Source organism: Petromyzon marinus, unplaced genomic scaffold (genome assembly GCF_048934315.1).
Source record: "Petromyzon marinus isolate PM22_M1 ecotype Great Lakes invasive population unplaced genomic scaffold, UKy_Petmar_22M1.pri1.0 PM_G_Scaffold_85, whole genome shotgun sequence".
Lineage (NCBI taxonomy): Eukaryota > Metazoa > Chordata > Hyperoartia > Petromyzontiformes > Petromyzontidae > Petromyzon > Petromyzon marinus.
This window is the reverse complement of record NW_027423041.1, coordinates 209,324-281,412: the sequence shown is the minus strand read 5'-3', so window position 1 is coordinate 281,412 and position 72,089 is coordinate 209,324. Positions and strand designations below refer to the sequence as shown.

The 72,089-nt window shown below is 51.3% G+C and overlaps 1 protein-coding gene and 1 pseudogene across 2 annotated transcripts; one reads left to right on the top strand and one right to left on the bottom strand.

The window, feature by feature from the left end:
• Nucleotides 1–29,655: 29,655 nt before the first annotated feature.
• LOC142921695 (large ribosomal subunit protein eL43-like) lies at nucleotides 29,656–39,476 on the bottom strand (annotated as a pseudogene).
• A 3,331-nt stretch (nucleotides 39,477–42,807) lies between these two features.
• Nucleotides 42,808–69,865, top strand: LOC142921700 (uncharacterized). Of its 2 annotated transcripts, none has more exons than XM_076063011.1 (8): nucleotides 42,808–43,002; nucleotides 44,835–44,920; nucleotides 45,770–45,977; nucleotides 53,566–55,012; nucleotides 58,052–58,179; nucleotides 63,018–63,214; nucleotides 65,391–65,903; nucleotides 68,802–69,865. In XM_076063011.1, the coding sequence occupies exons 2-8, from the start codon at nucleotides 44,843–44,845 to the stop codon at nucleotides 68,874–68,876; spliced, it is 2,646 nt and encodes an 881-aa protein (XP_075919126.1). In that variant the 5' UTR covers nucleotides 42,808–43,002; nucleotides 44,835–44,842; the 3' UTR covers nucleotides 68,877–69,865. The 2 variants fall into 2 exon arrangements, with proteins under 2 accessions (XP_075919126.1, XP_075919127.1); XM_076063012.1 differs by lacking the exon at nucleotides 42,808–43,002 and adding an exon at nucleotides 43,774–44,285.
• Nucleotides 69,866–72,089: the final 2,224 nt, after the last annotated feature.

Sequence of the window (72,089 nt, the reverse complement as noted above, 5' to 3'; positions counted from 1 at the left end):
GATATTAGGGCCAGGGATATTAGGGCCAGGGATATTAGGGCCAGGGATATCAGGGCCAGGGATATTAGGGCCAGGGATATTAGGGCCAGGGATATTAGGGCCAGGGATATTATGGCCAGGGATATTAGGGCCAGCGATATTAGGGCCAGTGATATTAGAGCTAGGGATATTAGGGCCAGGGATATTAGAGCCAGGGATATTAGGGCCAGGGATATTAGGGCCAGGGATATTAGGGCCAGGGATATTAGGGCCAGGGATTTCAGGGCAAGGGATATTAGGGCCAGGGATATTAGGGCCAGGGATATTAGAGCCAGGGATATTAGGGCCAGGGATATTAGGGCCAGGGATATTAGGGCCACGGATATTAGGGCCAGGGATATCAGGGCCAGGGATATCAGGGCCAGGGATATTAGGGCCAGGGATATTAGGGCCAGGGATATTAGGGCCAGGGATATTAGGGCCAGGGAGATTAGGGCCAGCATTATTAGGGCCAGGGATATTAGGGCCAGGGATATTATGGCCAGGGATATTAGGGCCAGGGTTATTAGGGCCAGGGATATTAGGGCCAGGGATATTAGGGCGAGGGATATTAGGGCCAGGGATATTAGGGCCAGGGATATTAGGGCCAGGGATATTAGGGCCAGGGATATTAGGGCCAGGGATATTAGGGCCAGGGATTTTAGGGCAAGGGATATTAGGGCCCAGGGATATTAGGGCCAGGGATATTAGAGCCAGGGATATTAGGGCCAGGGATATTAGAGCCAGGGATATTAGGGCCAGGGATATTAGGGCCAGGGATATTAGGACCAGGGATATCAGGGCCAGGGATATTAGGGCCAGGGATATTAGGGCCAGGGATATTAGGGCCAGGGATATTATGGCCAGGGATATTAGGGCCAGCGATATTAGGGCCAGGGATATTAGGGCCAGGGATATTAGGGCCAGGGATATTAGGGCCAGGGAGATTAGGGCCAGCATTATTAGAGCCAGGGATATTAGGGCCAGGGATATTATGGCCAGGGATATTAGGGTCAGGGATATTAGGGCCATGGATATTAGGGCCAGGGATATTAGGGCCAGGGATATTAGGGCCAGGGATATTAGGGCCACGGATATTAGGGCCAGGGATATTAGGGCCAGGGATATTAGGGCCAGGGATATTAGCGCCAGGGATATTAGGGCCAGGGATATTAGGGCCAGGGATATAAGGGCCAGGGATATTAGGGCCAGGCATATTATGGCCAGGGATATTAGGGCCAGGGATATTAGGGCCTGGGATATTAGGGCCAGGGATATTAGGGCCAGGGATATTAGGGCCAGGGATATTAGGGCCAGGGATATTAGGGCCAGGGATTTTAGGGCCAGGGATATTAGGGGCAGGGATATTAGGGACAGGGATATTAGGGCCAGGGATATTAGGGCCAGGGATATAAGGGCCAGGAATATTAGGGCCAGGCATATTATGCCCAGGGATATTAGGGCCAGGGATATTAGGGCCAGGGATATTAGAGCCAGGGATATTAAGGCCAGGGATATTAGGCCCAGGGATATTAGGGCCAGGGATATTAGGTCCAGCGATGTTAGGGCCAGGGAAATTAGGGCCAGGGATATTAGGGCCAGTAATATTAGGGCCAGGGATATTAGGGCAGGGATATTAGGTCCAGGGATATTAGGGCCAGGGATATTAGGGCCAGGGATGTTAGGGCCAGGGATATTAGCGCCAGGGATATTAGGGCCAGGGATATTAGGGCCAGGGTTATTAGGGCCAGGGATATTAGGGCCAGGGATATTAGGGCGAGGGATATTAGGGCCAGGGATATTAGGGCCAGGGATATTAGGGCCAGGGATATTAGGGCCAGGGATATTAGGGCCAGGGATTTTAGGGCAAGGGATATTAGGGCCCAGGGATATTAGGGCCAGGGATATTAGAGCCAGGGATATTAGGGCCAGGGATATTAGGGCCAGGGATATTAGGGCCAGGGATATTAGGGCCAGGGATATTAGGGCCAGGGATATCAGGGCCAGGGATATTAGGGCCAGGGATATTAGGGCCAGGGATATTATGGCCAGGGATATTAGGGACAGCGATATTAGAGCCAGTGATATTAGAGCCAGGGATATTAGGGCCAGGGATATTAGAGCCAGGGATATTAGGGCCAGGGATATTAGGGCCAGGGATATTAGGGCCAGGGATATTAGGGCCAGGGATTTTAGGGCAAGGGATATTAGGGCCAGGGATATTAGGGCCAGGGATATTAGAGCCAGGGATATTAGGGCATGGGATATTAGGGCCAGGGATGTTAGGGCCAGGGATATTAGCGCCAGGATATTAGGGCCAGGGATATTAGGGCCAGGGTTATTAGGGCCAGGGATATTAGGGCCAGGGATATTAGGGCGAGGGATATTAGGGCCAGGGATATTAGGGCCAGGGATATTAGGGCCAGGGATATTAGGGCCAGGGATATTAGGGCCAGGGATATTAGGGCCAGGGATTTTAGGGCAAGGGATATTAGGGCCCAGGGATATTAGGGCCAGGGATATTAGAGCCAGGGATATTAGGGCCAGGGATATAAGGGCCAGGGATATTAGGGCCAGGGATATTAGGGCCAGGGATATTAGGGCCAGGGATATCAGGGCCAGGGATATTAGGGCCAGGGATATTAGGGCCAGGGATATTAGGGCCAGGGATATTATGGCCAGGGATATTAGGGCCAGCGATATTAGGGCCAGTGATATTAGAGCCAGGGATATTAGGGCCAGGGATATTAGAGCCAGGGATATTAGGGCCAGGGATATTAGGGCCAGGGATATGAGGGCCAGGGATATTAGGGCCAGGGATTTTAGGGCAAGGGATATTAGGGCCAGGGATAATAGGGCCAGGGATATTAGAGCCAGGGATATTAGGGCCAGGGATATTAGGGCCAGGGATATTAGGGCCAGGGATATTAGGGCCAGGGATATCAGGGCCAGGGATATCAGGGCCAGGGATATTAGGGCCAGGGATATTAGGGCCAGGGATATTAGGGCCAGGGATATTAGGGCCAGGGATATTAGGGCCAGGGATATTAGGGCCAGGGAGATTAGGGCCAGCATTATTAGGGCCAGGGATATTAGGGCCAGGGATATTATGGCCAGGGATATTAGGGCCAGGGTTATTAGGGCCAGGGATATTAGGGCCAGGGATATTAGGGCAAGGGATATTAGGGCCAGGGATATTAGGGCCAGGGATATTAGGGCCAGGGATATTAGGGCCAGGGATATTAAGGCCAGGGATTTTAGGGCAAGGGATATTAGGGCCCAGGGATATTAGGGCCAGGGATATTAGAGCCAGGGATATTAGGGCCAGGGATATTAGGGCCAGGGATATTAGGGCCAGGGATATTAGGGCCAGGGATATTAGGGCCAGGGATATTAGAGCCAGGGATATTAGGGCCAGGGATATTAGGGCCAGGGATATGAGGGCCAGGGATATTAGGGCCAGGGATTTTAGGGCAAGGGATATTAGGGCCAGGGATATTAGGGCCAGGGATATTAGAGCCAGGGATATTAGGGCCAGGGATATTAGGGCCAGGGATATTAGGGCCAGGGATATTAGGGCCAGGGATATCAGGGCCAGGGATATCAGGGCCAGGGATATTAGGGACAGGGATATTAGGGCCAGGGATATTAGGGCCAGGGATATTAGGGCCAGGGATATTAGGGCCAGGGAGATTAGGGACAGCATTATTAGGGCCAGGGATATTAGGGCCAGGGATATTATGGCCAGGGATATTAGGGCCAGGGTTATTAGGGCCAGGGATATTAGGGCCAGGGATATTAGGGCGAGGGATATTAGGGCCAGGGATATTAGGGCCAGGGATATTAGGGCCTTAGGGATATTAGGGCCAGGGATATTAAGGCCAGGGATTTTAGGGCAAGGGATATTAGGGCCCAGGGATATTAGGGCCAGGGATATTAGAGCCAGGGATATTAGGGCCAGGGATATAAGGGCCAGGGATATTAGGGCCAGGGATATTAGGGCCAGGGATATTAGGGCCAGGGATATCAGGGCCAGGGATATTAGGGCCAGGGATATTAGGGCCAGGGATATTAGGGCCAGGGATATTATGGCCAGGGATATTAGGGCCAGCGATATTAGGGCCAGTGATATTAGAGCCAGGGATATTAGGGCCAGGGATATTAGAGCCAGGGATATTAGGGCCAGGGATATTAGGGCCAGGGATATGAGGGCCAGGGATATTAGGGCCAGGGATTTTAGGGCAAGGGATATTAGGGCCAGGGATATTAGTGCCAGGGATATTAGAGCCAGGGATATTAGGGCCAGGGATATTAGGGCCAGGGATATTAGGGCCAGGGATATTAGGGCCAGGGATATCAGGGCCAGGGATATCAGGGCCAGGGATATTAGGGCCAGGGATATTAGGGCCAGGGATATTAGGGCCAGGGATATTAGGGCCAGGGATATTAGGGCCAGGGATATTAGGGCCAGGGAGATTAGGGCCAGCATTATTAGGGCCAGGGATATTAGGGCCAGGGATATTATGGCCAGGGATATTAGGGCCAGGGTTATTAGGGCCAGGGATATTAGGGCCAGGGATATTAGGGCGAGGGATATTAGGGCCAGGGATATAAGGGCCAGGGATATTAGGGCCAGGCATATTATGGCCAGGGATATTAGGGCCAGGGATATTAGGGCCTGGGATATTAGGGCCAGGGATATTAGGGCCAGGGATATTAGGGCCAGGGATATTAAGGCCAGGGATATTAGGGCCAGGGATTTTAGGGCCAGGGATATTAGGGGCAGGGATATTAGGGACAGGGATATTAGGGCCAGGGATATTAGGGCCAGGGATATAAGGGCCAGGAATATTAGGGCCAGGCATATTATGCCCAGGGATATTAGGGCCAGGGATATTAGGGCCAGGGATATTAGAGCCAGGGATATTAAGGCCAGGGATATTAGGCCCAGGGATATTAGGGCCAGGGATATTAGGTCCAGCGATGTTAAGGCCAGGGATATTAGGGCCAGGGATATTAGGGCCAGGGATATTAGGGCCAGGGATATTAGGGCAGGGATATTAGGTCCAGGGATATTAGGGCCAGGGATATTAGGGCCAGGGATGTTAGGGCCAGGGATATTAGCGCCAGGGATATTAGGGCCAGGGATATTAGGGCCATGGTTATTAGGGCCAGGGATATTAGGGCCAGGGATATTAGGGCGAGGGATATTAGGGCCAGGGATATTAGGGCCAGGGATATTAGGGCCAGGGATATTAGGGCCAGGGATATCAGGGCCAGGGATATCAGGGCCAGGGATATTAGGGCCAGGGATATTAGGGCCAGGGATATTAGGGCCAGGGATATTAGGGCCAGGGATATTAGGGCCAGGGATATTAGGGCCAGGGAGATTAGGGCCAGCATTATTAGGGCCAGGGATATTAGGGCCAGGGATATTATGGCCAGGGATATTAGGGCCAGGGTTATTAGGGCCAGGGATATTAGGGCCAGGGATATTAGGGCGAGGGATATTAGGGCCAGGGATATTAGGGCCAGGGATATTAGGGCCAGGGATATTAGGGCCAGGGATATTAAGGCCAGGGATTTTAGGGCAAGGGATATTAGGGCCCAGGGATATTAGGGCCAGGGATATTAGAGCCAGGGATATTAGGGCCAGGGATATTAGGGCCAGGGATATTAGGGCCAGGGATATTAGGGCCAGGGATATTAGGGCCAGGGATATTAGAGCCAGGGATATTAGGGCCAGGGATATTAGGGCCAGGGATATGAGGGCCAGGGATATTAGGGCCAGGGATTTTAGGGCAAGGGATATTAGGGCCAGGGATATTAGGGCCAGGGATATTAGAGCCAGGGATATTAGGGCCAGGGATATTAGGGCCAGGGATATTAGGGCCAGGGATATTAGGGCCAGGGATATCAGGGCCAGGGATATCAGGGCCAGGGATATTAGGGCCAGGGATATTAGGGCCAGGGATATTAGGGCCAGGGATATTAGGGCCAGGGATATTAGGGCCAGGGAGATTAGGGCCAGCATTATTAGGGCCAGGGATATTAGGGCCAGGGATATTATGGCCAGGGATATTAGGGCCAGGGTTATTAGGGCCAGGGATATTAGGGCCAGGGATATTAGGGCGAGGGATATTAGGGCCAGGGATATTAGGGCCAGGGATATTAGGGCCAGGGATATTAGGGCCAGGGATATTAAGGCCAGGGATTTTAGGGCAAGGGATATTAGGGCCCAGGGATATTAGGGCCAGGGATATTAGAGCCAGGGATATTAGGGCCAGGGATATAAGGGCCAGGGATATTAGGGCCAGGGATATTAGGGCCAGGGATATTAGGGCCAGGGATATCAGGGCCAGGGATATTAGGGCCAGGGATATTAGGGCCAGGGATATTAGGGCCAGGGATATTATGGCCAGGGATATTAGGGCCAGCGATATTAGGGCCAGTGATATTAGAGCCAGGGATATTAGGGCCAGGGATATTAGAGCCAGGGATATTAGGGCCAGGGATATTAGGGCCAGGGATATGAGGGCCAGGGATATTAGGGCCAGGGATTTTAGGGCAAGGGATATTAGGGCCAGGGATATTAGGGCCAGGGATATTAGAGCCAGGGATATTAGGGCCAGGGATATTAGGGCCAGGGATATTAGGGCCAGGGATATTAGGGCCAGGGATATCAGGGCCAGGGATATCAGGGCCAGGGATATTAGGGCCAGGGATATTAGGGCCAGGGATATTAGGGCCAGGGATATTAGGGCCAGGGATATTAGGGCCAGGGATATTAGGGCCAGGGAGATTAGGGCCAGCATTATTAGGGCCAGGGATATTAGGGCCAGGGATATTATGGCCAGGGATATTAGGGCCAGGGTTATTAGGGCCAGGGATATTAGGGCCAGGGATATTAGGGCGAGGGATATTAGGGCCAGGGATATAAGGGCCAGGGATATTAGGGCCAGGCATATTATGGCCAGGGATATTAGGGCCAGGGATATTAGGGCCTGGGATATTAGGGCCAGGGATATTAGGGCCAGGGATATTAGGGCCAGGGATATTAAGGCCAGGGATATTAGGGCCAGGGATTTTAGGGCCAGGGATATTAGGGGCAGGGATATTAGGGACAGGGATATTAGCGCCAGGGATATTAGGGCCAGGGATATAAGGGCCAGGAATATTAGGGCCAGGCATATTATGCCCAGGGATATTAGGGCCAGGGATATTAGGGCCAGGGATATTAGAGCCAGGGATATTAAGGCCAGGGATATTAGGCCCAGGGATATTAGGGCCAGGGATATTAGGTCCAGCGATGTTACGGCCAGGGATATTAGGGCCAGGGATATTAGGGCCAGGGATATTAGGGCCAGGGATATTAGGGCAGGGATATTAGGTCCAGGGATATTAGGGCCAGGGATATTAGGGCCAGGGATGTTAGGGCCAGGGATATTAGCGCCAGGGATATTAGGGCCAGGGATATTAGGGCCAGGGTTATTAGGGCCAGGGATATTAGGGCCAGGGATTTTAGGGCCAGGGATATTAAGGCCAGGGATATTAGGCCCAGGGATATTAGGGCCAGGGATATTAAGGCCAGGGATATTAGGCCCAGGGATATTAGGGCCAGGGATATTAGGTCCAGCGATGTTACGGCCAGGGATATTAGGGCCAGGGATATTAGGGCCAGGGATATTAGGGCCAGGGATATTAGGGCAGGGATATTAGGTCCAGGGATATTAGGGCCAGGGATATTAGGGCCAGGGATGTTAGGGCCAGGGATATTAGCGCCAGGGATATTAGGGCCAGGGATATTAGGGCGAGGGATATTAGGGCCAGGGATATTAGGGCCAGGGATATTAGGGCCAGGGATATTAGGGCCAGGGATATTAGGGCCAGGGATATTAGGGCCAGGGATTTTAGGGCAAGGGATATTAGGGCCCAGGGATATTAGGGCCAGGGATATTAGAGCCAGGGATATTAGGGCCAGGGATATTAGGGCCAGGGATATTAGGGCCAGGGATATTAGGGCCAGGGATATTAGGGCCAGGGATATCAGGGCCAGGGATATTAGGGCCAGGGATATTAGGGCCAGGGATATTAGGGCCAGGGATATTATGGCCAGGGATATTAGGGCCAGCGATATTTGGGCCAGTGATATTAGTGCCAGGGATATTCGGGCCAGGGATATTAGAGCCAGGGATATTAGGGCCAGGGATATTAGGGCCAGGGATATGAGGGCCAGGGATATTAGGGCCAGGGATTTTAGGGCAAGGGATATTAGGGCCAGGGATATTAGGGCCAGGGATATTAGAGCCAGGGATATTAGGGCCAGGGATATTAGGGCCAGGGATATTAGGGCCAGGGATATTAGGGCCAGGGATATCAGGGCCAGGGACATCAGGGCCAGAGATATTAGGGCCAGGGATATTAGGGCCAGGGATATTAGGGCCAGGGATATTAGGGCCAGGGATATTAGGGCCAGGGATATTAGGGCCAGGGAGATTAGGGCCAGCATTATTAGGGCCAGGGATATTAGGGCCAGGGATATTATGGCCAGGGATATTAGGGCCAGGGTTATTAGGGCCAGGGATATTAGGGCCAGGGATATTAGGGCGAGGGATATTAGGGCCAGGGATATAAGGGCCAGGGATATTAGGGCCAGGCATATTATGGCCAGGGATATTAGGGCCAGGGATATTAGGGCCTGGGATATTAGGGCCAGGGATATTAGGGCCAGGGATATTAGGGCCAGGGATATTAGGGCCAGGGATATTAGGGCCAGGGATTTTAGGGCCAGGGATATTAGGGGCAGGGATATTAGGGACAGGGATATTAGGGCCAGGGATATTAGGGCCAGGGATATAAGGGCCAGGAATATTAGGGCCAGGCATATTATGCCCAGGGATATTAGGGCCAGGGATATTAGGGCCAGGGATATTAGAGCCAGGGATATTAAGGCCAGGGATATTAGGCCCAGGGATATTAGGGCCAGGGATATTAGGTCCAGCGATGTTAGGGCCAGGGATATTAGGGCCAGGGATATTAGGGCCAGGGATATTAGGGCCAGGGATATTAGGGCAGGGATATTAGGTCCAGGGATATTAGGGCCAGGGATATTAGGGCCAGGGATGTTGGGGCCAGGGATATTAGCGCCAGGGATATTAGGGCCAGGGATATTAGGGCCAGGGTTATTAGGGCCAGGGATATTAGGGCCAGGGATATTAGGGTGAGGGATATTAGGGCCAAGGATATTAGGGCCAGGGATATTAGGGCCAGGGATATTAGGGCCAGGGATATTAGGGCCAGGGATATTAGGGCCAGGGATTTTAGGGCAAGGGATATTAGGGCCCAGGGATATTAGGGCCAGGGATATTAGAGCCAGGGATATTAGGGCCAGGGATATTAGGGCCAGGGATATTAGGGCCAGGGATATTAGGGCCAGGGATATTAGGGCCAGGGATATCAGGGCCAGGGATATTAGGGCCAGGGATATTAGGGCCAGGGATATTAGGGCCAGGGATATTATGGCCAGGGATATTAGGGCCAGCGATATTAGGGCCAGTGATATTAGAGCCAGGGATATTAGGGCTAGGGATATTAGAGCCAGGGATATTAGGGCCAGGGATATTAGGGCCAGGGATTTTAGGGCAAGGGATATTAGGGCCAGGGATATTAGGGCCAGGGATATTAGAGCCAGGGATATTAGGGCATGGGATATTAGGGCCAGGGATGTTAGGGCCAGGGATATTAGCGCCAGGGATATTAGGGCCAGGGATATTAGGGCCAGGGTTATTAGGGCCAGGGATATTAGGGCCAGGGATATTAGGGCGAGGGATATTAGGGCCAGGGATATTAGGGCCAGGGATATTAGGGCCAGGGATATTAGGGCCAGGGATATTAGGGCCAGGGATATTAGGGCCAGAGATTTTAGGGCAAGGGATATTAGGGCCCAGGGATATTAGGGCCAGGGATATTAGAGCCAGGGATATTAGGGCCAGGGATATAAGGGCCAGGGATATTAGGGCCTGGGATATTAGGGCCAGGGATATTAGGGCCAGGGATATCAGAGCCAGGGATATTAGGGCCAGGGATATTAGGGCCAGGGATATTAGGGCCAGGGATATTATGGCCAGGGATATTAGGGCCAGCGATATTAGGGCCAGTGATATTAGAGCCAGGGATATTAGGGCCAGGGATATTAGAGCCAGGGATATTAGGGCCAGGGATATTAGGGCCAGGGATATGAGGGCCAGGGATATTAGGGCCAGGGATTTTAGGGCAAGGGATATTAGGGCCAGGGATATTAGGGCCAGGGATATTAGAGCCAGGGATATTAGGGCCAGGGATATTAGGGCCAGGGATATTAGGGCCAGGGATATTAGGGCCAGGGATATCAGGGCCAGGGATATCAGGGCCAGGGATATTAGGGCCAGGGATATTAGGGCCAGGGATATTAGGGCCAGGGATATTAGGGCCAGGGATATTAGGGCCAGGGATATTAGGGCCAGGGAGATTAGGGCCAGCATTATTAGGGCCAGGGATATTAGGGCCAGGGATATTATGGCCAGGGATATTAGGGCCAGGGATATTAGGGCCAGGGATATTAGGGCGAGGGATATTAGGGCCAGGGATATTAGGGCCAGGGATATTAGGGCCAGGGATATTAGGGCCAGGGATATTAAGGCCAGGGATTTTAGGGCAAGGGATATTAGGGCCCAGGGATATTAGGGCCAGGGATATTAGAGCCAGGGATATTAGGGCCAGGGATATTAGGGCCAGGGATATTAGGGCCAGGGATATTAGGACCAGGGATATCAGGGCCAGGGATATTAGGGCCAGAGATATTAGGGCCAGGGATATTAGGGCCAGGGATATTATGGCCAGGGATATTAGGGCCAGCGATATTAGGGCCAGGGATATTAGGGCCAGGGATATTAGGGCCAGGGATATTAGAGCCAGGGATATTAGGGCCAGGGATATTAGGGCCAGGGATATTAGGGCCAGGGATATTAGGACCAGGGATTTTAGGGCAAGGGATATTAGGGCCAGGGATATTAGGGCCAGAGATATTAGAGCCAGGGATATTAGGGCCAGGGATATTAGGGCCAGGGATATTAGGGCCAGGGATATTAGGGCCAGGGATATCAGGGCCAGGGATATCAGGGCCAGGGATATTAGGGCCAGGGATATTAGGGCCAGGGATATTAGGGCCAGGGATATTAGGGCCAGGGATATTAGGGCCAGGGATATTAGGGCCAGGGAGATTAGGGCCAGCGTTGTTAGGGCCAGGGATATTAGGGCCAGGGATATTATGGCCAGGGATATTAGGGCCAGGGATATTAGGGCCAGGGATATTAGGGCCAGGGATATTAGGGCCAGGGATATTAGGGCCAGGGATATTAGGGCCAGGGATATTAGGGCCAGGGATATTAGGGCCAGGGATATTAGGGCCAGGGATATCAGGGCCAGGGATATCAGGGCCAGGGATATTAGGGCCAGGGATATTAGGGCCAGGGATATTACGGCCAGGGATATTAGGGCCAGGGATATTAGGGCCAGGGAGATTAGGGCCAGCGTTATTAGGGCCAGGGATATTAGGGCCAGGGATATTATGGCCAGGGATATTAGGGCCAGGGATATTAGGGCCAGGGATATTAGGGCCAGGGATATTAGGGCCAGGGATATTAGGGCCAGGGATATTAGGGCCAGGGATATTAGGGCCAGGGATATTAGGGCCACGGATATTAGGGCCAGGGATATTAGGGCCAGGGATATTAGGGCCAGGGATATTAGGGCCAGGGATATTAGGGCCAGGGATATTAGGGCCAGGGATATTAGGGCCAGGGATATTAGGGCCAGGCATATTATGGCCAGGGATATTAGGGCCAGGGATATTAGGGCAAGGGATATTAGGGCCAGGGATATTATGGCCAGGGATATTAGGGCCAGGGATATTAGGTCCAGGGATATTAGGGCCAGGGATATTAGGGCCAGGGATATTAGGGCCAGGGATATATGGGCCAGGGATTTTAGGGCAATGGATATTAGGCCCACGGATATTTGGGCCAGGGATATTAGAGCCAGGGATATTAGGGCCAGGGATATTAGGGCCAGGGATATTAGGGCCAGGGATATTAGGGCCAGGGATATCAGGGCCAGGTATATCAGGGCCAGGGATATTAAGGCCAGGGATATTAGGGCCAGGGATATTAGGGCCAGGGATATTAGGGCCAGGGATATTAGGGCCAGGGATATTAGGGCCAGGGAGATTAGGGCCAGCATTATTAGGGCCAGGGATATTAGGGCCAGGGATATTATGGCCAGGGATATTAGGGCCAGGGATATTAGGGCCAGGGATATTAGGGCCAGGGATATTAGGGCCAGGGATATTAGGGCCAGGGATATTAGGGCCAGGGATATTAGGGTCAGGGATATTAGGGCCAGGGATATTAGGGCCAGGGATATTAGGGCCAGGGAAATTAGGCCAGGGATATTAGGGCCAGGGATATAAGGGCCAGGGATATTAGGGCCAGGCATATTATGGCCAGGGATATTAGGGCCAGGGATATTAGGGCAAGGGATATTAGGGCCAGGGATATTAGGGCCAGGGATATTAGTGCCAGGGATATTAGGGCCAGCGATATTAGGGCCAGGGATATTAGGGCCAGGGATATTAGGGCCAGGGATATTAGAGCCAGGCATATTAGGGCCAGGGATATTAGGGCCAGGGATATTAGGGCCAGGGATATTAGGGCCAGGGATATTAGGGCCTGGGATATTAGGGCCAGGGATATTAGGGCCAGGGATATTAGGGCCAGGGATATTAGGGCCAGCGATATTAGGGCCAGGGATATTAGGGCCAGGGATATTAGGGCCTGGGATATTAGGGCCAGGGATATTAGGGCCAGGGATATTAGGACCAGGGATATTAGGGCCAGGGATATTAGGGCCAGGGATTATAGGGCCAGGGATATTAGGGGCAGGGATATTAGGGCCAGGGATATTAGGGCCAGGGATATTAGGGCCAGGGATATAAGGGCCAGGGATATTAGGGCCAGGCATATTATGCCCAGGGATATTAGGGCCAGGGATATTAGGGCCAGGGATATTAGGGCCAGGGATATTAAGGCCGGGGATATTAGGCCCAGGGATATTAGGGCCAGGGATATTAGGGCCAGCGATGTTAGGGCCAGGGATATTAGGGCCAGGGATATTAGGGCCTGGGATATTAGGGCCAGGGATATTAGGGCAGGGATATTAGTGCCAGGGATATTAGGGCCAGGGATATTAGGGCTAGGGATATTAGGGCCAGGGATATTAGGGCCAGGGATATTAGGGCCAGGGATATTAGGGCCAGGGATATTAGGGCCAGGGATATTAGGGCCAGGGATTTTAGGGCAAGGGATATTAGGGCCAGGGATATTAGGGCCAGGGATATTAGAGCCAGGGATATTAGGGCCAGGGATATTAAGGCCAGGGATATTAGGGCCAGGGATATTAGGGCCAGGGATATTAGGGCCAGGGATATCATGGCCAGGGATATCAGGGCCAGGTATATGAGGGCCAGGGATATTAGGGCCAGGGATATTAGGGCCAGGGATATTAGGGCCAAGGATATTAGGGCCAGGGATATTAGGGCCAGGGATATTAGGGCCAGGGAGATTAGGGCCAGCGTTATTAGGGCCAGGGATATTAGGGCCAGGGATATTATGGCCAGGGAAATTAGGGCCAGGGATATTAGGGCCAGGGATATTAGGGCCACGGATATTAGGGCCAGGGATATTAGGGCCAGGGATATTAGGGCCACGGATATTAGGGCCAGGGATATTAGGGCCAGGGATATTAGGGCCAGGGATATTAGCGCCAGGGATATTAGGGCCAGGGATATTAGGGCCAGGGATATAAGGGCCAGGGATATTAGGGCCAGGCATATTATGGCCAGGGATATTAGGGCCAGGGATATTAGGGCCTGGGATATTAGGGCCAGGGATATTCGGGCCAGGGATATTAGGGCCAGGGATATTAGGGCCAGGGATATTAGGGCCAGGGATTTTAGGGCCAGGGATATTAGGGGCAGGGATATTAGGGCCAGGGATATTGGGCCAGGGATATTAGGGCCAGGGATATAAGGGCCAGGAATATTAGGGTCAGGCATATTATGCCCAGGGATATTAGGGCCAGGGATATTAGGGCCAGGGATATTAGGGCCAGGGATATTAAGGCCAGGGATATTAGGCCCAGGGATATTAGGGCCAGGGATATTAGGTCCAGCGATGTTAGGGCCAGGGATATTAGGGCCAGGGATATTAGGGCCAGGGATATTAGGGCCAGGGATATTAGGGCAGGGATATTAGGTCCAGGGATATTAGGGCCAGGGATATTAGGGCCAGGGATGTTAGGGCCAGGGATATCAGGGCCAGGGATATTAGGGCCAGGGATATTAGGGCCAGGGATATTAGGGCCAGGGATATTATGGCCAGGGATATTAGGGCCAGCGATATTAGGGCCAGTGATATTAGAGCCAGGGATATTAGGGCCAGGGATATTAGAGCCAGGGATATTAGGGCCAGGGATATTAGGGCCAGGGATATGAGGGCCAGGGATATTAGGGCCAGGGATTTTAGGGCAAGGGATATTAGGGCCAGGAATATTAGGGCCAGGGATATTAGAGCCAGGGATATTAGGGCCAGGGATATTAGGGCCAGGGATATTAGGGCCAGGGATATTAGGGCCAGGGATATCAGGGCCAGGGATATCAGGGCCAGGGAAATTAGGGACAGGGATATTAGGGCCAGGGATATTAGGGCCAGGGATATTAGGGCCAGGGATATTAGGGCCAGGGATATTAGGGCCAGGGAGATTAGGGCCAGCATTATTAGGGCCAGGGATATTAGGGCCAGGGATATTATGGCCAGGGATATTAGGGCCAGGGTTATTAGGGCCAGGGATATTAGGGCCAGGGATATTAGGGTGAGGGATATTAGGGCCAGGGATATTAGGGCCAGGGATATTAGGGCCAGGGATATTAGGGCCAGGGATATTAAGGCCAGGGATTTTAGGGCAAGGGATATTAGGGCCCAGGGATATTAGGGCCAGGGATATTAGAGCCAGGGATATTAGGGCCAGGGATATTAGGGCCAGGGATATTAGGGCCAGGGATATTAGGACCAGGGATATCAGGGCCAGGGATATTAGGGCCAGGGATATTAGGGCCAGGGATATTAGGGCCAGGGATATTATGGCCAGGGATATTAGGGCCAGCGATATTAGGGCCAGGGATATTAGGGCCACGGATATTAGGGCCAGGGATATTAGAGCCAGGGATATTAGGGCCAGGGATATTAGGGCCAGGGATATTAGGGCCAGGGATATTAGGGCCAGGGAGATTAGGGCCAGCGTTGTTAGGGCCAGGGATATTAGGGCCAGGGATATTATGGCCAGGGATATTAGGGCCAGGGATATTAGGGCCAGGGATATTAGGGCCAGGGATATTAGGGCCAGGGATATTAGGGCCAGGGATATTAGGGCCAGGGATATTAGGGCCAGGGATATTAGGGCCAGGGATATTAGGGCCAGGGATATCAGGGCCAGGGATATCAGGGCCAGGGATATTAGGGCCAGGGATATTAGGGCCAGGGATATTACGGCCAGGGATATTAGGGCCAGGGATATTAGGGCCAGGGAGATTAGGGCCAGCGTTATTAGGGCCAGGGATATTAGGGCCAGGGATATTATGGCCAGGGATATTAGGGCCAGGGATATTAGGGCCAGGGATATTAGGGCCAGGGATATTAGGGCCAGGGATATTAGGGCCAGGGATATTAGGGCCAGGGATATTAGGGCCAGGGATATTAGGGCCACGGATATTAGGGCCAGGGATATTAGGGCCAGGGATATTAGGGCCAGGGATATTAGGGCCAGGGATATTAGGGCCAGGGATATTAGGGCCAGGGATATTAGGGCCAGGGATATTAGGGCCAGGCATATTATGGCCAGGGATATTAGGGCCAGGGATATTAGGGCAAGGGATATTAGGGCCAGGGATATTAGGGCCAGGGATATTAGGGCCAGGGATATTAAGTCCAGGGATATTAGGGCCAGGGATATTAGGGCCAGGGATATTAGGGCCAGGGATATTAGGGCCAGGGATTTTAGGGCAAGGGATATTAGGCCCAGGGATATTAGGGCCAGGGATATTAGAGCCAGGGATATTAGGGCCAGGGATATTAGGGCCAGGGATATTAGGGCCAGGGATATTAGGGCCAGGGATATCAGGGCCAGGGATATCAGGGCCAGGGATATTAAGGCCAGGGATATTAGGACCAGGGATATTAGGGCCAGGGATATTAGGGCCAGGGATATTAGGGCCAGGGATATTAGGGCCAGGGAGATTACGGCCAGCATTATTAGGGCCAGGGATATTAGGGCCAGGGATATTATGGCCAGGGATATTAGGGCCAGGGATATTAGGGCCAGGGATATTAGGGCCAGGGATATTAGGGCCAGATATATTAGGGCCAGGGATATTAGGGCCAGGGATATTAGGGCCAGGGATATTAGGGCCACAGATATTAGGGCCAGGGATATTAGGGCCAGGGATATTAGGGCCAGGGATATTAGGGCCAGGGATATTAGGCCAGGGATATTAGGGCCAGGGATATAAGGGCCAGGGATATTAGGGCCAGGCATATTATGGCCAGGGATATTAGGGCCAGGGATATTAGGGCAAGGGATATTAGGGCCAGGGATATTAGGGCCAGGGATATTAGTGCCAGGGATATTAGGGCCAGCGATATTAGGGCCAGGGATATTAGGGCCAGGGATATTAGGGCCAGGGATATTAGAGCCAGGCATATTAGGGTCAGGGATATTAGGGCCATGGATATTAGGGCCAGGGATATTAGGGCCAGGGATATTAGGGCCTGGGATATTAGGGCCAGGGATATTAGGGCCAGGGATATTAGGGCCAGGGATATTAGGGCCAGGGATATTAGGGCCAGGGATTTTAGGGCCAGGGATATTAGGGGCAGGGATATTAGGGCCAGGGATATTAGGGCCAGGGATATTAGGGCCAGGGATATAAGGGCCAGGGATATTAGGGCCAGGCATATTATGCCCAGGGATATTAGGTCCAGGGATATTAGGGCCAGGGATATTAGGGCCAGGGATATTAAGGCCGGGGATATTAGGCCCAGGGATATTAGGGCCAGGGATATTAGGGCCAGCGATGTTAGGGCCAGGGATATTAGGGCCAGGGATATTAGGGCCAGGGATATTAGGGCCAGGGATATTAGGGCAGGGATATTAGTGCCAGGGATATTAGGGCCAGGGATATTAGGGCTAGGGATATTAGGGCCAGGGATATTAGGGCCAGGGATATTAGGGCCAGGGATATTAGGGCCAGGGATATTACGGCCAGGGATATTAGGGCCAGGGATTTTAGGGCAAGGGATATTAGGGCCAGGGATATTAGGGCCAGGGATATTAGAGCCAGGGATATTAGGGCCAGGGATATTAAGGCCAGGGATATTAGGGCCAGGGATATTAGGGCCAGGGATATTAGGGCCAGGGATATCAGGGCCAGGGATATCAGGGCCAGGGATATGAGGGCCAGGGATATTAGGGCCAGGGATATTAGGGCCAGGGATATTAGGGCCAAGGATATTAGGGCCAGGGATATTAGGGCCAGGGATATTAGGGCCAGGGAGATTAGGGCCAGCGTTATTAGGGCCAGGGATATTAGGGCCAGGGATATTATGGCCAGGGAAATTAGGGCCAGGGATATTAGGGCCAGGGATATTAGGGCCAGGGATATTAGTGCCAGGGATATTAGGGCCAGGGATATTAGGGCCACGGATATTAGGGCCAGGGATATTAGGGCCAGGGATATTAGGGCCAGGGATATTAGCGCCAGGGATATTAGGGCCAGGGATATTAGGGCCAGGGATATAAGGGCCAGGGATATTAGGGCCAGGCATATTATGGCCAGGGATATTAGGGCCAGGGATATTAGGGCCTGGGATATTAGGGCCAGGGATATTAGGGCCAGGGATATTAGGGCCAGGGATATTAGGGCCAGGGATATTAGGGCCAGGGATTTTAGGGCCAGGGATATTAGGGGCAGGGATATTAGGGCCAGGGATATTGGGCCATGGATATTAGGGCCAGGGATATAAGGGCCAGGAATATTAGGGTCAGGCATATTATGCCCAGGGATATTAGGGCCAGGGATATTAGGGCCAGGGATATTAGGGCCAGGGATATTAAGGCCAGGGATATTAGGCCCAGGGATATTAGGGCCAGGGATGTTAGGTCCAGCGATGTTAGGGCCAGGGATATTAGGGCCAGGGATATTAGGACCAGGGATATTAGGGCCAGGGATATTAGGGCAGGGATATTAGGTCCAGGGATATTAGGGCCAGGGATATTAGGGCCAGGGATGTTAGGGCCAGGGATATTAGCGCCAGGGATATTAGGGCCAGGGATATTAGGGCCAGGGTTATTAGGGCCAGGGATATTACGGCCAGGGATATTAGGGCGAGGGATATTAGGGCGAGGGATATTAGGGCCAGGGATATTAGGGCCAGGGATATTAGGGCCAGGGATATTAGGGCCAGGGATATTAGGGCCAGGGATATTAGGGCCAGGGATTTTAGGGCAAGGGATATTAGGGCCCAGGGATATTAGGGCCAGGGATATTAGAGCCAGGGATATTAGGGCCAGGGATATTAGGGCCAGGGATATTAGGGCCAGGGATATTAGGGCCATGGATATTAGGGCCAGGGATATCAGGGCCAGGGATATTAGGGCCAGGGATATTAGGGCCAGGGATATTAGGGCCAGGGATATTATGGCCAGGGATATTAGGGCCAGCGATATTAGGGCCAGGGATATTAGGGCCAGGGATATTAGGGCCAGGGATATTAGAGCCAGGGATATTAGTGCCAGGGATATTAGGGCCAGGGATATTAGGGCCAGGGATATTAGGGCCAGGGATTTTAGGGCAATGGATATTAGGGCCAGGGATATTAGGGCCAGTGATATTAGAGCCAGGGATATTAGGGCCAGGGATATTAGGGCCAAGGATATTAGGGCCAGGGATATTAGGGCCAGGGATATTAGGGCCAGGGATATCAGTGCCAGGGATATCAGGGCCAGGGATATTAGGGCCAGGGATATTAGGGCCAGGGATATTAGGGCCAGGGAGATTAGGGCCAGCATTATTAGGGCCAGGGATATTAGGGCCAGGGATATTATGGCCAGGGATATTAGGGCCAGGGATATTAGGGCCAGGGATATTAGGGCCAGGGATATTAGGGCCAGGGATATTAGGGCCAGGGATATTAGGGCCACGGATATTAGGGCCACGGATATTAGGGCCAGGGATATTAGGGCCAGGGATATTAGGGCCAGGGATATTAGGGCCAGGGATTTTAGGGCCAGGGATATTAGGGCCAGGGATATTGGGGCCAGGGATATTAGGGCCCCGGATATTAGGGCCAGGGATATTAGGTCCAGAGATATTAGGGCCAGGGATATTAGGGCCAGGGATATTAGGACCAGGGATATTAGGGGCAGGGATATTAGGGCCAGGGATATTAGGGCCAGGGATATTAGGGCCAGGGATATTAGGGCCTGGGATATTAGGGCCAGGGATATTAGGTTCAGGGATATTAGGGCCAGGGATTTTAGGGCCAGGGATATTAGGACCAAGGATATTAGGGCAGGGATATTAGGGCGAGGGATGTTAGGGCCAGGGATATTAGGGCCAGGGATTTTAGGGCCAGGGATATTAGGGCCAGGGATATTAGGGCCAGGGATGTTAGGACCAGGGATATTAGGTCCAGGGTTATTAGGGCCAGGGATATTAGTGCCAGGGATATTAAGGCCAGGGATATTAGGGCCAGGGATATTAGGGCCAGGGATATTAGGGCCAGGTGTATTAGGGCCAGGGATATTAGGGCCAGGGATATTAGGGGCAGGGATATTAGGGCCAGGGATATTAGGGCCAGGGATATTAAGGCCAGGGATATTAAGGCCAAGGATAATAGGGCCAGGGATATTAGGGCCAGGGATATTAGGACAGGGATATTAGGGCCAGGTATATTAGGGCCAGGGATATAAGGGCCAGGACTATTAGGGCCAGGCATATTATGCCCAGGGATATTAGGGCCAGGGATACTAGGGCCAGGGATATTAGGGCCAGGGATATTAGGGCCAGGGATATTAGGACAGGGATATTAGGGCCAGGTATATTAGGGCCAGTGATATAAGGGCCAGGACTATTAGGGCCAGGCATATTATGCCCAGGGATATTAGGGCCAGGGATACTAGGGCCAGGGATATTAGGGCCAGGGATATTAAGGCCAGGGATATTAGGGCCAGGGATATTACGGCCAGGGATATTAGGGCCAGGGATATTAGGGCCAGGGATATTAGGGCCAGGGATTTTAGGGCAAGGGATATTAGGGCCCAGGGATATTAGGGCCAGGGATATTAGAGCCAGGGATATTAGGGCCAGGGATATTAGGGCCAGGGATATTAGGGCCAGGGATATTAGGGCCCGGGATTTTAGGGCCAGGTGTATTAGGGCCAGGGATATTAGGGCCAGGGATATTAGGGGCAGGGATATTAGGGCCAGGGATATTAGGGCCAGGGATATTAAGGCCAGGGATATTAAGGCCAAGGATAATAGGGCCAGGGATATTAGGGCCAGGGATATTAGGACAGGGATATTAGGGCCAGGTATATTAGGGCCAGGGATATAAGGGCCAGGACTATTAGGGCCAGGCATATTATGCCCAGGGATATTAGGGCCAGGGATATTAGGGCCAGGGATATTAGGGCCAGGGATATTAAGGCCAGGGATATTAGGCCCAGGGATATTAGGGCCAGGGATATTAGGTCCAGCGATGTTAGGGCCAGGGATATTAGGGCCAGGGATATTAGGGCCAGGGATATTAGGGCCAGGGATATTAGGGCAGGGATATTAGGTCCAGGGATATTAGGGCCAGGGATATTAGGGCCAGGGATGTTAGGGCCAGGGATATTAGCACCAGGGATATTAGGGCCAGGGATATTAGGGCCAGGGTTATTAGGGCCAGGGATATTAGGGCCAGGGATATTAGGGCGAGGGATATTAGGGCCAGGGATATTACGGCCAGGGATATTAGGGCCAGGGATATTAGGGCCAGGGATATTAGGGCCAGGGATTTTAGGGCAAGGGATATTAGGGCCCAGGGATATTAGGGCCAGGGATATTAGAGCCAGGGATATTAGGGCCAGGGATATTAGGGCCAGGGATATTAGGGCCAGGGATATTAGGGCCAGGGATATTAGGGCCAGGGATATCAGGGCCAGGGATAATAGGGCCAGGGATATTAGGGCCAGGGATATTAGGGCCAGGGATATTATGGCCAGGGATATTAGGGCCAGCGATATTAGGGCCAGGGATATTAGGGCCAGGGATATTAGGGCCAGGGATATTAGAGCCAGGGATATTAGGGCCAGGGATATTAGGGCCAGGGATATTAGGGCCAGGGATATTAGGGCCAGGGATTTTAGGGCAAGGGATATTAGGGCCAGGGATATTAGGGCCAGGGATATTAGAGCCAGGGATATTAGGGCCAGGGATATTAGGGCCAGGGATATTAGGGCCAGGGATATTAGGGCCAGGGATATTAGGGCCAGGGATATCAGGACCAGGGATATCAGGGCCAGGGATATTAGGGCCAGGGATATTAGGGCCAGGGATATTAAAGTGCCACAATAAGCCCATCCCTCTTGAAACAAGACCCGGAAGAAAATCCCAGCTTGGACACTTTTAAAGGTATCGAGGTGAAATATGAAGAGGTGATGGTGAAGAGGGAAGAAGTGAAGGTGAAGAGGGAAGAAGTGTACACATAGTGTACACACTGTACACACATACAGTGTACACACGTAGTGTACACACAGGGTACACAGTGGACACACACACAGTGTACACACAGTGACAGTGACACACACACAGTGTACACACAGTGTACACACACAGTGTAGATACACAGTGTACACACAGGGTACACAGTGACACAACAACAAACGCCATTCGCCACTAAGTGGCGGTGACGTCACCACGACGTTTGTGCCAGGCACAGTGACACACACACACAGTGACACAGTGACACAAACAGTGTACACACACACGCAGTGTACACACTGTGTGTACACACACACAGTGTATACACACAGTGACACACATAGTGTACATACACAGTGTCCACACACACAGTGTATACACAATAATGTCCACGTTGTTGCTGAGCTCACACACCCAAGGGAGGGAGCAATGTAAAATGAATCTAAATCAACTTAGACTTCAACTCTGTGACGTCACCACTCTGCATTCCCTCATCGGCGTGAAACGCCAGGGGGAGGTGTACCTCGCTAGTGACGTCACTGCGCTCTTGAGCGTGACGTCACCTCCGCTTGTGTCACTGCCGATATCGTTCCAGTGGCAATCCTTATTAGGGCAAAGCAACGCCCAGTGACTGGCGGCTCATTAACATAATGTATCCGTTAAAGCCGTCGCGAGTTTATTGCGACAGGTTGAGCGACCACGCACCCAGCCCTCGACATATGTGCCGGCCTCATTAACATAATTTATTCAGTTACAGAGCCGCTCTTGGGAGAGAAGTGACGTTATACTACTTCCTGCTGTCGCGAGGTAACAGGAAGCTTCCGTGTGCGCGCTTGCACTGAAATCTGAGGTGAGAAATTCTCATCGTTGTGGTGGTGGTTGTGGTGGTGGTTGTTGTTGTTTACCAAAGTAGAGCCTCTCTCTCTCGTAGGGATGTCAGTTGAGTAGCAGCGAGCATGGGAATCGATGTCCAGGTTGGAACTTTACAACGCGGGGCCTAGCCACGCGGGGCCTTGCCTCCTGCCCTCGCCTGATTGCATTCACTTTAATTATCTCTCTTAAGTTTAATTTGTCTTCACCCGGCTTGCCACTTTGTAACTTTGTTTTATTGTAAATATTCACGGAGTTTTTTATTTTCTTTTGTTAGCAGGCCAAGCCCGCTTGAGCTGCTATACCGCTCTTGTTATCAGAAGCGACCTGCCCACAACAACACAAGGTGAGGCTTTGTCAACGTGTGTGAATGTTTTGACTTAAAACTTTGGTGACTGCAGGAATTAATATTCTTGGTTCTTTCGGTAAAGTCACGTAGATAGGAAATAAAATAAAAAATAAAATAAAAAATTAAAATAAAGCAAAAAACCCACGACGTTTCGATCGCAACACAAGTGGTCTTTATCTTATTGAATTTAATCTGTTATTTTTATTTTCTATCTACGTGACTTTACTGAAAGAACCAACAATACGTGCGTCAATGTATCTATCGGTCAAAGACGCTAAGCGCGTGCCGCTGTTGACTCTGAATGTGTGGAAGGGAACACCTTCACCAAGGGGAGAGAGAGACAGAGACACGGATAGCCTCGGCTATGTTGATTGATCCTCGATTCATTACTTGGTGGAGTGAGGAAGAATTAATGCTGAGCAGATGAAGGTGGCCAGGCATGGTTCTGGTCACACCACCACCTGTTTACTCATGGCAGTGTGTGACAGTGTCAAGTTTGTGTTTGCAGTAAAGTCTATTAACTCTGTTAAACACGGAGGTTATATCAAAACAATAGTTTATTTTTCGTTTTCCTCTGGAACTCTTATTAGAATGGAAACAGGAGGTGAACATAGCACACACATTCAGCTGATGTCGGATCTGTTCATCCCAGCATTCAAGGACATCTGAGCCTGGATTCACACCTCTAAGTTGTGATTGAACATTAATTTCTGCATAACACAAATAGTATTGTTTTCATATTCTTAGCTCTTTCGGTAAAGTCACGTTGAAGGAAAACAATAAAATAATAAAATATATATAAAACTATAAAAATTATCATGACGTTTTGACCATAACACAAAAGGTCGTCATCAGGTGTGGCAGTTTATTTTTAAAACGGTGTTTTTATTTATAAAAACGTCAGCGCCATGCGCAGCGATTTGGCAGTTTATTTAGAAGGACGAGTCCATCTATGTTCTGAAAAGAGGAGGGGGGAGACGAAAAATTAATGTATGCTGTCTGAAAGGCACCGTAAGCGTGAACAATAAATTAGGACCTGAAATCGTTTATCAAATCCTTTCAATAATTGCTAAGCCAGAATCCATCTTCTAGGTTGAAATTGTCTCTGTGCTTGTATATGTGGATAGCCTCATGAACGAATCTCTCATGGTAGCCAGATGGCTTACAAAGAACCCCTGTCTTGGAAAAGTCAATGTCATGTGAGCCTACTGAATTATAACAATGATCTGCCACGGCCGAGGTGTTGGTCCTACCGTGGTTAAGGTCTGCTTTGTGTTCACGAATGCGGTCCGAGACATGGCGTTTGGTTTCTCCAATGTAACTACTACCACAGAGGCAACTTAGTTTGTAGACACCAGGGTACTGTATGTCCGGAATCACATCTTTTACAGACGGAACCAGATCACGTATTTTATGTAATGTGTTGAAACGGACCTGGATCTTGTGTTTATTCAAGATTTTGGAGATCTTTTTGTGAGCCCCGCAATGTAGAGTAAAGTGATGGTTTTGAAATGCTCCTCAAGAGGGTCCTTCTTCATGATTTGAGTGATAGCTTTGCGGATTGTATAGGCGGAGTAACCATTAGCCTTAAGAGCTTGGTGTACGTGCTTAGAGCCCAATGCATATCCGACCAGGAACACATAGGCAGTCACTTTACCCTACATTGCGGGGATCACAAAAAAGATCTCCAAATTCTTGAATAAACACAAGATCCAGGTCCGTTTCAACACATTACATAAAATCCGTGATCTGGTTCCGTCTGTAAAAGATGTGATTCCGGGCATACAGTACCCTGGGGTCTACAAACTAAGTTGCCTCTGTGGTAGTAGTTACATTGGAGAAACCAAACGCCATGTCTCGGACCGCATTCGTGAACACAAAGCAGACCTTAAACACGGTAGGACCAACACCTCGGCCGTGGCAGATCATTGTTATAATTCAGTAGGCTCACATGACATTGACTTTTCCAAGACAGAGGTTCTTTGTAAGCCATCTGGCTACCATGAGAGATTCGTTCATGAGGCTATCCACATATACAAGCACAGAGACAATTTCAACCGAGAAGATGGATTCTGGCTTAGCAATCATTGGAAGGATTTGATAAACCATTTCAGGTCTTAATTGATTGTTCACGCTTACGGTGGCTTTCAGACAGCATACATTAATTTTTCGTCTCCCCCCTCCTCTTTTCAGAACATAGATGGACTAGTCCTTCTAAATAAACTGCCAAATCGCTGCGCATGGCGCTGATGGTTTTTTAATAAGTAAATACACCTTTTTAAGAATTAATAAATTAATGCAAACCGACACTTCTTTCTAATGTTTCTTGCCATTGGTTTTTTCACACCTGATGACGACCGTTTGTGTTATGGTAGAAACGTCATGATAATTTTTTTTGTTTTATATATATTGTATTATTTTACTGTTTCCCCTCAACGTGACTTTACCGAAAGAGCTAAGAATATGAATTACTGCACTCACGAAAGCTTTAAATCAAAAAGTATTGTTTTCAACACCCTTTGCTATGTCAGCTGAATTTAGCTTTCATAAATATTCCTTTTGTAGCCAGACAGCCGAAATTGTGTGCTTAGAGTTTTGAGTTAACATTCATCTTGAAGATATGAAGGCTTCCAGGCATATTAATGACATTTTCCCTCTCATTGTGTGACATAACAGCCCGTGGAGAGAAACCCTTCAGGTGCACTCTGTGCGGGAAGGCGTTTGCACGTTCATCAAATCTGATGAATTTGGGAAACTTTTCACTACATCATGAATATATTAATAAGTATAGACGTGTAAGTCACGTGTGCATTCCTCTGTGCCTGACGTGTAGATGGTGTGGATATTATTTTTTTCTGTCTGCGGCTGACGCTTCCTCTGCAGATTTGGTCTGATGAAGCAAAGGCACTCAGCGCAGCTCGGTACGACAAGTCAACAATGCGACCGGCGTGCATACAGCACGGACCGGACTGGAAATTTGACACGGCACCAGAGAACTCGCACAGGAGAGAAACCCTTCAAATGTACTGTGTGTAACAAGGCATTTGCATGGCCATCAGTTTTTCAGAACCACCAGAGAACACACACGGGAGAGAAACCCTTCAGGTGCACGATGTGCGTGAAGGCGTTTGCACAGTCATCTGATCTTGTAAAACACCAGAGAACACACACGGGAGAGAAACCCTTCAGGTGCACGATATGCGCGATGGCGTTTACACAGTCATGTAATCTTGTAACACACCAGAGAACACACACGGGAGAGAAACCCTTCAAGTGTACTCTGTGTGGGAAGGCGTTTACACTTTCATCCTCTCTTGTAATACACCAGAGAACACACACGGGAGAGAAACCCTTCAGGTGCACTCCGTGCGGGAAGGCGTTTGCACAGCAACCACATCTTATAGAACACCGGAAAACACAGAAGCATCAGATGATCCACAAGGAGTGGAGTCTGAAATCAGCTTGTGAAAGTCAAAGTGCCACAATAAGCCCATCCCTCTTGAAACAAGACCCGGAAGAAAATCCCAGCTTGGACACTTTTAAAGGTATCGAGGTGAAATATGAAGAGGTGATGGTGAAGAGGGAAGAAGTGAAGGTGAAGAGGGAAGAAGTGATGGTGAAGAGGGAAGAGGTGATGGTGAAGAGTGAAGAAGTGAAGGTGAAATGTGAAGAAGATGAAACTCTAAAATGGGACCTTCACATCGATGGAGGCAACGTGAAGCAGGAGGAGAATTCTGACTGTGAGGCAGAGCGAGGCAACTCCCAGCAGTTTGTGGAAGTGGAGGTGTGGGTGGACTTCCTAGACAATACAAAGTCAAGTGGAGACCCGGTAGATGTGTAAGCCAGAGACAATGTCGCTACAATAGATGCACCTTTGTCACAGGCCTTTAATGACAAGAACGTGAAGTTGAACACTCTGCTCCTAGTAAGAGCGGCCAGTCTTTGTGGACCTGTGGGTTGGGTCAATCTCTCACCAGGAGCGAGAGACAATAAGCCCCCAAGCATTCACTATGTTATCATAATAATTGCATTTACACGGTGCTTGCTTAACTGCCTCAGCAACTCGGGAGTTTTGTACCTCGTCTGAAGCACTCGAAGAGCATCCCCAAGTAGCAGCTGCCCCTGTGTGGCACAAGGTGGTGGCCCTGCACCGGCCTGCATGTGAACAAGAGCCTGTCAGTAGGGGGCGATGATTGATGCGTCATCTCAGTTGTGTCGTTTATAGGCAATCTTGATTCGACGCTTTCGTGACTGCAGGAATCCACACTCTTGAGTTCTTTCGGTAAAGTCACCACGTGGGTAGAAACATAACAGATCACGGCGTTTAGATCACAACACAAGCAATCGTCATCAGGTGGGACAACCACAGCAAGAGAAACTGCTGAAGTAGTAGGCGCCTACTCCAGCAGTTTCTTATTGCTGCTGTGCTTGTCCCACCTGATGATGATTGCTTGTGTTGCCATTCGAAACGCCGTGATCTATTATTTGTAGCGTAATGTTTAGAATTTGCTACATTTTGACCCAGACGCCAGCATGCAACGGCCTTCTCGTTTTGAATGACGCAACAATAGTTTGTTGTACATACACTGTTAAGCAGACGGTGCGTATTTGTAAAATTACTTCTTGTTAATACGATGTAACGTGATGCAGTCAATTTCGCTGCAGTAATTCAATGTTGTTAATATGCCCGTCAATGATTTAGAATGAATACTTGTCTGATTGTGCGCGTACATGTATCATTTTGTCTGAGGTCACACATTGAATAAGTGATGTTAGGACAAAGTGTGTGTGTGTGTTTTGGAAGTAACCTGTACAGAGAAGTCAGGTGAGACCCGTTGTTCTTGTGATACAGGTCAAAGGGTACTTTTGTGTTTCACGAAGCGTTTGCCTCTGGAGCAACTCATTTTCCTTGAAATAGGGAGCACGCTCGGATCATTCATCAGTTACAAGGCATACCACTTGAAGGTTACACGTATAGGAGGAGGTACATTCTCTACAACACAAATTGTAGTTTTGTCTTACGTGTTGACGTTGATTTTGTCTAACTGGGACTAGATATGGTCCTTGCTGATTCACGTCTGGATGTTCGTAACCATCGGTTGAAGCAAACCCCACTGCTGTTGTTGAGACGCTGTGCACCAATAAAGGTCCAACACGTTGACGGCCTTCAGGCCAGGAAAGTCACAACATTTGCACACGAAGGACGCATTCAACATTTGCACACGAAGGACGCATTCACGCAAGTACCCCATGCTCCGTTTTGAAGTTTTAGAATGAAACATCTTTGAATTGTGTTGTGTTTTGAGTTAGATGATTTTATTTCTTCATTAAAAGCTTGTATCAATTTACATCTGGAAGACTTCATTTCGTGTGAATTTTCTCTCGTCATTAAGTAGATGGCCTTGCCGGGGGTTCGGTTCAATGCGGACACACACTGTATACACACACACAGTATACACACACAGTGTACACACACACAGTGTACACACACAGTGTACACACAAACAGTGACACAGTGTACACACACACAGTGTACACACACAGTGTATACACAATAATGTCCACGTTGTTGTTGCTGAGCTCACACACCCAAGGGAGGGAGCAGTAGAAAATGAATCTAAATCAACTTAAACTCCAACTCTGTGACGTCACCACTCTGCCATACCTCATCGGCGTGAAACGCAAGGGGGAGGTGTACCTTGCTAGTGACGTCATGTCACCAAGGTATTCACCCCTCCTCCGTCCACCGAGCTCTTGAGCGTGACGTCACCTCCGCCTGGGTCACTGCCGATATCGGTCCAGTGGCAATCCTTATTTGGGCAAAGCTACGCCCAGTGACTGGCGGCTCATTAACATAATGTGTTCGTTAAAGCCGTCGCGAATTTATTGCGACGGGTTCAGCGCCCACGCCCCCATCCCTCGACGTATGGTCTGGTCTCATTAACATAATTTATTCACTTCGAGAGCCGCTCGTGGGAGGGAAGTGACGTCATACTACTTACTGCTGTCGCGAGGCAACAGGAAGCTGCCGTGTGCGCGCTTGCACTGAAATCCGAGGTGAGAAATTCTCATCGTTGTGGTGGTGGTGGTTGTGGTGGTTGTTGTTGTTTACCAAGGTAGAGCCTAGCTCTCTCTCGTAGGGATGTCAGTTGAGTAGCAGCGAGCATGGGAATCGATGTCCAGGTTGGAACTTTACAGCGCGGGGCCTAGCCACGCGGGGCCTTGCCTCCTGCCCTCGCCTGATTACAAAATCTAAACGTGTTGGTTTGTGATGTTTCAAATACTTGTTCATTACCAATGTCCTCAACACTTAATACAACTCTGCAGTACAACTTGAGATGCCTTGCACCAGCTCACCCAAGTGGCACCATGTGAATGAACGCAGCATCACTGGTCACTAAGTGGGCATTAGCGATGTGAGGGGGGGGGGTGGCAGCAATGGTGCTTTGTCATTTCCCAATTCGCGAGCAATGATGCAGAAATGAAGAGCACACTGCACAGAACAAAAAACGCACAGGCACTGATGCTGGTTCATATACACTTTATTGTGATCTCCCTGGTGTGCTAGGACGGTGGTGTGAGCAGTGTGGGAAGGGTCCCTCGCTGGTCCTTCAGCTCACGCAGGCGGCGGATGGCAGACCTCACTGTGACAGCCGAGGTCGTGCTGAAGGAGGAACGGGCGGTTACACACATTGGGTGACATCGTAATAAACACTTCTAAACCTTCATCCTAATAATACACACCTTGGTCATTTTCAAAATAATTACCTTTGAAAATATTACAGAAAACGATAAGGAACGGTAAAAGCATCTTAGGCTTTGGCTCAACATAGCGTGCAAGACGTACTTGTAGGTCCATGCACCTCCTGCCACGGTCTTCGTGCACGAGCCGCAGTGCCAGATGCCCACCACCCTCCTCTTCATCTTGGTCTGGCTTTCACAAGGACAACACGAGCACCACAGGTACACTGAGCGGAAATCACCGGTCAAGGCACACAGTTAACAAGCGTGAGCACAACACGTGTGCGTGTACTAAAACACGAGGACCCCAATTTGTTAAGGACAACACGAGGGCAATTTATGGGAATTGTGGATGGAAATCTTCACTGGTAGTGCATTTATCATGAGCAACCACGGCAAATTGGTAGGGCAGAGGAAGCGATGGGAGTTGTGTCTAGCAAATGAGAATGTCTAGAAGAGTGTTTAATGAACAGTGATCGGTGTACACAGGCGACAAAACCCTGGGTTAGTCACGTGTAACGTCTGAAATTAAAATTGAAAGAAGCCATATCCCATTTACCCAGACAGAAACAGCCACTGCCACTCCTTGGGGTAACGACGTTTAACTTTTTATCGGTCCTTTAAAGTCTTGCTTTATTAGCCGATGACCTGTTATTGTAGTCGGTTTAAGGGTCGAGGCAGTCGTACCTGAGACTGCTTTTTCTGCCCTGCAACTCCAAGGACAGTAGTCCAGGCCCAATTTTATTCGCAAAAAAACCTATTGAGGCAACCATTGCCGGTGACGACCACCACCCAATTGCAATCTTGACCTTTGCAGGCTGGCACTCACAACTTGACCCAACCAGCGCGAGCCACCGGATAACGCCCAGACGTGCCCCTATTGCCACGTGGGTTGGCGCCCCTCACCTTGCCGCAGAAGGAGCACGTGTACTTGGCGTGCTGGCTGATCTAGATTTTCTTCACCATCTTACGCAGGGACGCGCCGTACCGCGTGCCATACTTGCCCACAATGCCAACCTTCTTCGTGCGCTTTGCCTAACGGAGAAAGAGAGCCGAAAGCAAAGACCACACAAAACGTCATTTTCCTGGACACGCAGCGTTTTATATCCGCTCAGATGCTTCGCACCAAGGTCACATTACGACAGACTTCCCAAACAAAACAATATTCAAGTTTATATTTTACTCGCCCTTATAAGAACAATTGCCACCCATAAGTCTACAATTACCTATGGCACGCTTTCAGCACGAAGAGGTTGGGCAAAATCGAATAGGTCGCAGTAGACAAAGGCTAAAGGATAGTTTAACGAACCACACCACCAGAACGGTTTACGTACAACAGTAAACATTAAGGTCTGGTGGCGTGGAATACCCTACACATCGGCAATTTACTGCATTGCAGATTAAACATTAAGTTTAACACGTAGGCTTTCGCGACCACTATCATCCATAGTAGAGTGTTTTGGGTTAGATGGCGTAAATATATAAAAGTGTCGATAAAACCCGCCACCACCCGACAGCCAACTAGTAAGGGTTGTCACGTAAACTGAACATGCCAATTCGTTACTAGTACAGCACTAGTGTATTGTATAGTGTAGTGTATTGTGTAGTATACTAGTACAGCACATCAGTGTTGGAGAGCCAAGCCACAACATTTACAATCTGAGTACGACGTTTTGCCAGTAATTACACCTAGCTTCATCAGGTGACAACCAGATTTGTGCCGTACTAGTAACGAATTGGCATGTTCTGATTACGTGACAAACCTTACTAATCGGCCGGTGGCAGGTTTAACGATACATTTGCATATTTACGCGATCTAATCCAAGAAGACCTGTACGGAGATTAAACATTGTCAACACTCGGGAAATTATTTAAATCCGCACAAAAACGTTAAATATATTATTCAGATGCCTGGTCTCGTGTGTTGAGCCATGTGCACATAAAACCAATCAAGAACCCAGCGAGGAATATTTTTGAAGGGAAACCTGCGGCAACTCTCCAAGCAGGTTTGGGACGCCAACAGTCATCAGGTCAATACACTGCTGGATCAGAGAATGACCGCGCCAACACGCACGTCTCGTGCTGCTGCTACTCTCCCACACCAAGTTGGAAGGTGTCGAGGCATCACAAGCACCGTACAAGGGTAGTACTACTGCACCGATCCCCAACCGAGTCCCGCGGCCTATATGATGCTTATGGCGTTTTCTGTCCACAGCTGCTGGACACGCGGTTTCTTAAGACGCCATCACTTGCGGTGCAACCTGCAGCCAAACCGGCTACTTGCGCGAGCTCGGTGGCGGGTTGAATACATGCTCGTCCAACCGATGAAATAGATCGACACCGTGGCCGTCTAAGCCACACTCGCAACCCAGCGAAGGCGTCTGTCACCATCAATCGTTTCGCCGCGCAACACAAACAGGCGAGTCGCAAGGTCGTTAAAAAGAGGCGGACTGCTTTCATCTAACAGTGGATAGACCACGGCAAAAACAACGCACATATAAAACTCGCACCAATGAATAAAGCAGCGCGGAACGTAATCGGCCCTAATATCCCTGGCCCTAATATCCCTGGCCCTAATATCCCTGGCCCTAACATCGCTGGACCTAATATCCCTGGCCCTAATATCCCTGGGCCTAATATCCCTGGCCTTAATATCCCTGGCCCTAATATCCCTGGCCCTAATATCCCTAGCGAGTGTCCATGTTGGTTAGGTCATTTTTCTAGTGTCCATGTTGGTTAGGTTATTTAGTGAGTGTCCATGTTGGTTAGGTTATTTAGCGAGTGTCCATGATGGTTAGGTTATTTAGCGAGTGTCCATGATGGTTAGGTTATATATTGAGTGTCCATGATGGTTAGGTTATTTATTGAGTGTCCATGATGGTTAGGTTATTTAGCGAGTGTCCATGATGGTGAGGTTATTTAGCGAGTGTCCATGTTGGTTAGGTTAGTTAGTGAGTGTCCATGATAGTTAGGTTATTTATTGAGTGTCCATGATGGTTAGGTTATTTAGCGAGTGTCCCTGATGGTGAGGTTATTTTGTGAGTGTCCATGATGGTTATGTTATTTAGCGAGTGTCCATGTTGGTTAGGTTATTTAGCGAGTGTACATGATGGTTAGGTTATTTTGCAAGTGTCCATGATGGTTAGGTTATTTAGCGAGTGTCCATGATGGTTAGGTTATTTAGCGAGTGTCCATGTTGGTTAGGTTATTTAGCGAGTGTACATGATGGTTAGGTTATTTTGCAAGTGTCCATGATGGTTAGGTTATTTAGCGAGTGTCCATGATGGTTAGGTTATTTAGCGAGTGTCCATGTTGGTTAGGTCATTTTGCAAGTGTCCATGTTGGTTAGGTTATTTAGTGAGTGTCCATGATGGTTAGGTTATTTAGCAAGTTGTCCCTGATGGTTAGGTTACTTATCGAGTGTCCATGTTGGTTAAGTTATTTATCGAGTATCCATGATGGTTAGGTTATTTAGCGAGTGTCCATAATGGTTAGGTTATTTAGCGAGTGTCCATGATGGTTAGGTTATTTAGCGAGTGTCCATGATGGTGAGGTTATTTAGCAGTGTCCATGATGGTTAGGTTATTTTAGCGAGTGTCCATGATGGTTATGTTATTTAGCGATTGTCCAAGATGGTTAAGTTATTTAGCGAGTGTCCAAGATGGTTAAGTTATTTAGCAGTGTCCATGATGGTTAGGTTATTTAGCGAGTGTCCATGATGGTTAGTTAATTTAGCGAGTGTCCATGATGGTTAGGTTGTTTAGCGAGTGTCCATGATGGTTAGGTTATTTAGCGAGTGTCCATGATGGTGAGGTTATTTAGCAGTGTCCATGATGGTTAGGTTATTTTAGCGAGTGTCCATGATGGTTAGTTAATTTAGCGAGTGTTTCATGATGGTTAGGTTATTTAGCGAGTGTCCATGATGGTGAGGTTATTTTGCGACTGTCCATGTTCGTTCGGTTATCTAGCGAGTGTCCATGTTGTTTAGGTTATTTAGCGAGTGTCCATGTTGGTGTGTATGTTGAACTTCTATCACACTGTACATAGCCATCCATGATCATCGGAGGTGCGGGGGAAGGACAACAAACTAAGCACAAAAGCAGTTCTCAAGAAAATTTATTTTCGATCGAGATTTTAAAAATGCGTAGCTCCAGTAACTTCCTAATATCGGAAGAACATTCCAGATGGCTGCAGAAGTGCATCTGAAAACGTGCAATGCAGCGACCGTCTTTATTCGACGACTAGCCAAAAGCTGGTGCGAGGATGACCAGAGTTTGCATGAGCGTTTATGCTTTTTGATGATACCAGCAAGGTATTGTGGTTCATTTGTGGCAAGCGCTTTGTATGTAATGGGTGCAACCTTATAATGAATGAGTTCGGGAACAGGAAGCCAATGCAGTTCAGTGAGCACTGGACAAACATGGTCGGATTTTGCAGTTCCCGTCATGACGCCTGCCAAATAATTTTGTACACACTGCAGCTTGGCAATGTTTTTTGGCAGATGTGCCTAACCCCTAACCTTAAACCCTAACCGCCGACCTTAACCCCTAACCCTAACCTCTAACCCTACCCATAACCCTAACAGCTAACGTTAACAGCTAACCTTATCCCCTAACCATAACCCCGAACGCTAACTCCTAAGCATAACCCTCTAACCCTAAAAATTAACCCTAACCCCTAACCCTTTCCCAACCCCGAATCCAAATGAACCCTAACCCCTAACCGCTAACCCTACTGTTGTATATATAGGTGTTATGAAAATTGATGAAAATAATGAAAATTAAATGAAATTTGAAATGTGCCTAATTTATCCGAAATTATGTTAATCAGTGTAATTATGCACATAAATTATGCAGATTCGAGAGATAATCGTATTAATTTATGCGAGTGGGCGTGGGTATGATAATGCAGGTCGTTATGGATTATGTGGTCGAGCCTCGGTGACGAGGTTTGGTTATGAATTGGAATAACGCAATTGATCGTATGCAGTTCTGTAGGTGTTGTGAGCATGAATGAAAGGGAGTCGATTCATGGTTTTAGTCGCCGGACGTTGACCACCATCTCCCGGCCTCTCTCCCCCCCTTGAATCAGTACCGTCCAGGGGGAGATCTGTCGTCCCACGGTCCAGGGTCCCCGCCAGTAGGTGGTTAGCTTCCCCGCCTGCCCGGCCCTGACGCGAGGGGTGTGCAGCCATACCTTAGAGCCCGCCGAGTAGAAGGAGGGCTCCATTCGGGGTCGGGTCCCCTGCTCCTGCCTCTGGTGTGCGGCCTCGCCTTGCGGGTAGGCCCGGCCCCTCGCTCCTCGTAGGGTCTCCATCAGATGCTCCACGGGGCGGCTCCCTTCCTCCCATTGCGGCGGAGGGACACCGAACAGCAGATCTGTGGGTAGGCGAGACTCACGACCAAACATCATTAGGAACGGGGTCTGTCCCGTAGATGTGTGTACCGTGGTGGTGTAGGCGAACAGAGCATAGGGGAGGTGTTCGTCCCAGTCCCGTTGATTCGGGGCCGCCATGCGTTTAAGCTTCCCGGCTAGAGTCTGGTTCATCCTCTTTACCATCCCATTTGCCTGGGGGTGGTACGCCGTAGTTGGTCCTTCTGGATCCCGAACTCCCGGCACAGCGCCTGGAATAGCTCTGCCTCGAACTCACTACCCTGGTCGGTAATGACTCGTTCGGGGATCCCGTGCTTCAGTACGTAGTGTTCCACGAACGCTCGGGCCACTACGAGGGCTGTCTTATCGGGGATGGCCACCGCTACGGGATAGCGTGTGAAGTACTCCACCGCTACGAGAATATATCGGTTGCCCCGGTGGGATCGCGGGAATGGCCCTTGCAGGTCGATCCCAACCAGCTGATTCGTTCGACTGATGCGGAACGGTCTCAGGGGTACCTGGTATCGCGCTGGTTTCGGCCCGCATTGCTGGCACGCGCGGCAGCCCTGTACCCAGGCGGGCACGTCTTGTGCTAACTTGGGCCAGAGATACTGGCGACGCAGGGTTTCCCGAGTGCGCCATTCCCCATCATGGCCCCCGAGCGGGTGGTCGTGCACCAGTCTTAGCAGCTGGGGTCGCACCTGGGCGGGAACACAGATGCACCCAGGCTGGCCGGCTTCAGTCAGCTCTCGTACTACCCCGTTCTGCATGCACAACCGGGCATACAAACCACTCCAGGGTCCTGGTAGGGCGTCCTTCTTCTCCCGTAGGGCCGCTTCCACCGCCGCCAGATCCGGATCCCGCAGCTGGGTCCGTCTCAGCTGCACGTCGTCCAGGCCCGGAAAGGCGCAGCCGACGTCCTCCTGGATCCGATCGGGTGGGGTTGCGCGACCCGTCGGGCCCCGGGGTGTGGGCCCCGTGCCCGCCGAGTGGTCCGCCAGGTCCCTGGTTCCTCCTACCGGGGTGTCTGTGGCACATACTGCACTGCCTCTCACCGGGGGAGGGTTAGTCTCGGTGCGCTCCTGGGGGCCTGCCACCTGCCGGCAACGCCCCCCCGTGAAGCACGGGCAGACTTCCTCCAACCTTGTCTCGGCGCACACCGCGGGCCGCCTCGACAAGGCGTCCGCGTTTGCGTGCGTACGCCCAGCTCGGTACTCTATTTGCAGGTTGTACTCCTGCAACTGCGCCAGCCATTGCGCCATCTGCCCCCCCCACCCTGCACCTGTGACAGCACCGCGGCCAGCCCACTGCTGCAGGCGTCGGTGTCCAAGATAAAGTCCGTGGTGAAATCTGGGAAAGCTAGGGTGGGGGTGTGGGTGAGGTGGTCTTTGAGGGCGGTGAAGGCCGTCTGGCAGGCCTCCGTCCATCGATAGGGGTTCTTAGGGGAGGTGAGTTGGGTGAGGGGAAGTGCAATCTCGCTGAATCCCTTTACAAATCGACGATAATAGGTGGCGAGTCCCAAGAATGACCTGATCTCCGTCAGATTCCTGGGCCGTGGCCATTCCACTACGGCGCGCACCTTTTCCGGATCGGTGCGCACCCCCGCCTCGCTGACTCGGTGTCCGAGGTACCCTACCTCGCACTGCGCAATGTAGCACTTACGCGGCTTGAGCTTGAGATGGGCTGCTCGTAGTCGCTGGAACACCTCTCGCAACCTGGACCAGTGCTCGGACAGAGATCTGCTGAACACTATCACGTCATCCAGGTAAATCAGGCACTGTTCCCACTGTAAGCCCCGCATTACCAACTCCATCAACCGCTGGAACGTCGCGGGCGCGTTAGTGAGTCCGAACGGAAGCACTCGAAACTCGAACAGCCCCATCGGGGTGGTAAACGCGGTTTTCGGCCGATCCTCCTCCGCCATCTCCACCTGCCAGTACCCGGACGCCAGATCGAGGGTGGAAAAATACCGTGCTCCTGCGAGGCTGTCAAAGGTGTCGTCGATGCGCGGTATGGGGAAGGCGTCGCCGAGGGTGACTGCTTGTTTCGTCACTAGCACCACCGGGGCAGACCAGGGGCTCGTCGAGGGGTGAATTATGTTATCACGTAGCATGTCCACGACTGCCTCCTTGATCTGGGTCCGTTCGGGCACGCCCACCCGGTATGCGGGGAGTTTGATCGGTCGGGCTGCACCTGTGTCAATTTGGTGCTTAACAAGGTCTGTTCGGCCTACATCTGAATCGTGCTCGCTGAACACGTCGGTGTACTCCCGTAACAACCCACACAGCTGATCGGCCTCCCCCTTAGGTAAATCTGCCCAAGGCACATGTAACGCATCATGCAGGGGAGCAATCTCGGCCCGGGGGGTTGGGCCAACCTGCCAGGCCAGATCCTGGTTGTCCTCGGAGTGGCCAGGGTCTTCCGAGTCGTTAGAGTGGCGCGCGTGCAGGGGGTGTATGGTGGCTACTGTGGCGCGTCGTCGTAGCAACGCCGGGGTACTGTGTGGGTTAAACACCCGCATAACGTATATGAACAGTCTAGGACGTATATAAACAGTCTAGAACGTATATGAACAGTCTAGAACGTATATGAACAGTCTAGAACGTATATGAACAGTCTAGAATGTATATGAACAGTCTAGAACGTATATGAACAGTCTAGAACGTATATGAACAGTCTAGAACGTATATGAACAGTCTAGAACGTATATGAACAGTCTAGAACGTATATGAACAGTCTAGAACGTATATGAACAGCCTAGAACGTATATGAACAGTCTAGAACGTATATGTTTGCAAGTTGAGGCTTTGCTACCCTGCAACTTTCACGCAAGGCGCTGCAGCGGCTGTTGCTACCCGCTGCCAAATTCAACTCCCGCTTGCTCGAGTTGCATGAAGACCAAAACAACGAGAACTGATTGCTCTGTTTATGGCCAAAACGCTGCCGTGATGGCAAGCGTCATTCAATTCCTCGCCGTGTTCGCGGTAGCAACTATGTAACGCACGCGTTAACACGTTTGTAATCTTTCACCCTGTCCTGAAATTGTATTTAAATAAAATAATAATAAAATTTACATAAGTGCTTCCGAAATGCTCAATTTTACCAACGCTTACAATGCTGCCTCATTGAGGCCAGACTAACGTGAATTTAACGACTCCATTAAAGTAAAACAGTTGCCGTCCAACAGGAGCAATTTCCATTCGACCGTCGGGTTTTTCTCGCTGGGAAAGACGCAAACGCCTCGCTCGCACAGAGAGGTTCAAAACATTAACAAAGCACCGACAGGCCCCACAGAACGCGACCGACGGTTTGGCACCACGCACCCCGGCGGCCCGTCGCTCCCGTGCGGCAGGTTTTAACGAAACGGAAACTTAACGGGACAGCGAAGATCGGCACGCAAAACAAAAAAGCTGCATTTTAATTGAAAGCTTTCGTGACTGCAAGGATTCATCTTCTTTGGTTCTTTCGGTAAAGTCACGTAGAATGAGAATATTATTGTGTTATTTTATTTTATCAATTTATTATTTTATTCTCATTCTACGTGACTTTACCGAAAGAACCAAAGAACAAAAAAGCTGCATTTGCAAGCTGCATCTTTGCAAAGACTCCACCGCCACGGTAACGTTGAGCACCACAATTTAACTTTGCAGGGGAGGGGGGGGACGAGTGCCGCGTCCGTTCAGAGTCTCGATGTTTTTCCCCGCGGTCGCGGTAGCGGTGCTCCGTTTAGCTCGGCCGGAGGCGACGACGCCGTGGGGCACGCCGTGCACGGGAGCCGGACACGATTGGGGCCTAGTCCCGCTTGGAAGGTTCAGCAGAATCCGCCGAGGATCTTGCAAATGTATGTAGAAATACAATAAGATTATATTGAAACAAAAAACAATCACGACGTTTCGATCACAACGCAAGCGATCTTCATAAGGTGTCAAGAACAAATCACGGCGGTAAATACAGCAAAAAGATGAGAGACGAGAATTCAACAAACCTGAAAAATATTACGTGAAGCACATCCAGTCAGGCCAACAACACAGCTAGACACTTCCTGGCGGACCACGAATTTCAGAAGAGTGTTACATTTCGTGTTCAACCAATGAGTAATTTTATGCAGTCACGAAAGCTTTAATACTTTATGATCTTGCGAACGCCCAACGCGGCCAGACCCGCCACGGCCCCGAACCCCGCGACGGCCACCGGCGTGTTTCTGAGCGAGCTGCCGGGCAGTCCCCCGCCCATACTCCCGCACGAACCACCCGTCCCGCGTCCGGGGGAACGCGAGCGCAGTCCGCCGTCAGTACGGTCGTGCGTGTGCACGGCGTCGGTCCCGGAAATGGCAGTGGCACGGCTAGCGATTGTACAGGCGGTGCAACTGGCGCGCTCAAGAGGCAGATGAAGGCCCAGCTGCCGAAGTTCGAAAAGAGGAGAGTGGGACACATTTGCTCTGCAACGGCGTTTTCGCAAACTTAATATGCAGGTCTTGGATTGACGAATTGGGTTATTTTTTTTGGAAACATTTGACTGCTTCGAACAAACGCTTCTCCTAAAACATGGACCCGCTGAAGACCCCACAGGCAATGGCGAGAAACATATACAGATGGTATAAACGACGGGGCGATTTCTGCCGTCCGAGAGAGGGGATTAGGCGTCTCTCACGATTTAACAAACACACAAGCCGCTCGCTCCCCTGCCAGTCGCTCACTACTCTACACAGAAGCGCCAAGCTGTCTAAGCCGACGACATCTCGCAGCAACTTGGCAAAACTCAAATAAAAAACCAAATTAAATTTCTCTTCAGTCTCGCCTGGTAACAAAAACAACAACCCCCACCTGTTGTATATGAGCCTTTTCGAAAATTGATATTAACAATAATATTTGCCGTTATATATATCATATATTTTTTTAACAAACGAAAAAAATAATAAAACCCGTAAGCCAGGCGCACGAAAAACCAGATGTCGGTCATAAACAGGCCATTAATACATAAAGAAATAATAAAACTCTCGAAGCGAGGATGTTAGCAGCTATCTGCGAAGATCTCCAGATTAACAAGAGTTTGATGTGCCCTAAGGGAGGTCACGCAGAGGGAAGCCCTCCGCAAGCCCGAAATGAGGACGCCCACGGGTTAAACCATTTTTTTTTAAACAACAGTTAAAATTTAAAATGCAATAACAAGAATAAGCTAAAGTTAGCGGTCCTCGTGCTCACTCCAATTAAGACCAGGCCACCAGATACATCAGTGAATTATTATCCAATAATTAATTCGCTATCAAATGATTTTCACCTTTAATACTTTTACTCTTAAAACAAAGCTTGGAGACAAAATACAGTCACATCAAAGGTTTTCGAGAAGGAATGAGGCGAACGGGCAAACTTACGAAAGAGTTTAAACAATATCCCAAGCAACCCCGACCACCTTTGTCTCTCCCGAAGAGCGCGAGAGCCATCTGTACACACACACGAACTCACACACACAAACCCCACCCCCCCCCCCCCCCCTTTTCCACTGCGCAGAGAGAATTGTCTTTGAATATAACGGTCAGCCGCATTTTCAAAAGTCAGAGAAGTCAACAGTCAAGAGTGAAGACAGATCAGCGAGTCAAGACGTCCACAGGACGAGCAGTCGCATGGAGCGGCTGGCTCCGAGCCTCGCTGAGTAGCGAGGATCGCATGAGTCGCCATGTATCAACGAAAGTGAGTCATACAGCAGTGGAGAGAAACTGCTATCAGCGAATCAGCGCTGAGAGCGCTCGAGCATCTCCAAAAAGAAAGCACGTGCAACGTGGCTCAACCAGCAGCGGAAAAGCTTGGGCAGCCGCCAACAACTTCAGCTAACCAGTGACCAAGCGCGTGCGACTTGAGTCATACAGCAGTGGAGGAAACCTGCTGTCAGAGAGCCGCCAACAACCTCAACAAAGAGAGCGCGTGCGAATCGGCTCACTCAGCAGAAGAAAAAATTGACCTGTCGCCGGCGAGCGCAGCGTCAGATACTACAGCAGCGGAAAGAGCGCGCGCCGGCGTAGCTCATCCAGCAGTGGAGGAAACTGCTGTCAGCGAATCAGCACGGGCGCGTTCGCGCATCTTCAAGGAGAGGGAGCGCGCGCCACCAGCGTGCCATCAGCACCAGCATCAGCACCAGCGCGTGCCAACAGCGCGCCACCAGCGTGCCATCAGCATCAGCACCAGCACGTGCCAACAGCGTGCCACCAGCGTGCTACAGCACGCAACTTCGCGTCACCGTCGTCGGCGCGACGACGGCGAGCGTCGTGCTGACTCATCCAGCCAGCGGTGGACAGAAACTGGCAGTCGTTCGTATGCCCCTCCCCCACACTCCCTTCTCACTCCCCCACCGCTACACAACGAACAAACATTTTTTTTGGCAAGGAAATCAACCTAGGCGTTTGCTCAACGCAAGAAATCAACAACACTCCCATTAAACATACAAGACTCATGATAACTGCGTCAACTATTAGCTGATAACGAAAAACATCCCCACCCATTGAGTTACGTTGATGAGGCAATCATAATTATTTCAGTAGAACGCTTTAATTGCATAATCGTTGATGAATCAATGAACGAACATCGCCGTGGTACTGTGCTGACGATTTCAAGCATAATAATTTCGCATATCAGAATGTGTTAAGGATTGGATACGAATCAAAGACCGAGTGCCGTGTTGTGTAATCATTCAAGAATACGAGTTTGCATATTATAAGGTCAAGGTTTTGATAGAATAGTTCGCTTGTTTTTAATCTCTCTCTCAACAACCGATCGATTGCGTTACGCGTCGGGAATTAACCACAGGTGCCGCTATCGAGGTGAAACAACGCAATCGTGATGGTATCATGTTAACGCTGTGTTGAAATTCCAACATCCCGAGATTGAGTTTTCATATTATCCAAAAATTAAAGTTAGCTAGAAAATAAAATTGATCAAAGCAGGTTTGTGTGTGATTCTTCCTGAAATTCTGCATAATATTGTTCTGCGTATGAGATCTGAATCCTGGGGACCTATCATAAGCACACTATCACCACACATAATCCATAACACATAATTCATAATGTTCAATCGAGAGTAATCGTATCCTTATCGATAATACGGAATTAAAGAGCAGAGTGGAATCGACTCTCTCTCATTCACGCTCACAACGCCTGCGTCACTGCATACGATTAATTGCGTTATTCCAAATCATAACACAATCCTCGTCACCGAGGCTCGACCTTATAATCCATAATGACCTGAATTATCATAACCATGCCCACTCGCATAAATTAATACGATTATCTCTCGAATCAGCATAATTTATGCGCATAATTACACAATTAACATAATTTCGGATAAATTATGCAAATTTCATTTAATTCTCATTATTTTCATCAATTTTCATAACACCTATATATACAACAGGGGGATGACGTGACTCCCCCCTCCCCCCATCCCCAACGGCTAGAGCGCTCCTAACGGCCGCAAAGAGGATTCGATTGGATGCGTGGGATGACGTCACATGACCCGGGGGGGTTGGGGGGCGGGGTTAAGGGGCTTGCTACATATATAAGTGTGGTGCAGGAGGGAGAATTTGTGGCAGAGTCCTTCTGGAGCGGCGGCAGCGGAGAGAGAGAGGAGCTAGCCGTCCTCAGGGTCCGCGCTCGGGACGCCTGCAGGGTGGAGCTGAGAGCGATCGACGACACAAAGTCCCCCAAGGCGAGAGAGAGAGAGAGAAACATCTCCCTCGGCCCCGTCGGGCAGCGGCGGCAGCGGCCGCAGAGGTGAGCGGCAGACACGGACAAAGGAGGTCAGTTCGGTCGGCTCGGGCTCAGGCAGTGGACGCACTCTGAGACGGGTAGGTGAGAGAGGAGGAAGGGCTGCTGCTGGCTGGAGGGAGACATACACGGGAAATAAATTTTAGCGCAGACTGACTTTGTGACGCGTGTGTGCGTGCGTGTGTGTGTGAAGAGCGGTTACGGCCTTCATAGGTGCTGCTCGCTAACAGCACTTGCCCCTACAGTCTGTTAAGGCTATATGGGGGATCTTTGTGAAGAGCGGTGGGACAGCGATTGGCGTACCACGCTGTGCGTGTGTGTGGGTGGCTTTAATCAGCATAGGCACCCGTAAATAAATAATTAAACAGAGGGACGTTTGACTTTCACCGCAAGCGAGCGCGCAGAGATTAATTAATTAAGTGCTTACCGAGCGCGTGCAGAGATTAATTAATTAATTGCTTACCGAGCGCGCGCAGAGATTAATTAATTAATTGCTTACCCAGCGCGTGCATATTAAACTACCCTACTACGGCTGCCCGCACCCACGCGCGTGGGTGGTCGCGCGCGTGGGTGGGGGGGTCACGTGGGTGGGGGAGGGCCGTCCAGCCCCCGTTGGCTGTTGACACAACGGCTTAGTATAAATAAATAATTAACTCTGAGCAGCCGCCAGCGGCGAGTGGGGGGGGTGGAGGGGTGCTGACGTCACACCCCACCCGCTCGCGGGGGAGGGGGGAGGGGAAGATCAGTCCCCCCCCACCTAATGGGGAGTGGGGAGGGGGAGATCAGTCCCCCCCACCTAATGGGGAGTGTGGAGGGGGGCACTAGCCCCCCACAGATGGAACCAGGGGGGTCGGTGTGTAAATGAGAGGCTGTGTGTGTGTAGTGTGAGGCTGTGTGTGTACTGTGAGGCTGTGTGTGTAGTGTGAGGCTGTGTGTGTGGTGTGAGGCGTGTGTTGCCCTGGCTTGCCCTGGCTTGCCCCAGCAACGTCACGTGGTGTGCCTCGTCACTGCTGCTGCTGCTGCTGCCACCACAACACGCTTAGGGCTTTAAGGCTTTTCTGTTTATTATGAATCTGTCATTTTCCATGATTAGTCTGTGGTTTTCATTATTAATCTGTCATTGTTGATTATGAGCCTGTCATTAATATGTCATTTTTCATTATTAACCTAATTTGTGTGTATTATTAATCTGTCATTTTTCATTATTAACCTAATTTTTGTTTATTATTAATCTGTCATTTTACGACGGCAAAAACGTGGTAGTCACGGCGACATTTGTCATCAGTGTTGTGAGTAGCCCGCACTGAGAGCACGACTACACACACAGACATACACAAACACACAGGTTGTGTGTCTGTGTGTGTGGGGTGAGGTTGCACAAGAGACACACACACAGACACACACAGACACACAGACACACAGGTTGTGTGTGTGTGTGGGGTGAGGTTGCACAAGAGACACACACACAGACACACACAGAGACACACACACACAGGTTGTGTGTGTGGGGTGAGGTTGCACAAGAGACACACACAGAGACACACAGAGACACACACACAGACACACACAGGTTATTGTGTGTGTATGTGTGGGGTAAGGTTGCACCAAAGACACACACAGACACACACACACAGAGACACAGGTTGTTGTGTGTGTGTGTCTGTGTGTCTGTGTGTATCTGTGTTTGTGTATCTGTGTGTGTGTCTGTGTGTGTGTGTGTCTGTTTGTGTGTCTGTGTGTGTGTGTGTCTGTGTGTGTCTCTGTGTGTGTGTCTGTGTGTGTGTATGTGTGTGTGTGTATCTGTGTGTCTGTATGTGTCTGTCTGTGTGTGTGTTAAGGTTGCACCATGTCGAGCCCATTGAAGCTGATCGTGAGCGCCGATTCCAACCGTGGGGGGCGGCGCTACATGGAGGACATCACAGAGGTGGGCGGAGTCTCTGTGTGTGTGTGTCTCTGTGTGTGTCTGTGTGTGTCTCTGTGTGTGTGTCTGTGTGTGTGTCTCTGTGTGTGTCTGTGTGTGTGTGTCTGTGTGTCTGTGTGTGTGTCTCTGTGTGTGTGTGTCTCTGTGTGTGTGTCTCTGTGTGTCTCTGTGTGTGTCTGTGTGTGTCTCTGTATGTCTCTGTGTGTGTATCTGTGTGTCTGTGTGTGTCTCTGTGTGTGTCTGTGTGTGTCTCTGTGTCTCTGTGTGTGTGTCTCTGTGTGTGTGTGTGTCTGTGTGTGTGTCTGTGTGTCTCTGTGTGTGTGTCTCTGTGTGTGTCTGTGTGTGTCTCTGTGTGTGTGTCTGTGTGTCTCTGTGTGTGTGTCTCTGTGTGTCTCTGTGTGTGTCTGTGTGTGTGTGTCTCTGTGTCTCTGTGTGTGTCTCTGTGTGTGTCTCTGTGTGTGTGGGGAGCGATAGTGTAGCGGTTAGCGCGCTGCACTATGAACCTGGCGACCCCGAGTTCGATTCCCGCTCACGGCCAACACCCAGTGGCGATTATCTGAACCGGTCCTGGGCCTCCCCCTAGGTCGATTCGGCCTCAAACGAGTACCCGGTGCGGTGCGTGAACATCGCCACCGGGGAGACAAAGGCGGCCGGGCGTGGTGCCGGCCACCCACCCCCTCGTGTGCCCTCGCGGCCATCGCTGGCGCCGCTCGCTAACGGCACTCGCCTCTACGGTCCGCCAAGGCTGCACGGGGGATCTTTGTCCGCCGGGTCGCCGGTCGAGGCCTAGGACCGACCCACAATGCACCGCTCGCGTCACGTGACGTTCCCCTCGCCGCCCCGTGCCCGCAGGTCTCCACCGAGGGCGACGGGGACGCCATCTTCCTGGCCGTGTTCGACGGCCACGGCGGCCCCCAGGCCGCTCGATTCGCCCGCCGCTGCCTCTGGCCCTCGATCCGTGCCCAGCCCGGGCTGTGGGGCGCCACCGACCCCGCGGGAGTTTGCCACGCCATCCGTGACGGCTTCCTGGCGTGCCAGCGTGCCATGTGGGAGGAGCTGGGTGGGTCTCACGCGTGCTGCGTTATACACTACACTATACACTACTATACTATACACTACACTATACACTACTAGATATACTACACTATACACTACTATACTATACACTACACTACTATACACTACTATATACACTACACTATACACTACACTATACACTACACTATACATTACTATACACTACACTATACACTACTATACACTACACTATACACTACACTATACACTACACTACTATACACTACACTACTATACACTACTATACACTACACTATACACTACACTATACACTACACTACTATACACTACACTATATACTACACTATACACTACACTATACACTACTATACATTACTATACACTACACTATACACTACACTACTATACACTACTATACACTACACTATACACTACACTATACACTACTATACACTACACTACTATACACTACACTATACACTACACTATACACTACTATACACTACTATACGCTACACTACTATACACTACACTATACACTACACTACTATACACTACACTACTATACACTACACTATACACTATACACTACTATACACTATACACTACACTATACACTACTATACACTACACTACACTATATACTACACACTACACTACACACTACATTACACTATACACTACACTATACACTACACTAAATTAACGTTTTGTTCCACCATTGGAACCTCGTTTGCCTGTAACACAATATGATAATTATTTTTTTTTAACCCTTTCATCTGGCAACAAAACTGACACCATTTTTTTCGTATACAAGGAGTCATTGTTTGTGCATTGAGCACAATACCTGCGGTCGGAATGCAAACACAAAACACGCAGCTCTGATAATGCATTGGCGGTGGAATTGATAAGTCCACACCCGAGACAGCTTCCCTTAGAGCCTCGTCTCACACGCGGTGTTAGACCAGGTGATGATGATGACGTCTCACACGCGGTGTTAGACCAGATGATGATGATGACGTCTCACACTTGCGGTGTTAGACCAGGTGATGATGACGTCTCACACGCGGTGTTAGACCAGGTGATGATGACGTCTCACACGCGGTGTTAGACCAGATGATGATGACGTCTCACACTTGCGGTGTTAGACCAGGTGATGATGACGTCTCACACTTGCGGTGTTAGACCAGGTGAAGATGACGTCTCACACACGCGGTGGTAGACCAGATGATGATGACGTCTCACACTTGCGGTGTGAGACCGGATGATGATGATGTCTCACACTTGCGGTGTTAGACCAGGTGATGATGACGTCTCACACTTGCGGTGTTAGACCAGGTGATGATGATGTCACACACTTGCGGTGTTAGACCAGGTGATGATGACGTCTCACACTTGCGGTGTTAGACCAGGTGATGATGACGTCTCACACTTGCGGTGTTAAAGCAGATGATGATGACGTCTCACACTTGCGGTGTTAGACCAGATGATGATGACGTCTCACACTTGTGGCGTTAGACCAGATGATGATGATGACGTCACACACTTGCGGCGTTAGACCAGGTGATGATGACGTCTCACACTTGCGGTGTTAGACCAGGTGATGATGACGTCTCACACTTGCGGTTTTAGACCAGGTGATGATGATGTCACACACTTGCGGTGTTAGACCAGGTGATGATGACGTCTCACACACGCAGTGTTAGACCAGATGATGATAATGTCTCACACTTGCGGTGTTAGACCAGGTGATGATGACGTCTCACACACGCAGTGTTAGACCAGGTGATGATGACGTCTCACACAGGCGGTGTTAGACCAGGTGATGATGACGTCTCACACTTGCGGTGTTAGACCAGGTGATGATGACGTCTCACACTTGTGGCGTTAGACCAGATGATGATGATGACGTCACACACTTGCGGCATTAGACCAGGTGATGATGACGTCTCACACTTGCGGTGTTAAAGCAGATGATGATGACGTCTCACACTTGCGGTGTTAGACCAGATGATGATGACGTCTCACACTTGTGGCGTTAGACCAGATGATGATGATGACGTCACACACTTGCGGCATTAGACCAGGTGATGATGACGTCTCACACTTGCGGTGTTAGACCAGGTGATGATGACGTCTCACTCTTGCGGTGTTAGACCAGGTGATGATGACGTCTCACACTTGCGGTTTTAGACCAGGTGATGATGATGTCACACACTTGCGGTGTTAGACCAGGTGATGATGACGTCTCACACACGCAGTGTTAGACCAGATGATGATAATGTCTCACACTTGCGGTGTTAGACCAGGTGATGATGACGTCTCACACACGCAGTGTTAGACCAGGTGATGATGACGTCTCACACAGGCGGTGTTAGACCAGGTGATGATGACGTCTCACGCTTGCGGTGTTAGACCAGATGATGATGATGACGTCTCACACTTGCGGTGTTAGACCAGGTGATGATGACGTCTCACACTTGCGGTGTTAGACCAGGTGATGATGACGTCACACACACGGTGTTAGACCATATGATGATGACGTCTCACACTTGCGGTGTTAGACCAGGTGATGATGACGTCTCACACTTGCGGTGTTAGACCAGGTGATGATGATGTCTCACACACGCGGTGTTAGACCAGATGATGATGACGTCTCACACGCTGTGTGAGACCAGGTGATGATGACGTCTCACACTTGCGGTGTTAGACCAGGTGATGATGACGTCTCACACTTGCGGTTTTAGACCAGGTGATGATGATGTCACACACTTGCGGTGTTAGACCAGGTGATGATGACGTCTCACACACGCAGTGTTAGACCAGATGATGATAATGTCTCACACTTGCGGTGTTAGACCAGGTGATGATGACGTCTCACACACGCAGTGTTAGACCAGGTGATGATGACGTCTCACACAGGCGGTGTTAGACCAGGTGATGATGACGTCTCACACTTGCGGTGTTAGACCAGGTGATGATGACGTCTCACACTTGCGGTGTTAGACCAGGTGATGATGACGTCTCACACTTGCGGTGTTAAAGCAGATGATGATGACGTCTCACACTTGCGGTGTTAGACCAGGTGATGATGACGTCTCACACTTGCGGTTTTAGACCAGGTGATGATGATGTCACACACTTGCGGTGTTAGACCAGGTGATGATGACGTCTCACACACGCAGTGTTAGACCAGATGATGATAATGTCTCACACTTGCGGTGTTAGACCAGGTGATGATGACGTCTCACACACGCAGTGTTAGACCAGGTGATGATGACGTCTCACACAGGCGGTGTTAGACCAGGTGATGATGACGTCTCACGCTTGCGGTGTTAGACCAGATGATGATGATGACGTCTCACACTTGCGGTGTTAGACCAGATGATGATGACGTCTCACACTTGTGGCGTTAGACCAGATGATGATGATGACGTCACACACTTGCGGCATTAGACCAGGTGATGATGACGTCTCACACTTGCGGTGTTAGACCAGGTGATGATGACGTCTCACTCTTGCGGTGTTAGACCAGGTGATGATGACGTCTCACACTTGCGGTTTTAGACCAGGTGATGATGATGTCACACACTTGCGGTGTTAGACCAGGTGATGATGACGTCTCACACACGCAGTGTTAGACCAGATGATGATAATGTCTCACACTTGCGGTGTTAGACCAGGTGATGATGACGTCTCACACACGCAGTGTTAGACCAGGTGATGATGACGTCTCACACAGGCGGTGTTAGACCAGGTGATGATGACGTCTCACGCTTGCGGTGTTAGACCAGATGATGATGATGACGTCTCACACTTGCGGTGTTAGACCAGGTGATGATGACGTCTCACACTTGCGGTGTTAGACCAGGTGATGATGACGTCACACACACGGTGTTAGACCATATGATGATGACGTCTCACACTTGCGGTGTTAGACCAGGTGATGATGACGTCTCACACTTGCGGTGTTAGACCAGGTGATGATGATGTCTCACACACGCGGTGTTAGACCAGATGATGATGACGTCTCACACGCTGTGTGAGACCAGGTGATGATGACGTCTCACACTTGCAGTGTTAGACCAGGTGATGATGACGTCTCACACTTGCGGTTTTAGACCAGGTGATGATGATGTCACACACTTGCGGTGTTAGACCAGGTGATGATGACGTCTCACACACGCAGTGTTAGACCAGATGATGATAATGTCTCACACTTGCGGTGTTAGACCAGGTGATGATGACGTCTCACACACGCAGTGTTAGACCAGGTGATGATGACGTCTCACACAGGCGGTGTTAGACCAGGTGATGATGACGTCTCACACTTGCGGTGTTAGACCAGGTGATGATGACGTCTCACACTTGCGGTGTTAGACCAGGTGATGATGACGTCTCACACTTGCGGTGTTAAAGCAGATGATGATGACGTCTCACACTTGCGGTGTTAGACCAGGTGATGATGACGTCTCACACTTGCGGTTTTAGACCAGGTGATGATGATGTCACACACTTGCGGTGTTAGACCAGGTGATGATGACGTCTCACACACGCAGTGTTAGACCAGATGATGATAATGTCTCACACTTGCGGTGTTAGACCAGGTGATGATGACGTCTCACACACGCAGTGTTAGACCAGGTGATGATGACGTCTCACACAGGCGGTGTTAGACCAGGTGATGATGACGTCTCACGCTTGCGGTGTTAGACCAGATGATGATGATGACGTCTCACACTTGCGGTGTTAGACCAGGTGATGATGACGTCTCACACTTGCGATGTTAGACCAGGTGATGATGACGTCACACACACGGTGTTAGACCATATGATGATGACGTCTCACACTTGCGGTGTTAGACCAGGTGATGATGACGTCTCACACTTGCGGTGTTAGACCAGGTGATGATGATGTCTCACACACGCGGTGTTAGACCAGATGATGATGACGTCTCACACGCTGTGTGAGACCAGGTGATGACGACGTCTCACACTTGCGGTGTTAGACCAGATGATGATGACGTCTCACACGCGGTGTTAGACCAGATGATGATGATGACGTCTCACACTTGCGGTGTTAGACCAGGTGATGATGAAGTCTCACACTTGCGGTGTTAGAGCAGATGATGATGACGTCTCACACTTGCGGTGTTAGACCAGGTGATGATGACGTCTCACACTTGCGGTGTTAGACCAGGTGACGATGACGTCTCACACTTGCGGTGTTAGACCAGGTGATTATGACGTCACACACTTGCGGTGTTAGACCAGGTGATGATGACGTCTCACACTTGCGGTGTTAGACCAGGTGATGATGACGTCTCACACTTGCGGTGTTAGACCAGATGATGATGACGTCTCACACTTGCGGTGTTAGACCAGATGATGATGATGACGTCTCACACTTGCGGTGTTAGACCAGGTGATGATGACGTCTCACACTTGCGGTGTTAGACCAGGTGATGATGACGTCTCACACACGCAGTGTTAGACTAGATGATGATGATGTCTCACACTTGCGGTGTTAGACCAGGTGATGATGACGTCTCACACAGGCGGTGTTAGACCAGATGATGTCTCACACTTGCGGTGTTAGACCAGATGATGATGACGTCTCACACTTGCGGTGTTAGACCAGGTGATGATGACGCCAAAAGGCGCAACGTTTTGTCGTGTATGATTGGGGCCAAATGTAGCTGATAGAGGCAAAATAAACATTGAAATTGGTTTAATTTGTTGATCAGGGAAGTCTTCTGTATCTTCCACAATAGACGAAGGGGGAACATTCTCTGTGCCTGCTGCGCAATTTGAACAACCCCCCCCCCCCCCGTAACTTCACCTTAGCGCTGTTTTCAATCACCCGAAGCTGTTAACTGACGAATTTGATCTTAGTATAGGAATAGGTTTTACCCTTTTAACTGGCACAAAAACTAACACCTTTATTCAAGGCATCATGTTTGCAATAACCACAACACAAGCAGTCAAAATGCAAACAAAAGAGACAACTCTGATAATAAAAAGGGTAAAAACTATTACTAGGTTGTAAATGCTCACCCCGAGCCCTCAATACTCTGATAGTACGCTGTTTTTGAGTTGTACGCCTTTTGGCGTCTTCTGGTCCAACACCAGTGGAGACTAGGCTCTAAGAAAAGCCGTCTCGCGTGTGGACCAATCAAATTCAAGGACAGTGCCAATATTATTATCAGAGTTGTCTCTTTTGTTTGCATTTTGACTGCTTGTGCTGTGGTTATTGCAAACATGATGCTTTGAATAAAGGTGTCAGTTTTTCTGCCAGTTAAAAGGGTAAAACCTATTACTATATATTGTTACTGGCAAAGGAGGTCTCATAATGAATTTGATCTTCTCCGATGGACGCTGCTTGATAGCGGAGAGTGAAGAAACGTGAGTGTGGCTGATGCTGTCTGAAGTTACCTAGGAAATAACGAAGAGCAAAGAGAAGCGGTAGAGTTACCAATAAATTGATCAGAGTCTAATTTTATTTTGTCTCAATGTAATGGCAGGGAATATTGACAGAAATAACGTCATCAAACACTTCGCTGCATTTCACTGTAGCACTGCATTAATGGCAGTGAATGTTGCACGATACATTTATTTCGCCCATGGCTAATGTGTAAGAGATTCTCGCAACATTTTTCATATTTGATATATTTTTGTTCAATAACATTGAAAATTGTAAAACGTTTCAAAATACAAAAAAAACTTTTACAATTTAATTTTTGTTATAACAAATTTAATAACATAAAATTCCTAGCAACAATTGTCCATCTTACCTTCCAGAGGTTTTTTTTGGCACACTCACCCACCCACTCAATCACTCACCCACCCACCCACTCACACAGTCACTCACCCACACAGTCATTCACCCACCCACCCACTCACACAGTCACTCACCCACTCAGTCACTCACCCACCCACACAGTCACTCAATCACTCACCCATCCACTCACACAGTCACTCACCCACTCAGTCACTCACTCACCCACTCAATCACTCACCCACCCACCCACACAGTCACTCACCCACTCAGTCACTCACCCACACAGTCACTCACCCACCCACCCACTCAATCACTCACCCACCCACTCACACAGTCACTCACCCACCCACCCACTCAATCACTCACCCACTGACAGAGTCACTTCCCACTCAGTCACTCACCCACCCACTCAATCACTCACCCACCCACCCACTCACACAGTCACTCACCCTCTCAGTCACTCACCCACCCACTCAATCACCCACCCACCCACTCACACAGTCACTCACCCAGTCAGTCACTCACCCACCCACCCACTCAGTCACCCACCCACCCACCCACACAGTCACTCACCCACTCAGTCACTCACCCACCCACTCAATCACCCACCCACCCACCCACTCACACAGTCACTCACCCAGTCAGTAACTCACCCACCCACTCAATCACCCACCCACTCAGTCACTCACCCACTCAGTTACTCACCCACCCACTCAATCACTCACCCACCCACCCACTCACTCACCCACCCACTCAATCACTCACTCACCCACCCACCCACACAGTCACTCACCCACACCCCTGTCTAACTCCCCCCCCCCCCCCTACAGGAGGCAGCTGGTCGCGCACACGGCAGGGCCATCCCAGCACGACAGGCACCACGGCTTGCTGCTGCCTCATCAGGGGCGGTGACGAGCTCTACGTCGCCCACGTGGGAGACTCGCGAGCCGTCATCGCCCAGCGCCACCCCCGGGGGGGGGGCACCCCCACAGACGGACCCCCCCCCCCTTCAACGCACCCCGTCTATTCATTGGCCCCCCCTTCCTCACTGCGACCCATTTATTCAGCGGGCCCCCCTTCTTCCTTGCGCCCCATTTATTCAGCGGACCCCCCTTCGGACATGGGCCCCCCTTCTGTGAAGGCCCACCTAGCCTGGGACGGAACCCCACCTACGCATGGCCAAGTCGTGGCGGACTTCATAGCGGCCATCGGCCAAGCCGTGGCAACACCGCAACCACCGCCACTGTCACAACCACCACAACTACAACCACAACCACCACTGTCACAACCACCACAACCACAACCACCACTGTCACAACCACCACCACCACTGTCACAACCACCACCACTGTCACAACCACCACAACCACAACCACCACCACTGTCACAACCACCGCCACTGTCACAACCACCACAACTACAACCACAACCACAACCACCACTGTCACAACCACCACAACCACCACCACCGCCACCACCACCACTGTCACAACCACCACCACCACTGTCACAACCACCACCACCACCACTGTCACAACCACCACCACCACCACGGCCACCACTGTCACAACCACCACCACCACCACTGTCACAACCACCACCACCACGGCCACCACCACTGTCACAACCACCACCACTGTCACAACCACCACCACCACCACCACGGCCACCACTGTCACAACCACCACCACTGTCACAATCACCACCACCACCACGGCCACCACCACTGTCACAACCACCATCACCACCACCACGGCCACCACCTCTGTCACAACCACCACCACCACTGTCACAACCACCACCACTGTCACAACCACCATCACCACCGCCACCACCACCACTGTCACAACCACCACCACTACAACCACCGCCACCACCACGGCCACCACTGTCACAACCACCACCACCACTGTCACAACCACCACCACCACTGTCACAACCACCACCACCACTGTCACAACCACCGCCACCACCACGGCCACCACTGTCACAACCACCACCACCACCGCCCCGGCAGGAGGTGGACAAGGAGGAGGTGGTGGACGAGGTGGAAGAGGAGGAGGTGGACAAGGAGGTGGTGGTGGACAAGGAGGTGGATAAGGTGGTGGAGGTGGACGAGGTGGTGGAGGAGGTGGACGAGGTGGTGGATGAGGAGGTGGACGAGGTGGAGGAGGAGGTGGTGGACGAGGTGGTGCCGCTACTTGCCGTGGCGTTGACGCGCGACCACAAGCCGGAGGATCCAGTGGAGAGGGAACGCATCGAGAGGCTGGGCGGGCGGTAAGACATTCGTGTGTATGTGTGTGTGTGCCTATGATACCATCAGTAGGCCTGGGCTCTGGGTCGTTCTTCGTGCTTTTGGAGTACCTGACCCTCTGCTCACGATCATTAAGGACCTTCATGATGGTGAGCGGGCCCGGGTAAAACTACGTGGCCGGGAGTCAGAGCCATTCCCTGTACACCTTGGGGTGCGACAGGGATGTCCTCTGGCTCCCACATTATTTAACATCTATTTTGACCGCGTAGTTCGTGAAGCCTTCAATAGCTGTACCGGGGGAATCTCCATATGGTACAGATATAATGGGAGGCTGATCGATGCCCGGGTGCGGTCAAGGGATGGCTCCCTATTGCTCAACCACGTTATGTCTGCTGATTTGGTAATAGCTGCTCATTCAGAGGAGGAGTTGGAGACGCTGCTGCTGAGACTGGAGCGTGCCACTAAGAGGTGGGGCCTTACCATCAGCCCCACCAAAACTAAGCACCTGCCTGGGTATTTTGTACCATCGGACACTCCACCCCCACAACTCCCTATCAGGGATGGGGCAGTTGTGGAGAGTGTGGAGAGTTTCCCATACCTGGGCAGTGTGCTTATGACTGGCTCCAGTTTAACAGCAGAGGTCTCACTCCGAATCAGTCGAGCAGCAATATCTTTTCATCGGTTGCGTAACGCTGTGTGGAAGCTACCTGGTTTGTCGCTCCGCACTAAGCTTCAGGTCTTCTCGGCCACGGTCATTCCCTCCCTTCTATACGCTTGCGAAACATGGACCCCCCTAATGGAACATCTTCGCCGGTGTGAAACATTTAGGCTGGCCTGCCTACGATCCATCCTGGGTTTAACCAGACTGGATTGTGTGAGGAGCTCACAAATCCTTGAAAGATCTGGACAAGGTCCCATCGGTGAGCTCCTCCGGCGGGCAAGGCTGCGATGGCTGGGTCATGTAGCCCGCATGCCCAGCCACCTCATACCGAAACAGCTTTTGTTCGGCCAGATTGAGGGGGCTAAGCGGGCGCGGCACGGGCTAGAGAAGAGATGGAGTGATGTGGTACAAGAGGACGTGGAGCTGAGTGGACTTGCCGATGACTGGTACCAGCGGTGTCAAGATCGGCCTCTGTGGAGGAGGCTCGTGAAGGACGCTACTGGGCAGTTGGAGGCAGTCGCCCACCAACAACAACGGAGGGCAGAGGAGCGACGCTCACAACAACGAGCGGAGCGCCGGGTGGCTAAAGCACAGCAGGTTGGCACAGTAGGGGGCACAGGTGCTGCATCAGCCAGTCATCTCAGTCAGTCGACCCGTGGCACCTGGGTCTGCCCCGTGACCTCCTGCCAGCGGGCGTTCGACACTTCACGTGGCCTCAGGGTGCACATAGCCTGGCACAAGCGTCGTGGTGACGTCACCGCCACTTAGTGGCAAATGGCGGTTGTTGTTCTTGTGTATGTGTGTGTGTGTATGTGTATGTGTGTGTGTATGTGTGTGTATGTGTGTGTGTCTGTGTGTGTATGTGTGTGTCTGTGTGTGTGTGTGTGTATGTGTGTGTGTATGTGTGTCTGTGTGTGTGTATGTGTATAATACCCAGGCACCTGCCTGGGTATTTTGTACCATCGGACACTCCACCCCCACAACTCCCAATCGGTGATGGGGCAGTTGTGGAGAGAGTGGAGAGTTTCCCATACCTGGGCAGTGTGCTTATGACCGGCTCTAGTTTAACAGCAGAGGTCTCACTCCGAATCAGTCCAGCGACAATATATTTTCATCGGTTGTGTAACGCTGTGTGGAAGCTACCTGGTCTGTCGCTCCACAGTAAGCTTCAGGTCTTCTCGGCCACGGTCATTCCCTCCCTTCTCTACGCTTGCGAAACGTGGACCCCCCTAATGGAACATCTTCGCCGGTGTGAAACATTTAGGCTGGCCTGCCTACGATCCATCCTGGGTTTAACCAGGCTGGATTGTAGTGAGGAGCTCACAAATCCTTGAAAGATCTGGGCAAGGCACCATCGGTGAGCTCCTCCGGCAGGCAAGGCTGCGATGGCTGGGTCATGTAGCCCGCATGACCAGCCACCGCATGCCGAAACAGCTTTTGTTCGGCCGGATTGAGGGGGCTAAACGAGCTCGGCACGGGCTAGAGAAGAGATGGAGTGATGTGGTACAGGAGGACGTGGAGCTGAGTGGACTTGCCGATGACTGGTGCCAGCGGTGTCAAGATCGGCCTCTGTGGAGGAGGCTTGTGAAGGACGCTTCTGGGCAGTTGGAGGCAGTCGCCCTCCAACAACAACGGAGGGCGGAGGAGCGACGCTCACAACAACGAGCGGAACGCCGGGTGGCTAAAGCACAGCAGGTTGCCACAGTAGGGGGCACAGGTGGTGCATCAGCCAGTCGTCTCAATCAGTCGACCCGTGGCACCTGGGTCTGCCCCGTGACCTCCTGCCCGCGGGCGTTCGACACTTCACGTGGCCTCAGGGTGCACATAGCCTGGCACAAGCGTTGTGGTGACGTCATCGCCACTTAGTGGCGAATGGCGGTTGTTGTTGTGTGTGTGTATATATGTGTGTGTATGTGTGTGTGTATGTGTGTGTGTATGTGTGTATGGGTGTATGGGGAGGAGTAGTGTAGTGGTTAGCGCGCTGTGCTACGAACCTGATGACCCGGGTTCGATTCCCGCTCACAGCCAACACCAGTCACGATTATCTGAACCGGTCCAGGGCCTCCCCTAGGTCGACTAAGCCTCAAATGAATACCTGGTACGGTGTGTAAACATCGCCACTAGGGAGACAAAGGCGGCCGGGCGTGGTGCTGGGCACCCACCCCCTCGTGTACCGTTCCGGCCTCCGTAGGTGCTGCTCGCTAACAGCACTTGCCCCTACAGTCTGTTACAGGCTACACGGGGGATCTTTGTGTGTGCTCGCTAACAGCACTTGCCCCTACAGTCTGTTACAGGCTACACGGGGGATCTTTGTCTTTGTGTGTGCTCGCTAACAGCACTTGCCCGTACAGTCTGTTAAGGCTACACGGGGGATCTTTGTCTTTGTGTGTCTGCCCACCAGGGTGATGAGGAAGCCAGGGGGGCCTTGCCGTGTGGCCTGGAGGAGGCCCCTTGTGGCTCACTGCGGCCCTGGGCAGCAAAGCTCAGCCACGGAGGACATCCCCTTCCTGGCCGTGTCACGCTCCCTCGGTACACACACACACACCTACACACACACCTACACACACACCTATACACACCTACACACATACACCTACACACACACCTACACACACACCTACACACACCTACACACACACACACCTACACACACACACCTACACACACACACACACCTACACACACACACAGCTACACACACACCTATACACACACCTACACAACAACAACAACAACCGCCATTCGCCACTAAGTGGCGGTGACGTCACCACGATGCTTGTGCCAGGCTATGTGCACCCTGAGGCCACGTGAAGTGTCGAACGCCCGCTGGCAGGAGGTCACGGGGCAGACCCAGGTGCCACGGGTCGACTGACTGAGATGACTGGCTGATGCACCACCTGTGCCCCCTACTGTGCCAACCTGCTGTGCTTTAGCCACCCGGCGCTCCGCTCGTTGTTCTGAGCGTCGCTCCTCTGCCCTCCATTGTTGTTGGAGAGCGACTACCTCCAACTGCCCAGTAGCATCCTTCACGAGCCTCCTCCACAGAGGCCGATCTTGACACCGCTGGTACCAGTCATCGGCAAGTCCACTCAGCTCCACCTCCTCCTGTACCACATCACTCCATCTCTTCTCTAGCCCGTGCCGCGCTCGTTTAGCCCCCTCAATCCGGCCGAACAAAAGCTGTTTCGGCATGCGGTGGCTGGGCATGCGGGCTACATGACCCAGCCATCGCAGCCTTGCCCGCCGGAGGAGCTCACCGATGGTGCCTTGCCCAGATCTTTCAAGGATTTGTGAGCTCCTCACACAATCCAGCCTGGTTAAACCCAGGATGGATCGTAGGCAGGCCAGCCTAAATGTTTCACACCAGCGAAGATGTTCCATTAGGGGGGTCCACGTTTCGCAAGCGTAGAGAAGGGAGGGAATGACTGTGGCCGAGAAGACTTGACGCTTAGTGCGGAGCGACAGACTAGGTAGCTTCCACACAGCGTTACGCAACCGATGAAAAGATATTGCCGCTCGACTGATTCGGAGTGAGACCTCTGCTGTTAAACTGGAGCCGGTCATAAGCACACTGCCCAGGTATGGGAAACTCTCCACTCTCTCCACAACTGCCCCATCACCGATTGGGAGTTGTGGGGGTGGAGTGTCCGCTGGTACAAAATACCCAGGCAGGTGCTTAGTTTTGGTGGGGCTGATGGTAAAGCCTCACCTCTTAGTGGCACGCTCCAGTCTCAGCAGCAGCGTCTCCAACTCCTCCTCTGAATGAGCAGCTATTACCAAATCATCAGCATACATGACGTGGTTGAGCAATAAGGAGCCATCCCTTGACCGCACCCGGGCATCGATCAGCCTACCATTATATATGTACCATATGGAGATTCCCCCGGTACAGCTATTGAAGGCTTCACGAACTACATGGTCAAAATAGATGTTAAATAATGTGGGAGCCAGAGGACATCCCTGTCGCACCCCAAGGTGTACAGGGAATGGCTCTGACTCCCGGCCACGTAGTTTTACCCGGGCCCGCTCACCATCATGAAGGTCCTTAATGATCGTGAGCAGAGGGTCAGGTACTCCAAAAGCATGAAGAACAACCCAGAGCCCAGGTCTACTGATGGTATCATAGGCCTTGACCAGGTCAAGAAAGCAGATATGTAGGTCTTTTTGGAATTCCCTACACCTCTGCTGTAGCAGACGGACAGAAAATATGGCATCTTTGCAGGACCGCCCTTTCCTGAAACCGCATTGGGGCTCCGCAAGCCTCTCCTCAGCGTGCCTGGCAAGGCGATGTTGAATAATCCTTGCCAGGACCTTTCCCGGCACACTGTAGTTGTTACAGTCTGTGCGGTCCCACTTCTTAAAAAGGGGGACCACCAGGGCATCCTTCCAATCCTGCGGACCCCGTCCAGTGGTCCAGACTGTTGTTATGATGTCATATAGGGCAGTCTGTGCACAAACGCCGCCCTCCCTCAGCATTTCGCTTGGGAGATCATCTCTGCCCGCTGCCTTTCCTGGTCTCAGACTCCAGATCGCCTTCAGTACTTCCTCAACAGATGGCACCTTAGCCAGCCACTCACAGGGGGTGACTTCTTCCAATATTTGAGGCACCGTAGCCTCAGCAGGGTCATACTCACTTTGTGCCACGATGTTTTCCCGATTGAGGGATTTTCCCTCCCCCAGGACCTCACAGAAATGCTCAGCAAATCTGCAAACCTGTTCCTGGGGGTCGAAGATTGGGTCACCGTTTTTTTTCCTAATGATGGTAATAGGTGTGGCGCTGCAGATTACTTTTTTGATGGAGTTAAATAGAGATTTGTGATCACGGGCCACTGAGGCAGACTCCATCTCCTCAGCAACCCGCGACCACCACCCATCCTTGCAGCACCTCATGGCTCTCCGAACCTCCGAGCGAAGGCTGCGGTAAGCCTCCTCATTCTCTGACATGGGATTCTGTAACTGATGACAGTGGGCCTGTCGTTTTTTCTCAACCATCCTGAACACCTCCTCTGTCAGCCAGGGTCTCTGGGGAGGTCTGGACCGCGTACCCAAAGCAGCCATTGCAGCTGCATGAGTCACAGTCCTAAACCTCGCCCATTTACCCTCGACATCAGGAGGAGTCGGGGACGATGCCAATCCCAGCCGCAAGCGATGATGAAATTCTCGCTTGCAACTTTCATCAGATAACTGAGACCAGGCCACTTTAGGTTGGAATGGGGTCCTGGGTGTACACCCACCACCGGAGTTGAAGAATAGCAGGCACATCTTACAGATGACTAGTCGGATGGTCAGAAGGCAGATCAGCTCCACGGTAGGTCCTGGTGTCAAGGACATGGGCTCGCATCCGCTGGTCCGTCACTATCTAGTCCAGCAGATGTTCTTGCTTGGACTCGGCATGCATCCATGATGTTGTGTGGATGCGCCGATGCCGGAACAGCGTGTTGGTAATTACTAGCCCATGGGCTGCACAAAAATCTAGCAGCCTTCTACCGTTGTTATTGAGCTGATCTGGCCCATGCCCTCCAATCACTCCAGACCAGGTGCCAGTATCATGACCAACTCGGGCATTGAAGTCACCCAACATGATGACTCTATCCCGAGGGGCCACTTTAGCCAGCACCTGTGACAGGAGGTCATAGAAGTCATCTGACTCATCGGCTTTGCCTGCATCCCTCCACGGATGTTCATCTTCGGTGGGGGCATAAGTAACCACGACCACCATTCCTCGCCTCCAGTTGATGGGAAGGCGAGCCCAAAGTAGCCTGGGACTTACAGCTTCCCACACCTCACCGCCATGTTCCCACGCCCCTTTATTCTCTTGTTCAAAAGAAGAGCCACACCCGGTTGTTTGGCAGTCTGCTGCCCCGAGTAGAGGACTGTCCACCCCTCATAGTGGCAGGAGCCAGAGCCGGTCCACCGGACCTCCTGAATGCCACATAGATCCAGGCGGTACCGGTCCAGCTCCCGACAGAGGAGTGGCAGCCTCTCCTCCGCAGTGAGTGTTCGAACATTCCACGTGGCCACCCGTAGTGGTTTTTCGTTGTTTCTGGAGGAGCCCCGAGGGTAGATATTCAATCTCCTGGCTCCGCCAATTGGGGTTTGGCCAGGAGACGTCATAGACGCCTGGCCTCCCGGGGCCTCCGGCACAAGCTTATTAGTTATATATTCTTAATTCGTGGTTTAGTGGTAATTAATTGAAGGTGGAGGGGTTACCAGCCCCTCGCATCCATCCAGAGCCCCCGTTTAGCCCCTGTGTGTGTATGTAGAGGAGCCAATCAAAATTGGACCTCCCCCCACAGCACTGTCCACGACAGAGTTGCCCGTCCGGCACACACACCTACACACACACCTACACACACCTACACACACACCTATACACACACCTACACACACCTACACACACCCCTACACACACACCTACACACACCTACACACACACCTACACACACACACCTACACACACACACTTACACACACACACCTACACACACACCTACACACACCTACACACACACCTACACACACACACACCTATACACACCCGTGGCACCTCCTGGCGACCTCCTGCCAGCGGGCATTCGACACTTCATCTGGCGTTAAAAGTGCACGTAGCCTGGCACAGGCGCCCTGGTTATGTCATCGCCACCTAATGGCGAATGGCGGTTGTTGTGAAACGTGTGTTCATGTATATGTGTGTGTACGCATAGGTGTGTTTACGTGTGTGTTTACGAGTGTGTGTACGTGTGTGTACGTGTTTGTGTGTACGTGTGTGTGTGTACGTGTGTGTGTACGTGTGTGTACGTGTGTGTGTACGTGTGTGTACGTGTGTGTGTGTGTACGTGTGTGCGTGTGTGTGTACGTGTGTACGTGTGTGTGTACGTGTGTCCGTGTGTGTACGTGTCCATGTGTGTGCGTACGTGTGTACGTGTGTGTGTACGTGTGTGTACGTGTGTGTGTACGTGTGTAAGTGTGTGTGTACGTGTGTGTACGTGTGTGTGTGTATGTGTGTGTGTACGTGTGTGTGTACGTGTGTGTACGTGTGTGTGTGTACGTGTGTGTGTGTGTACGTGTGTGTGTGTACGTGTGTGAGTGTGTACGTGTGTGTGTGTACGTGTGTGTGTGTACGTGTGCACGTGTGCGTGTGTGTACGTGTGTGTGTGTGTACGTGTGTGTGAGTGTGTACGTGTGTGAGTGTGTACGTGTGTGAGTGTGTGTGTGTACGTGTGTACGTGTGTGTGTACGTGTGGGTGTGTGTACGTGTGTGTGTACGTGTGTGTGTGTGGTACGTGTGTGTGTGTACGTATGTGTGTGTACGTGTGTGTGTACGTGTGTGTGTGTGTACGTGTGTGTGTGTTGGCGATATCCCACAGGGGACCTCTGGAGCTACGACTTTGCGAGCGCCCAGTTTGTGGTCTCCCCCGAGCCGGACGTCAGCGCCTACAGGCTGGACCCAGGGCACCACCGCTACCTGGTGCTGGCCACCGACGGAGTCTGGGATGTCCTCACGCCCACAGAGGCCGTGGCGCTCTGTCATCGTGCGGACGCACAGCAGCAGCAGCGAGCACGGGCACGTCTACATACACACACACACGTCTACATAGACACAAACGTCTACATACACACACACACGTCTACATACATACACACACACGTCTACATACACTCACACACGTCTACATACACGCACACACATATACACACACACACACGTCTACATACACACACACACACGTCTACATACACACACACACATATACACACACGTATACATACACACACACACGTCTACATACACACACACGTCTACATACACACATACGTCTACATGCACACACACACACACGTCTACATACACACACACGTCTACATACACACACACACGTCTACATACACACACACGCCTACATACACACACGTCTACATACACACACACTATACACTTACACACGTCTACATACACACACACACGTTTACACACACACACACGTCTACATACACACACGTCTACATACACACACACACGTCTACATACACACACACGTCTACATACACACGTCTACACACACACACGTCTACATACACACACACGTCTACACACACACACACACGTCTACACACACACACTATACATACACACACACACACACGTCTACATACACGCACACACGTCTACATATACACACACGTCTACATACACACACACATCTACATACACACACACACACGTCTACATACACACACACACGTCTACATACACACACACACGTCTACATACACACAAACGTCTACATACACACACACACGTCTACATACACACACACACATCTACATACACACACACACGTCTACATACACACACACACGTCTACATACACACACACACGTCTACATACACACACACGTCTACATACACACACGTCTACATGCACACACACACACGTCTACATACACACACACGTCTACATACACACACACACACGTCTACACACACACACACGCCTACATACACACACACACGTCTACATACACACACACACACGTCTACATACACACACACTATACACTTACACACGTCTACATACACACACACACGTTTACACACACACACACGTCTACATACACACACACACTATATATACACACACACACGTCTACATACACACACACGTCTACATACACACGTCTACACACACACACATCTACATACACACACACGCGTCTACATACGCACACACGTCTACATACACACACGTCTACATACACACACACGTCTACATACACACACACGTCTACATACACATGTCTACATACACACACACGTCTACATGCACACACACACGTCTACACACACACACTATACATACACACACACACGTCTACATACACGCACACACGTCTACATACACACACACATCTACATACACACACACACGTCTACATACACTCACACACGTCTAAATACACGCACACACGTCTACATACACACACACACGTCTACATACACACACACACACGTCTACATACACACACATATACACACACGTCTACATACACACACACACGTCTACATACACACACACGTCTACATACACACACACGTCTACATGCACACACACACGTCTACATACACACACACGTCTACATACACACACACACGTCTACACACACACACGCCTACATACACACACACACGTCTACATACACACACACACGTCTACATACACACACACTATACACTTACACACGTCTACATACACACACACACGTCTACATACACACACACGTCTACACACACACACTATACATACACACACACACGTCTACATACACGCACACACGTCTACATACACACACACATCTACATACACACACACACGTCTACATACACACACACACGTCTACATACACACACACACGTCTACATCCACACACACACATCTACACACACACACGTCTACATACACACACACACACGTCTACATACACACACACGTCTACATACACACGTCTACACACACACACGTCTGCATACACACACACACGTCTACACACACACACTATACATACACACACACACGTCTACATACACGCACATACGTCTACATACACACACACATCTACATACACACACACACGTCTACATACACACACACACGTCTACATACACACACACACGTCTACATCCACACACACACATCTACACACACACACGTCTACATGCACTTACACGTCTCATCCTGCAGGCCAGCGGTGGTGGTGGTGCCGGTGGTGGTGGTGGTGATGTCGGTGGTGGTGCCGGTGGTTGTGCTGGTGGTGGTGCCGGTGGTTGTGCTGCTGGTGGTGCCGGTTGTTGTGCCGGTGGTGCCAGCAGCAGCAGCAGCGGTGTAGACCTGACGCTGGCGCAGGCGCTGGTGGCGGAGGCGCTGTCCCGCTGGCACCGGCTCGGCACCAAGGCCGACAACGTGAGCGCCGTGGTGGCGCGGCTGTGCCCGTCGGCGGCGTCGCCGGCGCCCCGGCTCGGTGCCGACGGCGCCGCCGGCGCCGTGCTCGTTGCCGGCGGAGGAGGAATGGTCGCTGGTGGTAGTGGTGGTGGCGCCGTCCGTGCGTCAGCCCTGGCCAGGAGTGGAACCGAGGTTCTACGAGGGCCGGGCACCGAGGAGCTACCCAGCAACAACAGCAGCAGCAGCAACAACAACAGCAACAGCAGCAGCGGCAACAGCAGCAGTGGGAAGTTCACTCCACTGCTGGCTGACCTGGTGAGGGCACCGTTACGATGCGTGGTGTGTGTGTGTACATGTGTATGTGTGTATGTGTGTGCGTGTGTACGTGTGTTTGTGTGTATGTGTATTTGTGTGCGTGTGTATGTGTGTTTGTGTGTATGTGTGCGTGTTTGTGTGTGTGTACGTGTGTACGTGTGCGTGTGTGTGCGTGTGTTTGTGCGTGTGTGTACGTGTGTTTGTGTGTATGTGTGTACGTGTGTGTGTGTTTGTGTGTATGTGTGCGTGTTTGTGTGTGTACGTGTGTGTGTATATGTGTTTATGTGTGTTTGTGTGTATGTGTGCGTGTTTGTGTGTGTACGTGTGTGTGTGTGTGTATATGTGTTTGTGTGTGTATGTGTTTGTGTGTATGTGTGTTTGTGTGTATGTGTGTGTGTTTGTGTGTACGTGTGTGTGTGTGTGGATGTGTACGTGTGTGTGTACGTGTGTTTGTGTGTAAGTGTGCGTGTGTTTGTCTGTCCAGCGAAACGATCCCCTACCTCATTGGTGTCGGACGGTAATGCTGTGACTCTGTGTGTGGTGAGTCTATGGGTCTTTGTGTGTGGTGAGTCTATGGGTCTCTGTGTGAGTGAGTCTATGGGTCTCTGTGTGTGGTGAGTCTATGGGTCTCTGTGTGTGGTGAGTCTATGGGTCTCTGTGTGTTGTGAGTCTATGGGTCTCTGTGTGTGGTGAGTCTCTGGGTCTCTGTGTGTGGTGAGTCTATGGGTCTCTGTGTGTGATGAGTCTATGGGTCTCTGTGTGTGGTGAGTCTATGGGTCTCTGTGTGTGGTGAGTCTATGGGTCTCTGTGTGAGTGAGTCTATGGGTCTCTGTGTGTGGTGAGTCTATGGGTCTCTGTGTGTGGTGAGTCTATGGGTCTCTGTGTGTGGTGAGTCTATGGGTCTCTGTGTGTGGTGAGTCTATGGGTCTCTGTGTGTGGTGAGTCTATGGGTCTCTGTGTGTGGTGAGTCTATGGGTCTCTGTGTGTGGTGAGTCTGTGGGTCTCTGTGTGGTGAGTCTATGGGTCTCTGTGTGTGGTGAGTATATGGGTCTCTGTGTGTGATGAGTCTATGGGTCTCTGTGTGTGGTGAGTATATGGGTCTCTATGTGTGGTGAGTCTATGGGTCTCTGTGTGTGGTGAGTCTATGGGTCTCTGTGTGATGAGTCTATGGGTCTCTGTGTGTGGTGAGTCTATGGGTCTCTGTGTGTGGTGAGTCTGTGGGTCTCTGTGTGTGGTGAGTCTATGGGTCTCTGTGTGTGGTGAGTCTATGGGTCTCTGTGTGTGGTGAGTCTATGGGTCTCTGTGTGTGGTGAGTCTATGAGTCTCTGTGTGTGGTGAGTCTATGGGTCTCTGTGTGTGGTGAGTCTATGGGTCTCTGTGTGTGGTGAGTCTATGAGTCTCTGTGTGTGGTGAGTCTATGGGTCTCTGTGTGTGGTGAGTCTATGGGTCTCTGTGTGTGGTGAGTCTATGAGTCTCTGTGTGTGGTGAGTCTATGGGTCTCTGTGTGTGGTGAGTCTATGGGTCTCTGTGTGTGGTGAGTCTATGGGTCTCTGTGTGTGATGAGTCTGTGGGTCTCTGTGTGTGGTGAGTCTATGGGTCTCTGTGTGTGGTGAGTCTATGGGTCTCTGTGTGTGGTGAGTCTATGGGTCTCTGTGTGTGGTGAGTCTATGAGTCTCTGTGTGTGGTGAGTCTATGGGTCTCTGTGTGTGGTGAGTCTATGGGTCTCTGTGTGTGGTGAGTCTATGGGTCTCTGTGTGTGATGAGTCTGTGGGTCTCTGTGTGTGGTGAGTCTATGGGTCTCTGTGTGTGGTGAGTCTATGGGTCTCTGTGTGTGGTGAGTCTATGGGTCTCTGTGTGGTGAGTCTATGGGTCTCTGTGTGTGGTGAGTCTATGGGTCTCTGTGTGTGGTGAGTCTATGGGTCTCTGTGTGGTGAGTCTGTGGGTCTCTGTGTGTGGTGAGTCTATGGGTCTCTGTGTGTGGTGAGTCTGTGGGTCTCTGTGTGGTGAGTCTATGGGTCTCTGTGTGTGGTGAGTCTATGAGTCTCTGTGTGTGGTGAGTCTATGGGTCTCTGTGTGTGGTGAGTCTATGAGTCTCTGTGTGTGGTGAGTCTATGGGTCTCTGTGTGTGGTGAGTCTATGGGTCTCTGTGTGTGGTGAGTCTATGGGTCTCTGTGTAGTGAGTCTGTGGGTCTCTGTGTGTGGTGAGTCTATGGGTCTCTGTGTGTGGTGAGTCTATGGGTCTCTGTGTGTGGTGAGTCTATGGGTCTCTGTGTGTGGTGAGTCTGTGGGTCTCTGTGTATGGTGAGTCTATGGGTCTTTGTGTGTGGTGAGTCTATGGGTCTCTGTGTGTTGTGAGTCTATGGGTCTCTGTGTGTGGTGAGTCTATGGGTCTCTATGTGGTGAGTCTATGGGTCTCTGTGTGTGGTGAGTCTATGGGTCTCTGTGTGTGGTGAGTCTATGGGTCTCTGTGTGGTGAGTCTATGGGTCTCTATGTGTGGTGAGTCTATGGGTCTCTGTGTGTGGTGAGTCTATGGGTCTCTGTGTGTGGTGAGTCTGTGGGTCTCTGTGTGTGGTGAGTTTATGGGTCTCTGTGTGTGGTGAGTCTATGGGTCTCTGTGTGTGGTGAGTCTATGGGTCTCTGTGTGTGGTGAGTATATGGGTCTCTATGTGTGGTGAGTCTATGGGTCTCTGTGTGTGGTGAGTTTATGGGTCTCTGTGTGATGAGTCTATGGGTCTCTGTGTGTGGTGAGTCTATGGGTCTCTGTGTGTGGTGAGTCTATGGGTCTCTGTGTGTGGTGAGTCTATGGGTCTCGGTGTGTGGTGAGTCTATGGGTCTCTATGTGTGGTGAGTCTTTGGGTCTCTGTGTGTGGGTAACTCCCCACCCCCTCCCTTTCCAGGGCTGCAGCCAGGAGGAGATTCCCAGCAAGCGCAGCCGCAGGAGCGGTCCTCACGAGGGCACCGCCTCAGACTAGCACCTCAGACTAGCGCCGCAGACTAGTACCTCAGACTAGCGCCTCAGACTAGCACCTCAGACTAGCGCCTCAGACTAGCGCCTCAGACTAGCGCCTCAGACTGGTGCCTCAGACTAGCACCTCAGACTGGCGCCTCAGACTAGCGCCTCGGACTAGCGCCTCAGACTAGTGCCTCAGACTAGTGCCTCAGACTAGCGCCTCAGACTGGTGCCTCAGACTAGCACCTCAGACTAGCGCCTCAGACTAGCGCCTCAGACTTGCGCCTCAGACTAGCGCCTCAGACTAGCGCCTCAGACTAGCGGGGACCCTGGTAGAGGGACCCCGGTAGATGGACCCTGGGACCCTGGTAGAGGGACCCTGGTAGAGGGACCCTAGTAGTGGGACCCTGGTAGAGGGACCCTGGTAGAGGGACCCTGGTAGTGGGACCCTGGTAGGGGGACCCTGGTAGAGGCCTGGTAGTGGGACCCTGGTAGTGGGACCCTGGTAGTGGGACCCTGGTAGTAGGACCCTGGTAGAGGGACTCCGGTAGAGGGACCCTGGTAGTGGGACCCCGGTAGAGGGACCCCGGTAGAGGGACCCTGGTAGAGGGACCATGGTAGAGGGACCCTGGTAGAGGGACCCTGGTAGAGGGACCCTGGTAGTGGGACCCTGGTAGAGGGACCCCGGTAGAGGGACCCCGGTAGAGGGACCCTGGTAGAGGGACCCTGGTAGAGGGTCCCTGGTAGAGGGACCCTGGTAGAGGGACTCCGGTAGAGGGACCCTGGTAGTGGGACCCCGGTAGAGGGACCCCGGTAGAGGGACCCTGGTAGAGGGACCATGGTAGAGGGACCCTGGTAGAGGGACCCTGGTAGAGGGACCCTGGTAGTAGGACCCTGGTAGAGGGACCCCGGTAGAGGGACCCCGGTAGAGGGACCCTGGTAGAGGGACCCTGGTAGAGGGTCCCTGGTAGAGGGACCCTGGTAGAGGGACCTTGGTAGTGGGACCCTGGTAGAGGGACCCTGGTAGAGGGACCCTGGTAGAGGGACCCCGGTAGAGGGACCCTGGTAGAGGGACCCTGGTAGAGGGACCCTGGTAGAGGGACCCTGGTAGTGGGACCCTGGTAGAGGGACCCTGGTAGAGGGACCCCGGTAGAGGGACCCTGGTAGAGGGACCCTGGTAGTGGGACCCTGGTAGGGGGACCCTGGTAGAGGGACCCTGGTAGAGGGACCCTGGTAGAGGGACCCCAGTAGAAGGACCCCGGTAGAGGGACCCCGGTAGAGGGACCCTGGTAGAGGGATCCTGGTAGAGGCCTGGTAGTGGGACCCTGGTAGTGGGACCCTGGTAGAGGGACCCTGGTAGAGGGACCCTGGTAGAGGGACCCTGGTAGAGGGACCCTGGTAGTGGGACCCTGGTAGAGGGACCCTGGTAGAGGGACCCTGGTAGAGGGACCCTGGTAGTGGGACCCTGGTAGAGGGACCCTGGTAGAGGGACCCTGGTAGAGGGACCCTGGTAGTGGGACCCTGGTAGAGGGACCCTGGTAGAGGGACCCTGGTAGAGAGACCTCGGTAGAGGGACCCTGGTAGAGGGACCCTGGTAGAGGGACCCTGGTAGTGGGACCCCAGTAGAGGGACCCTGTTAGAGGGACCCTGGTAGTGGGACCCCAGTAGAGGGACCCCGGTAGAGGGACCCCGGTAGAGGGACCCTGGTAGTGGGACCCCAGTAGAGGGACCCCGGTAGTGGGACCCCGGTAGAGGGACCCTGGTAGAGGGACCCTGGTAGAGGGACCCTGGTAGGGGGACCCCGGTAGAGGGACCCTGGTAGAGGGACCCTGGTAGAGGGACCCTGGTAGAGGGTCCCCGGTAGAGGGACCCTGGTAGTGGGACCCTGGTAGAGTGACCCTGGTAGAGGGACCCTGGTAGGGGGACCCCAGTAGAGGGACCCTGGTAGTGGGTCCCCCTCGTCCGCGTGCCACTCTCGTCACGTCCCGGTCGTTGGCGGCGATGGCGACGACGTCGCGAGTGAAGGTTTTGTTTTTGGCGTGAGGGAGAGCTGCCCAGGTCCTGGGGGGCTGTCCCCCCTCCTCCTCCCCCCCCAATCCTCCCCCCCCCCCGGTTGCCGTAGCCCCCCACGAAACTCTTTAGTCGGACGTGGCGGCGGTGTGGACGACGACGGTGGCGAAGGTGGCGAAGGTGGCGAAATTGGCGAAGGTGGCGAAGGTGATTCACGCGAACACGGAGGAGCGCGATGATGGGTGGTGGCGGCGTCTCTCTCCAGGGCGATGTCTCGTCTCTCTCTGGGCGTACGATCCGCATGGCTAGCGCATCGATGTTAGGGGTTTGATCGCTGTGTGTGTCTGTGTGTGTGTCTGTGTCTGTGTGTGTGTCTGTGTGTGTCTGTGTGTGTGTCTGTGTGTGTGTGTGTGTCTGTGTGTGTGTCTGTGTGTGTCTGTGTGTGTGTGTGTCTGTGTGTGTGCGTCTGTGTGTGTGTCTGTGTGTGTGTGTGTCTGTGTGTGTGTCTGTGTGTGTGTCTGTGTGTGTGTCTGCGCGTACACTTATTTGTTAATTGTTTTAAATAAGTATTAAATAGTTGTTGACGATTTTGCTGCGTTTGAAATTGTTCATTTGTTTGGGCTGCCAGAATTGAGGCCCATTTTGCTTAGTCGTAACGTGTGTAAGTTAGACCTTACGTATCGCTTGATTGATGAATGATCGCGAGCGTTATCGGTTCTAGTTAACGTAAGCTCTGCAGTGATTCTCACAGTGCTAAGATATTCGTATTGTCCCTCTCAGTCACGGCGGGGCTGTTTAGTGCTTATCATAGACGTGATAAGTCGGACAATACAAATGATAGCCAGGATAAGATTCAGACTTTAAATCCTAGTCTGGATAGGTAATATAATGAATTTCGTAGATAGAATGAGTATGGTAATACAAATGATAGCTGAAACATGTGTTAAGGGGCCGTCCATAAATGACGTAACCCAGCTGGGGGGGTGGGGGAGAGGTCAGACATTTGTGACGATGTGTGAGGAGGTGGGGGGGGTGTTTGAGAAATGTGACGTCACGTCAAAATGCGCAACTTTAAATAAACACGTCCTGCTGAATTAAAGAGTAAACAGACTTCTTAATAAACGTTTCCTGATGACAGTGAACACACACCCAGCATGCACGTGCCTTGACACTCACTACAGTCAGGACACAGCAAGAACATTTATTTGATGAAGTGGGAGAGAGA

What these genes read in the sequence shown, in the direction of transcription:
- LOC142921700 (XM_076063011.1), top strand. Translation starts at nt 44,843, where the DNA reads ATGTCGAGCCCATTGAAGCTGATCGTGAGCGCCGATTCCAACCGTGGG. An exon ending in ACATGGAGGACATCACAGAG is followed by an intron (nt 44,921 to 45,769) that starts GTGGGCGGAGTC and finishes CCGTGCCCGCAG; the next exon opens with GTCTCCACCGAGGGCGACGG. An exon ending in TGCCATGTGGGAGGAGCTGG is followed by an intron (nt 45,978 to 53,565) that starts GTGGGTCTCACG and finishes CCCCCCCTACAG; the next exon opens with GAGGCAGCTGGTCGCGCACA.